Source organism: Tenrec ecaudatus, chromosome 11, assembly GCF_050624435.1.
Source record: "Tenrec ecaudatus isolate mTenEca1 chromosome 11, mTenEca1.hap1, whole genome shotgun sequence".
In the NCBI taxonomy this organism is placed as follows: domain Eukaryota; kingdom Metazoa; phylum Chordata; class Mammalia; order Afrosoricida; family Tenrecidae; genus Tenrec; species Tenrec ecaudatus.
Genome location: NC_134540.1, coordinates 122,001,404 through 122,073,492, shown reverse-complemented (window position 1 = coordinate 122,073,492; position 72,089 = coordinate 122,001,404).

Below are 72,089 nucleotides of genomic sequence, written 5' to 3'. Positions count from 1 at the left end.
GTCTGCAGCCCATCTTGCTGAGGGCCTCCATTTATTTCATATATCTATGGATAATGGGAAGGGCCCCCAAGGCCCACTGGCTGACCTCATATGATACGCCGTGAACTGTCCTCCTTGGCATCCTCCAAAGTCTCTGAATGCTGCAGCCGCTCCTACCCACTGGCAGACTTCTTGGACAGGATCTCCTCAACACTGCTTCAACCATGGGCTCACACACAAGGACCATTGTGAGGACGGTGCAGGACCAGGTGGTGCTTCAATCTCTTGTGTGTACTTTTGTTATGAGTCAGGAGCTCACTCAATGTTATCTAACAAGTTATTGTGAGATGACATAAGAAGACTTTGTGGAGGCCCTTCCAAGAGAGGGTTGGAAGATAGCAGGGTAAGAGGCCTGGTCAGGAATGTGCTCATTGTTTCCATCCCCTTCTCCCGGAAGCCACTGCTCTAGGGAGGAAAGGCAGGCCCAGAGACAGGGAAGGGCTAGGGAAGAGGGAGCGATAGGAGAGCAATAGAAAAGACAGGTTACTCTCCCTCATTCCCAGTATAGCTAATCAAACTTCATGTAAAGCCTCTGATTCTGAGGCTGAGGCTTATAATAGGATCAGACTGAACATTTAATCCCTCAAGCTGCCTGGAAAGTGTGGGAGCTGATGAAGATGCCAAAAGATGAAGAAGGAAGGAATCTACTGGTTACAGATGTGAAAGCACCTGTTAGTGAAGCCTTCTCAGTTTCTTATTGCCTTATCAATGTCATCAGTCCACTTAATGTACTCACGTTCCAAACGTCTATTAGCCAATTGTACATACCTTGAGTTCTTTCTAGGAGGCAATATTAATATTCTCATTTCCGAGTTGAGGCCACAGAAGTTTGGACAACTTCTGGATGTTGTTGCTGGCAGGTGCTCATCAAGTTGGTTCCAACTCATAGCAACCCCCGTGCATACCGGAAGGGAGCATGGCCCCGTCCTGTGTCCCCCTCTCTGGAGGGCACTTGCCTCAAATCTTTAAATTCAAAGCTTCATGTTTTGTCAAATGAAATCATTTCTTCAGTCAATCTCAGAAATCTTTATGTAAACACGTTGGAAACGCCTTTCACTCAAGGTCTAGGGAGGCTGAGTAAGGTGGGAGGGGCTCCAGGAAAGATGGTGGGAATCACTCCTGCAGGTGCGTGGTAGGTTGGCGAGGCGCCAGTCTGACTTGCCTCCCTGGTGACTGACCTCAACCAGCAATGGGCAGCTGGACACATGGCATGAAGTGACCTCTGGTCTTCGTGGCGGTGGATGCCAGTAGACCGTCAGGTATGGGAGACCCATGAGAAAATAGGTTACTTTTCTCTTTCTCTCCAAGGTTCTCTGTGATCTCTTTATGCTGCCTGAGCCCGCATGCATACTGACAAAGGCAGACATGTGCACACACATGGCAAAATAAATAGAGACGCCCACATTCACAGACGTATCCATCCACGTGCAAATAGGCACATATGTGCACATGCATGCCAAAGCAGACACAGACATCCATGAATGCACATGTATTCGTGAAAGCCGATTTTCATGGGGAAAAAGATCAGATCTATCACTGTCAAGTCCACTCCAACTCAAAGCAACTGTAGAACACAGAGGAGAACTGCCCCATTGGGTTTCCAAAGCTGTCACCTTGTCAGACACAGTCAGCCACCACTTTCTCCTGCAGAGCAGCTGGGGTTTTCCAACTGCCGACCTTTCACTTAGCAGCCGAGCACTTGCTGATTTTCATAGGAGTCTGGAAATCAGTTTCATTGCCTGCTAATCACACCTCCTCTGTGAGTTAGCACAGCCTGGTAAGCTTGGCAGGAGAAAAATCTTCCTTCCCGAGGTAGTTGAGTGGTTTTCCCCTGAGGAAATGGTTCAGAAAAAGATTTCCTTCAAGAAATCAGAACACTCTTGAAGAGAAATTTCCTGCCAAAACATTTGTTTGCTTCACACTGAGAAAAGTGAAGCAGCCCCCTGACTTCCCCCTTGGGTCCTCTTTCTCATCATGACTGCTCTGCTCAGCTACAAGGCTCCAGGTCCTGGGAGCAAGGGTGCCCTTCTATTTGGAACCTCACAGGGCTCCACTGTGAGTCAGGGAAAGACCTGGAAACTTGAGCATCCTGAAACGGGGCCTGCATAGCAATATCATCTGTCATCAGGCTCATCGTTTCTCTCATTTTTTGTAAGATCATTGAGCCCTTGGAGCCCTGAGAAGTTCTCTCAGAGGAAGCCATCCTCCTCCCATGAATCCAAGAGGGACTGCTTAAAGATTGTTGTCTTCTACTTACAGGAATACCAGTAACCATTTGCCATTGACTCAACTCAGACTCATGGAGAGCCCAAGTGTGTTAGAGAAGTCCCATCCCTAGAATTTTCCATGGCTGGGGTGGGTTTTTTTCCAGAGGCATATCACCAGGCCCTTCTTGGTAGGCACCTCTGGGTGAACTCAAACCTTTAACCCGTAGTTTGCAGCCTAGCTCATGAACAATACCATCCAAGGACGGTACAGTTACTTGCTAATGGTCACCTGCAGTAGATGAACCAAGGTCAAGTAACTGCCTGAGAAACATCAACCAGAGGAAAGCAGAGTGAACCCCAGGGTTCTTGGGAAGAGGGCCGGAGAGAGAAAAAGGAGAAAATAGCTTTCTCGGGACATCAGAAAGGAAAGGACTCCACTTTGTGGATGCCATAGAACAATCCCAAGCCAAGCATGGGTGAGAAACAGACCCCACCCAAACCCAGGGGGCTGGATTCTGTCGCCAAGTGTTGAACACCAGACATGGATATGACAGAGCCGCTAGTCGTCCATGGAAAGAAACTGTTTGCCCATAGTCTGGTCGTTTTGCAGCATTTGAACAACCAGGCCTCTGCTGCCTCTTCTGGCCTGAAATATAATTGCAGCCATAACCGCCCAGCGTTTCAATGGGTAGAACTCCCTGGGGAGGGCTAACTACCCAAATCATTTGGGAGATCATTTTAGGATTGTCCAGGAGATCTTTGGCTGTGTCTATTATATGAACGATGGTGTCTTTTTTTAAAAAAAGAAACTTTTTATTGTAAGGTGGGTTAAGATTTACAGAGAAAATCAGCTTTGCACGTAACAATTTATACACGTTTTGTTATGTGACATTGATGACAATCTCCTGCAATGTAATATCACTCATGCCATTGAAACTCTGCTTCCTGTTTTCATTCACCCTTCTCCCCTAACCTTGTCTGCCTTTTGAATTTGGCCTTGGGCAAATACTGCCTATTTGCTTTTGAATGGTTGATGGTTCTGAGGAATGTGTGCTCCTCAGTGCTATGATTCATTTTGGTGTAGTTGTTCTTATCAGGTGCCATTGAGCCAGTTGCAACCCACATTGACCCTATGCCAAACAGAAAGAAACACTACCTAGCCCTGAATTATTCTCCTAATTGTTCCCAAGCTTGAGCCCCTTGTTTCAGTCACTGTCAATCCATCTCCTTAAGGGGCTTCCTCTCTTTCACTGTCCCTGTACTTCACCTGGCATGATGTCCTTCTCCAGGGACTAGTCTCTCTTAATAACATGACCAAAGTATGTGAGAGGAAGTCTCACTATCCTTGCCTTTAAGGAGCCCTCTGACCATACTTCTTCTAAGACAGGTCTCTTTGTTCCCTTGGCAGTCCATGTTACTTTCAATATTCTTCACCAGCAACACAATTCAAACACATCAATTCTTCTTCAGCCTTCCTTATTCAATGTCTGACTTTCACATACTTATGAGGCAATTTAAATTACTATGGCTTAGGTAAGGTGCACCTTAGTCCTCAAAGTAACATCCTTGCTTTTTAGCACTCTACAGACGTATTGTGCACCAAATGTATCCATATTCAATGCGTCATTTGATCTCATGATTGCAGCTTCCAAGAGCATTGATTATAGACCTCATCAAGACAAAAATCCGTGACAACTTCAACAAATAAAAAAAACTACAAACTTCTCCATTTATCATGGTACCTATTGATCAAGTTGTGAGGATGCGTGTCTCCTTGACATTGAGTTGTAATCCATACTGAGGGCTGCAATCTTTGATTCTCATAAGGTTCACTTTATAAACCTGTCTATTTTTCAGGGGGTTGAATTCAGTTCCAGACCTGAAGGGTGATGAAGGACCACTAGTCTATCTAACCAATAAACCTCATCTTTTATCATTATTATTATTACTATTGGCAGTAGTAGTATGACTTTCAGTTTTCTTACACATTACTCCCCACTCTATCTAGGATCATGTACCATGATCCCTTTCAGAGCAGCTGTTTGTGATAGGCAGGCACCATTTAGTTCTTCTGACCTTAGCATCATAGAGGCTGAGGTACGCATAGTCCATTACTGATTTGGACTAATTGTTGCCAGGCATCTTGATTTTCTTCACTGTTATTTGCTCCAGACAGGGTGCAATAGTTTATTGTGCCAGCCTGGCCGATAAACACAAGTAGGATTAATCGAAGGGCAGAGGGATAAATGGCTTTGTGAGCCTTGCCTTGCTTGTTCTGTGCCTTAATTTAAAGGGGTACACTACCTGTGGGATGCCTAACTTGTGGACTGTGTCGCTGTAAGTTGAGGTCCATTTAATCGCACAGGATTAGAATGTTCGTCTCTGGAGCTGGGGACCGACAGTTGGTGACTTGCCTTGCTGTTTGCTGCCTGGGTATATACAGCCCAGCTCTCTCTACAGAAAGGGACTGGCAACTGGCGGCTCTCAAGCCTTAAAGGACTGCTAGTGTTTCACTGTTTTATAATTTAACTGTTAGTTTCTTGTGTTATCTATCTGTATATAATTTAGTGGTTCATTTCTTGTATTGTATATCTAGCTTTATAAATATATTTATATATAATTACTAGCAATATGGTTTTGTCTCTCAAGAGAACCCTGTCCAACACATAGGATGAGACCAAGAACCGACTTTTAGTTTGCTACTCACTAGCTTTTGAAGACCCCAGTCACTTCCCTGATGGATACAGAACATTGTCTTTGTGAGCTAGTTTGTACCAATTGATCTTGAGGTCTCTCAGAGTTTGTTCCTGATCCCCCATATTTAGGACACGCTCCCTCAAGGGGTTTTGTTATAGCTAAGACATTTTCATAACTATGCCTCCTGGATACACTATTATATTCATGGACATATTTGTAGTATATGCTAATATGTATATAAAACTATTCTCTGGCAAACCTATATTTATTCATGGGGCTAGTCCCATTCTCCTTCCCACAACTGCTCAGATTTTGTGGTTTTTCTATCTATCTATTTATCTCTCTAGCTATCCTTGTATGTTATTGTTATTATTGGAGTATTTATCTCTGTTGCCTTTAATGCTTGTAGTCTACTGAGAAAGGATAGTGTTTTGATGTTCCAAATGTTTCCCCATTTTCTGGGTTACATGACACAAACCAATAGAACAAGAGAAAAGAAAAAAAATTAACCCAAGTAATAACACCAACAATAAAACCAATTTAGTCTTTTGGTTAAGAATTAGTCAGACTTTCCAACTTCTAGGCTAACCCTTGAAAGAAAAAGAATGAGATAAAAGACCATAGGGAGGAAGAAAGGAGAGTGGGAGGCAAGGGAATAAAGAAAGAAGGTGGCAGGGTTGTGTGAACAATTAATGTGGACCTGCTTTGATGTGTGTTAAAAATAATATTGACTGGTTTTTTCAATACTCACCAAAATTATTTATATCAATCAAGAAAACCTCACTACCCTGGAATCAATTCTGACATATAGCAACCCTTTGGACAGAGTATAGAACTGCCCCTGTGGGTTTCCAAGGCTGTAAATCTTTACAGGAGTAGAAAATCTCATCTTTCTCTTGTGGAGTGGGGGTGGGGGGAGTTTTGAACTTCTGATCTTGCAGTTAGAAGTCCAACTCATAATCTACTTCACCAACAGGGCTCCTCCTTTCATCATTAATCTAGACTGTTTGACCTTCTTGGCTTACTGGATTTTATTTTCTCGCTTTGGAAGACGTGGTACCAAAAAACACACCATTTCCTAGCCCCCCAAAAAAATCAAAAGTTAGCAAAAACAAACCAGGAAAAACTTGCAACCCAATCCAAACCAACTAACCTATTTAGCCATATAGATAAAGGATACTTGTAGCCAACCTCTGTGTTGGGGGCAATAGGGATGGATGGGGACTGCGGTTAACAGGCACGTGTCAGCTCATCCACAGGGGATATTCAAATTCTAGCTCCAGACTGTTGTTGCTTTGGGGAAATGCAAGGATTTTAAGGCCTGATTTTCTGTTTGTAACTGAGATGCTGAGAATATAAAATTCGATGTGAAATCATCAACTTTTCAAATATTGGATCACATTAGTTAAAACCACTTTTCAGGCTGCTCATCATCATACTAGCACATCATTAGGCTAAAATCATATCAAAGACATCTGGTTTGTCCCCTGTGCCCTTTAAGGACAACTGAAACATAAGGACGGGGAATGTGACATTCATTCTTCCTCTAGTCCCTCACCCTTTGCCTCCATCGGCTGGCGTTCATAGAAGAGGCAGACGGTTTTGTTCAACTTCAGCATAATCAGAGTCCTGAGAGTTAAACACAATACATATATAATTTCATACTAGTCGTTTTAATATTAGCCCAAACAAAACCAACAAAAACCCAACCCGTTGCTGTTATGTTGGTTCTGGCTCCCGAGGACCCCCTGGGTGCCAGGGAGAAACTACACATCACAGGATTCTCAAGCCTGTGGGCTTCTAGAAGCAGGCCATTAGTTATTTCTTCTGAGGGGTGCAACTGCCCACCTCTTGATTCGTTGAGTCCTTAACCATTTGTGCCACCCAGGGTCTCCCAGTCTTCGTAAGTGACCCCCAAATTCCTTGACAGGCTACCTATAGGAAGGTAGAGTCTATGCCCTTTCCCCTTAAATTGGGATGCTTCATGACCTCTGTGACCAATAGATTATGGAGAAGATGACACTGTGACATCTAGTTTGGGCAACCCCCTTCCCTCCCCCAAAGTGCTTCACAGCTTCTAAAAAATCCCTTCAAAGACTTCTTCTTGAGTACTCACCCTTAGAATGTCCAGCCTCCACGTGCTTCCTCTCAGGACACTTCTCAGCACCCGGACACTATGCTGAAAGAAGCCTGAGGCACCTGCAAAGGCCACTTGGAGACACTCCAACCAACAACCCAGCTAAGCACCCAGCTAACGGCCAGCTTCAGCTGCCAGCCCTCTGAGTGCACGTGTAGGCACTGGAGTCACCAGAGGCCCCTGCCCCAGCTCCCATGTGACTGCCAACTCATGGGAGACTCCAAGCACGACACAGTGGCCTCCCAGCAACCACACGATGATGGTCCTTGTTTGAAGCCTCTGCGTTTGGGGAGGGGGCGTTTCTTTCCCAGCCACAGGGATGAGAACCTGCATCTCAACAACATGCAGGTGGGTGAGGGGGCCGTCTCTCGAGCAAGGCAGCATCCCTTCTTGTCAACTCCTGGAGATTTTTGTTGTTCTTGCCACTGCTGCCCCAATTCCCTAGGAGCTAGAGGAAGGCAGGCAGCAGGCCTCAGGTGGCCAGGAGGCAGGAGCCTCTGTGGGATGCAGTTACAATGGGAGACATAACCTTAAAGGCAGGAGCCTGACTTTACCTTTGCCTCCTGGAGATTTGGGATGCAGAACACCTGTCAAATCCCATCTTCTGTCCAACCCTGATCATATGTCTGTCTTATGTTTGCACACAGGACGCAGACTTGTGAACACCCAAAGAACAGAGTCTGGCGCTAAGAAACCAGCGCCACAAGGAACTGATGTTTCTCCAGCAATGGGGAGGGGTGGGATGAGAGGAAGAAAGGAGTAAAAATCACTGGATGAAAACAAGGTGGGGAAAGGGAGGAGCAAAGGGAAAGAGTGAAGGAGGGAGACTGGGAGGCTGAAGGGAAAAGGCAGGGAAGGAATGGAGAAAGGTGGGGGTGGGGAGAGAGGAGCGAAGAAGAAATGGAAGAGTGCGGGAGGGAAGATGGAAGGTGAAGGCAGGCAGGAAGACGGTAGCAAAGGGAGGTAAGGAAGAAAAGAGAAAGAGAAGGGCAAGAAGAAGAAAGGAAGGTAGGGAAGAAAGGAAGAAAACGAGAAACCTAATGTCAATGGCACCCTCTATGTTTTTATTTCCTGTTTTTCTGAGGTAGCCTCTTCGGCAGAAGCAAATGGGCTGAATCCCCTCAAACTCCACCTAGGTAGAAAGCACGGGTTTCATTTCGCCAGGGCCTGTGAAAATGTTTGAACTGAGCAGCATTAACACGGAGACAGCGATTACCCCATGTGGCTGTTGCGCTCTGATGATACCACGGCAACGGGAATGGGGGCTCATTATTTCACCAGGTGACAAAAAAAATTGTATTTTGACGTTTCACCCTGAACATGGGGAAGGGGGGCGTGGGGGAGGAAGCAGGGGCCCTTTGTGGAGTGTCCTTTTGCCATTGTGATGCCCCTTGGCCTGCTAACAACCTAAGGTTCTGCACGCTGCCAGTGAGGGGCTTGGCTGCAGGCCCTAGCCAAGCATTTCTTATCAGATTTACTGTGACAAGTGATGGGAGAAAAGCATGATGCTGTTAACAGCGCATCCGTTGAGACCCTACTATTTAGAAATTTGGATTTATATTTTGTCAGAGAGAAGTAGCACTGATGTTAATCTTTGCACTACCATGGAAAAAATCATTCATAATCTTATAACAATAATCCATAGCATTTGTGGAGCTCTGAGAACCAAGGGATGGTCAGAAGCAGTTTTAGACAGATGTCTCATTTCATCTTCAAAGCAACCCAGTGAGGAATAAGAAAAGTTGGCTTATGACTTCCCTTTTGGAAAGTGAGTCTTTGGAAGCACAGAGAGGTCCAGGTTTTCCCAAGGTCACATAGTCAATAAGTTAGCATTTTTAGACGGATGTCTCATTTCATCTTCAAAGCAACCCAGTGAGGAATAAGAAAAGTTGGCTTATGACTTCCCTTTTGGAAAGTGAGTCTTTGGAAGCACAGAGAGGTCCAGGTTTGCCCAAGGTCACATAGTCAATACGTTAGAGAGCGTGGATTTGAGCCTGAGCGGTCTGCTGCCAGAGGTACTTTTTTTGCTCGTGTTTATTAAGGCAACTTGAAGCTCTGGCAAGGATTCAGATAGAATTGAGGATCATTTTTTTAAACAATTTATTAGGGGCTCATACAACTCTTATCACAGTTCTTACATATACATACATCAATTGTATAAAGCACATCCATACATTCCCTACCCCAATCATTCTCAAAGCATTTGCTCTCCACATAAGCCCTTTGCATCAGGTCCTCTTTTTTTCCCCTCCCTCCCCTTCCCCTCCCTCCCTCATGTGCCCTTGGTAATTTATACATCGTTATTTTGTCATATCTTGCCCTATCCGGAGTCTCCCTTCCCTGGTTCTCTGCTGTCCCTCTCCCTGGGAAGAGGTCACATGTGGATCCTTGTAATCAGTTCCCCCTTTCCAACCCACTCACCCTCCACTCTCCCAGCATCGCCCCTCACACCCTTGGTCCTGAAGGTATCGTCCACCCTGGATTCCCTGTACCTCCAGCCCTCATATGTACCAGTATACAGCCTCTGCCATATCCAGCCCTAACAGTGCTTCTCTCTATCCTTGTGGAGCCCTGGTGATGGGCTGGGCTGCTAAGTAGTAGGTTAAACAGGCTTTCCCCTCCTGTGAAAAGTTACACTCTCAGGAAACTCACGGGTGCCAGTTCTACCCTGTCCTCCAGGGTTGCTCTGAATCAAGGTCAACTCAATGGCAGTGAGTTTGGCTTTTTTAATGTCTCTCCCTGTTGTTGTTGTTGTTAGTTTGCCATCCATTTGGTTCTGGTCCATGGCAAACCTATTCACAGCAGAATATAACAATAACAGCTCCTCCTCCATCCACCCAAGTGTTCCTATGCTCAGTCCTCTTGTTGTAGTCACTGTGTCAATCCAGCTCTTCAAGGGACTTCAACCTTTTTTCCCAGCCCTTCCATTTTTCTAAGCATGATGCCTCTCCAGGGACTGGTCTCCACTGACAACATGTCCAAAATCTCACCATCCTTACTTCTAATGGGAATTCTAGCCGTACTTCCAAGACAGATTTTGTTTGTTCTTTTGGTAGTCCATGGTACTGTCCATATTCTTTGCCAGTACCATGGTTCAAATTCATACAGTTTACCTGGGTCTTCTTCACTCAATGGCAAGCTTTTCACATGCAGATGAGGCAAATGAAAATACCATGGTTTGGATCAGGTGCACTTCCTGCTTAAAGTTACATCCTAACTTTTCAACATTCTAAAGAGGTCTTATGCAGCAGATCTACCCAGTGCAATGTATCTTTTCATCTCTTGACTGCTGCTTCCAGGAGCATTGCTTATGGATCCAGAGAAGACAAAATCCTTGACAACTTCAAACTTTTCTCGATTTATCATCATGTTACCTATTGGTTCAGTTGTGAGGATTTTGGTTTTCTTTGTGTTGAGTAGTGTCCCACATTGAAGGCTGCAATCCTTGATCTTCACCAGCAAGTGCTTCAAGTCCCCCATCCTTGTCAGCAAGCCAAACTGTGTCGTCTGCATATAGCAGGTTGTTAATAATATTTCCTCCAAATCTGATTCTGTGTTTTTCTTCATATAACTTGGCTTCTCTGATTATTTGCTCACCATACAGATTGAAAAAGTATAATAAGTGGGTGCAACCTGGATGCACACCTTTCTTGATTCTTAAACCATGCAATCTACCCTTGTTCTATTTGTGCTGCTGCCTCTTAATCCATGTACAAGTTTCACATGAGCAAGACAAAGTGTTCTGGAATTCCCTTCTCAAAACTATCCATGTTTTGTTATGATCCACACAGTCAGATACCTTGGGTGTTAATAAAACATAAGTAAACATCTTTTGGGTATTCACTGCTTTCAGGCAAGATCCATCTGCTATCTGATATGCTTTGTTCCACATCCTCTTCTGAATCTGGCTTAAATCTCTGGGAAACCAAACTCACTGCCTTGTAGTTGATGACAACTCATCCTTACCCTATAGTATAGGGTAGAACTAACTGCCCCTGTGAGTTTCTGAATCTGTAACTCATTATGGGATTAGAAAACCTTGCCTTTCTCCCACGGAGTGACTGGTGGTTTTGAACTGCTGACCTTGGGGTTTGCAATCCAACCTGTCACCACTGTGCCATGATGACTCTTGAATGCTGAATATGGTAACTTTCTGTCAATGAATCAATGCAACTGTTGTTGTATTAGCTTCAGTACAATTTGACTCACATGTGATGCCAATGATAGTGTTACATAATTTGACCATTCCGTTGGTCTCCCTTCTTTGGTATGTATACACATATGGATCTCTTCCAGTCCGTTAGCCAAGTAGCTGCATTCCAAATTTCCTGACACAGATGAGTGTGTGCTGCCAGTGCTTTATCAGCTTGTGGAAACATTTCACTAGATATTCCAGCAATTCATGGCTTCTTGTTTTGGGCTAGTGCTTTCCATGCATCTTGAATTTCTTCTTTCCTGACCATTGGTTCTTGCTCATATGTTACCTCCTGAAATGGTTGAATGTTGGTCTATTCTTTTTGATACAGTGACTCCATATTGTTTCCATCTTCCTCAGATGTTTCCTTCATCATTCAATATTTTGCCCATAGAATTTTTTAATATTGCACTTCGAGACTTGACATTTTTCTTCAGTTCTTTCAGTTTAAGATATGCTGAATATGTTCTGTTTTGGTTTTCTAACTCTAGGCCTTTGCACATTTTGTGATAATATTTTACTTTGTATTCTCGAGTTGTCCTTTGAAATTTTCTATTTAGCTCTTTACTTCATCATTTCTTCCATTTGCCTTAGCTACTCTCTGATTAAGAGTAAGTTTCAGAGTCTCTTCTGACATGCACTTGTATCTTTTCTTTATTTCCTTTTTTAAAAAATGACACTGAGCTTTATTCAGAGATGTTCTCAAAATTTGGTGGGTTATTATCAAGGTTGTATATTGACTTTCGTGAACTTGTTTGCATTTTCTTGAACTTCAACTTGAGCTCACATATGAACACTTGCTGATCTGTTCCACAATCAACCCCTGGACTGGTTTCAGTTGCTGATATTGAGCTTCTTTTATTGTCTCTTCCCACAGGTGTAGTCATTGTGAATTCTGTGTATTCCATCTGGAGAAGTCCACATTTATGGTCACCTTTTTTGTTGTTGATCACATGTTTGAAGAAATCATTACTCATGCAAAATTCTAACATACAATCAAGATAAATTTTTAATTATTGGTGATTGGAGTGCAAATGTTGGAACCAAAGAGGAAAGAACAGAAGTTGGAAAATATAGTATATGCTATCAGCAATTTATTGGTCTTGCAAACTCTGTCATGCGATCTCCAGCTTGGTTTCTATCACCAAGACCATATTTTTCAACTACTGATCCTTCCTCTTTGTTTTCAACTTTTGCATTCCTATAGCATTTTGATAGCAAGTCTGACAAATTTGGGACTGAATATGGTGGTAGAATTATTCAATTTCTGCATCACCTGCTTTGGGTGGTTGGTGCATAAATTTGAACAATAGTTGTATTGATTGGTTCTCCTTGAAGGGGGCTAGATAGCATCCTATCAAAGATAGCATTGTACATTAAAATAGATCTTAAAATGTCCTTTTGATGATGAATGCAATGTTGTTTCTCTTGATTGTGTCATTTCCAGCAGAGTAAACCATAAGATTTTCTGTTTCAAAATGGTCAATATCAGTCCATTTCAGCTAACTAATGCGTACAATATCAATCTTTATGTATTCCATTTCATTTTTAATGACTTCCAATGTCCCTAGATTCATATTTCATACATCCCAAGTTTCAATTATTAATGACGATATGAACTGTTTCTCCTCATTTTGAGTTGTGCCCCATCAGCAAATGAAGGTCCTGATGGCTATACTCGATTTGCACCATTATGGTCGACTTGCCTGTGAAAAGTCAGCTCTTCCTCTTCCTCAGCCGTATTTTGAGTACTTTCCAAGTTGAAGAGCTCATCTTCTGGCACACGTTCTGACAATGTTCTTCTGTTGTTCATGGGGGGTCTAGTAACTGACAGTGTTGCTGCTATCCATAGGGTTTTCAATGGCTCATTCTTCCCATGCGGGCAGCCAATTCCTTCTTCATTGTCTGTTCTTTGTCTGGAAGCTCTTTGGGTGACCCTGCTGGTATATGAAATGCCAATCACATAGCTCCCAGTATCACACAAAACAAAAGTCTCCACAGTACCACAAAATGCCAGACAAGTGATGGACCTCTATTCTTAGTGAGGCGTGGCCTGGAGGGAGGAGTGGGCCCTTAGGTGGTTCTGATCCACTTACTGGAACAAATACTGTTAGTTCTTATTTCACAAATGTGAAATGCATAAAAGAGACCCCCCAAAATATCCTCCAATTCAGACTTTCTGCCTTTTAAAAAAGGATAACCCACTCTGATTCAAAGTCATTGAGGTGTTTTGTTTTCCCTTCCCTCTGAGGCTACAGAGACTAGACTAATCACAGCTGAGGTGGAGCGACTGAAATGACTTAAAGCACCAGCTAGACTGGCTGTCAGAACCCGCTACAGTCAACAGCTACAGACTGACAGAGCTGCTCAGCCAAGAGCTGAGGGTTCTCAACTCCCACTTCTACTGATGGGCACAGCCAGTGGCCTTTGGGAGTTGACTGGAACCCAGCAGCCAGCTGTGAGGAGCAAGCTAATTCATCTCAGCCTGGCCCAGGTCATCAAGTCACTGAAGGAGTATCGGGAAAGAGGGAAGAAATTTGGGGTCCCACATTTGGCCACAGACAAAAGTTGTTCTGTGTTCAGACAGTAGTTCTGGGCCTGAGTTTGGGGCAGGTGTGATGAAGGAAAGTCAGCTCCCTCCCTGCATCTGGGAACAGATGGTGGGGCTGCCCTGGAAACAGCAGGCCAGTCAGCTGGAGCAAAAATGGCTTGGCCTCTAAAGCCCTGGCAGGGCAGACTGAAGCTACCTGGACTGTTTTTTCTTAACCCAATGGCTCCTGCTACCCTCACCACCCCCAACTAGGTAAAAGGGAAGAAAGATGCATTTTCTTTACAGAGGCAACTTTCTAGAAAGGAGACCAGCCCACCAGCTGTGAAAGGTCCCCTTAAACCATTTTACTTTGAGCAGGAGGAAGAAATGTTGAGATTCCCAGAGCCACGTGGAATTGTGGATCCTCTAGTTTAGGTTCCAGTGATGCCAGATTGATTTTTCTAGAGAAAGTCAAAATTCCTGTTTTCTGAAAAACCTCCTGATTTTTTCAAAGGCGATTCAATAACATTGGATAGAAGCCAGGTAGGCCAAAGAGCCTTGATGGCACAGTGGGTTATGTGTTGGGCAGCTAACTAGAAGGTCAGTAATTTGAAACCACCAGTCACACTGGGGGAGCGGGGGGTGGGGGATAGTGTGGGGGGCTGTGCAGAGATGAGACTTTCTAGTCCATATAGAATTTCAGCCTCGGAAACCCACAGGGGCAGTTCTGCTCGGTCTTACAGAGTCACTGTGAATTGGAATCTTCTAGATGGCAGTGAATAAGCAGGCCAACCAGAGTCCACACAGGTCCTCATTTGGCCATGGGAGTCCCCAGTGTGTGACCCTCACAGAATCGACCTTTGTGTATCGATGTTAAAAGTGAGATCCAGAGAAGGGAGCGCCTGTCCCCTTGAGGAGCACCGAGTTGACCTTCCAGTCTCCAATCTGTAGCAGACACTCCCGGTGCTCCTTCTCTTCACTCCCAAATTCCTGATTCCGTGTACTCGCCTCAGTCACCAAGGCCCAGCTCTGAAGGTCCCTTTGCTGGTGCTGGCTGAATGTGCTGAGGAACATATGCCCCTGGGAACACCCCTGACCAGGCCCTTCACTCCTTGGATGGCAAAACTCTGAGAGGCGTGTGCTACACCTACCCCTGGAGACTTCCTAAGTGATTAAGCAGCAGGTTCCCAGGTTTGTAATTGGATTCACAATCTATTTGTTATCGGTGGCCTTCCCTCCACTGGCTCACAATGCCACTTCATTACCTGCATGCTCAGAGTTTCCTAAATAAGCTCATTGCCTTTAAGTCTTTGGCCAGGGTCTGCTTCAGTGAGAACCCAAAATAAGCCCAGGTCTGAATCGTTATGTGTCCTTCCTGCCATCCAGTTGATGCCGACTCATGGCGACTCTATAGGATAGGGTAGAACTGCACCTGTGAGTTTCTGAGACTGGAAATCTTTTTTTTAAAACATTTTATTAGGGGCTCATACAACTCTTATTACAATCCATACATATACATACATCAATTTTATAAAGCACATCTGTACATTCTTTGCCCTAATCACTCTCAAAGCATTTGCTCTCCACTTAAGCCCTTTGCATCAGGTCCTCTTTTTTTTACCCTCCCTCCCGCTCCCCACTCCCTCATGAGCCCTTGATAATCCACAGATTGTTATTTTGTCATATCTTGCCCTATCCGGAGTCTCCCTCCCCACCGGAGTCTCCCTCCCCACCTTCTCTGCCGTCAGTCTTCCAGGGAGGAGGTTACATGTGGATCCTTGTAATCTGTTCCCCGTTTCCAACCCATTCACCCTCCACTCTCTCAGTATCGCCCCTCACACTCCTGGTCCTGATGGTATCATCCACCGTGGATTCCCTGTGCCTCCAGCTCCTATATGTACCAGTGTACAACCTCTGCCCTATCCAGTCCTGCAAGGTAGAATACGGATCATGGTAGTTGGTGGGAGGAAGCATCCAGGATCTTGGGGAAAGCTGTGTTTTTCATCGGTACTACATCGCACCCCCCTGACTGACCCATCTCCTCTCCTAAACCCCTCTGTGAGGGGATCTCCAGTGGCCAGCAAATGGGCTTTGGGTCGCCACTCTGCACTTCCCCCTTCATTCACAATTATGTATGTATATATATATATATACCATATATATGGTATATATATATTTTTTGCATAATGCCTTATACCTGGTCCCTTTGGCACCTTGTGATCGCACAGGGCTGAATTTTTAAATGTAGATTGCCAGGTTTTTCTTCCAAGGCATCTTTGGCTTAGCAGTGAATTGTGTTAACCCTTTGCACCACACAGGGGTTTGTCTTCTACAATAGTAAGTCTTGAAATAGGTAGCCTAGGTCTGGCGTATTTGCTCAGGGACTCATCTTGGATATAGGAGAATGCATGGTTTTTGGTCTGCCAAACTCATGTAACCTATGTGACTCTCCCATCCTTCAATATTCTGACTAGGGAGCATGACAGCAGAAGAGCCAAGGACAAAAATGAAATGTGTTATGCCAGACGAGTGTTTTGCCTTAAACAACAACAAAAACTTTCTTGGGAGTCGAACTCAGTATCTTTCACCTACACATATTTGGCCCAAACTGGGTCAAATGCTTATGCATAGCTGCAAGGGAGCCTAGGAGTGAGCGATTTAAGTAGGTACATTATCACCCTAAAGAAAATTGAGCTTCTATTAGTAGTAAGAATGAGAAAAATGGATACTGTTGAGACATATAGCAGGGTTGGGTAGAATTCTATTTTGTGTCTTAATTTACATTTTGAATGAACTCAGAAAAAGTCATAGAGAGTAGAACAAAGGGATGGATGTGCATCCAACCACCTCAACTACTCATTTCTTTTCATGCTCTCCCTCTAGCTTCCCTGAATAGTTCTTGGTTACACATTGGGCTGCTAATTGCACGGTCGGTATTTTGAAATCACCGGCTGCTCTTCGGGAGAAAGATGGGACTCTACTCTGTAAAGAGGTACAGTCTCAGAACATCACAGGTACAATTTTACCCATGTCCTGTAGGGTCGATATGAGTTAGCATTGATTCAATGGCAGTGAGCTTGGTTTCCATAGATCTGTGGAATCTTAGGATGGAATAGTTTGAATACACAGAAAAAAATTCAGTGGAATCATAACCCTCTAAATAATTACCCTCTAAAGCCACAAAGATCAACTGTGTCCAGCATGGTGACAGTTTAGCATATGCCATGGGGACATTGCTCATATCCCAGTGTTGTTAATCAACAAAATCTCACGCACTGCCACTTATAGTGACCCTATGCACAATAGAATAAAAGCCTTTCTAGTCCTGTGACATCCTCACAATGGTCATATTTTAGCCTATTGTTACAGCCACTGTGTTGATCCATCTCATTCAGGGTTTACCTGTTTTTTGATGATGCTCGACCAAGTATTTTGTCCTTTTCTAGGGACTAATTTCTCCTGATACCATGTTCAAAGTATATGAAATGGAGTTTTACCATCCTCACTTCTAAAATACATTCTGGCTGTACTTCTTCCGGGACAGACCTCTTTGTTCTGCTGGGCATTCATGGTATATTCAATATTATTTGCAACATCATATTTTAAAGGCATCATATTTTCTTCAGTCTTCCTTATTTATGGTCCATCTTTCACATGCATATGCCAAACATTACCATCAAGTCTATTCTTATTCATAGTGACCATATATGGTTTCCAAGGCTGTACATCTTTACGGGGTCAAATAGCTTCCTCTTTCTTCTGTGGAGCAGCACGTGGGTTGAACCACCAACCTTGCTGTTAGTCATTCAACTCATACCAGACACTGAAATGAAGACTCCTTTCACATGCATCTAAGGTGATTAAAAATATCAAGGCTAAAAGCAGGCATAACTTGCTAATCCCCAGAGTAAAGCATTTGCTCTTTCACATTTTAAAGAGGTCTTTTACAACAGATTTTTCCAATGAAATAGGTTGATTTATTGACTGCTGCTTCTGTGAGTATTGATTGTGGGTCCAAGTAAAATAGAGTTTAGCTACATTTCAATATTTGTAATGATGTTGTGTGTTTATATTTCTCAAGTTGAGAAGACATTTGTATTCTTAGTGTTGAAGACTAATTTGTACTGAAGGTGTACTATATGAGCTTTATCAGTAAGTACTTCAAGGCCTATTGACTTTCAGCCAGCAAGACTGGGTCATCTGCATAACACAGGTTGTTAATGATTCTTCCTCCAATCCAGATGCCTCAACTTCTTCATACAGAGCAGCTTCTCAGATTATTTGAATAAGTATAGTGTGATAGATAGATAGGCTTATTGTGCCAACCTGGCCAATAAGAACATGTGGGATTAATAAGTTTGCAGTTTGATTAGTGGGCAAAGAGATAAATGGCTCAGCAAGCCACACCTATCTCTCACTTGCTTTCTGGTGACCAGACCAGTGTGTGGCTGCCTTACATAGTTCTGCAGTTTGCTGCCTGGCTGTACTGCCATATTTACTGTTCATGGAAGTGAGTTAAACTGAGTCCCTCTATACTGCTATGTGGACTAATTAGCTGTTATATTCCTTCGTGTTCTATCTATCTATCAAATCATAAATGTCCTGGTTTTGTTTCTCTAGAGAAACCTGTCTAACACATATGGTGAAAGGATATAACCACAACACACAATCTCCTGATTTTAAACCACGCACTATCCCCTTGTTCTATTCGAACCACTTCCTGTTGGTTTATGTACAGGTACCACAGGAGCACAATTAAATGTACGGGAATTCCCATTGTTCTCATATGTATTCATATGCTACCCAAAGTTTGTTATGATACACAGTAAAATCCTCTGCATAGTCAATAGTACACAAGTAAGCATTTTCCTTGTATCCTCTGCTTTCAGCCAAGGTCCATCTGAAATCAGCATTGATATACCTTGCCTCATGCCCTCTTTTAATACAGCCTGGATTTCTGGCAGCTTCCTGTTGACATATTGCTATAACTACTTTTAAAGTTATCGTCAATAAAATTGTACTTGCATGTCATATTAATGTTATTTTAAATTAATTTGCAGATTTTGTTGCGTCATATTTCTTTAGAATGGACACAAATATTAATCACTTCCAGTTGGTTGGCCAGATAGCTATCTTCCAAATTTCTTGACATGGACTATCACTGCATGAGCGTGTTGAAATTTTTCCATTCCTATCCCTTCCTTGCTTTTCACTAATGCTTACATTGCAGCTTCAACTTCCTCTTGGCCTTTTGAACTAGTAGAACCTCAACTAATTCTTGGGTACAGAGACTCTGTATACTCCTTCCATATTCTTTGGATTCTCCCTGCATCATTCAATAGTTTGATAAATAATCCTTGAACATTTTAATCCAAGGCTTGGATTTTTTCTTCTGTTCTTTCAATTTATGATATGCTGACTGTACTCATTCCTTTTTGCTTTCCTAATTCCAGGTGTTTACATGTTACAATATAATTCTTTACTTTATCTTCTCAAGCTGGCCTTTCAAATTTTTCTGTTCAACTCTTTTATTTCATCATTTCTTCCATTTGCTTTAGCTGCTTTAGGTTCAAGAGCAAGTTTCACAGTCTCCTCTGATATCCACTGTAGTATTTTTTTTCTTTACTGTATTATAATGATCTTTTTGAGGAGCCCCCAATAAAATGATTTATGATAAATAAATAAATAGCCCCAGATGACATGACAAAAAAATAGATTGATGACCTTGATGCTATTTCTCAAGTCTTCTGGTAGCTGATCATGAATGTTCAATATGTCCAAACCATTCTTGAGATAGGCTCTAAATTCAGGTGAGATATTGTGATAGTAAGGTTTGGTGTCAATATAGCTTGACCAGGATCTTCAGAAGGTGCAGGTCACAGTCTCCTTGGGGGTGTGACCTATTTCATAGCTATAAGTAGACTGTGGAGAATGGGCTCACTCTTTTTCTTCCTGATGAAAAGACCCTGGACCCTACGTCTGGCTTCTTGGGATGGCAATCACCATGAGACCTGCTGACCCTAAGAGCTGTCTGTGGCCTGCCAACTGCCTGTTGACTTTGGATTCTCCCAACTCTGCCTCCACCAACCTGTGGTTTTCCTGTTTCTTGGGCTATTCCTCCAACAGCTTCATGAGTCTGGAAGGGCCTCTAGTTTGCATCTGATTTATGGGCTGGAGTTGGACTGGGGTTTCTTGTTGTGTGGACTTCTTAATGTAAAATTATTTATTGATATGAATTTCCTTCTTCTACATGTATCAGTATCACTGGTTTGTTTCTCTAGAAACCCCAGCCGACCACAGATATAATATAGGCTGTATTTGGGCTCTTTTGAGTTCTTATTTTAATTTTCTTCAGGTTTGACTTGAACTTGCATATTAGTAATTGATAGTCTGTTACATAGTTGGCCCCTGGTCTTATTTTGTCTCAATGATATTGAGCTTCTCTATCATGTCTTCCCACAGATTTAGTCAATTCCATTCCTGTGTATTCCACATGTATATATGCCGCTCCTGTTGTTGAATAAAGGTGTTTGCAATGAGGAAGTTATTGCTCTTGCAGAATTCTTTCATGCAGTCTTCAGCTTCTTTTCGATCCCCAAAGCCATAGTTTCTAATTACTCTTCCTTCCTTTTTGTTTCCATGTGTGCATTCCAATTGTCAACAATTATTAATGCATTTTCAGTACATGTGTGATCAATTTCAGACTAAAGAAGTTGGTACAATTCTTCATTGGCTTTAGTGGTTTGTGAGAAAATTTGAATAATGGTTCTATTCACCGGCCTTCCTTGTGTATGAAGATAGATATTATTCTGTCACAGGCAGCATTGCACTTCAAGATAGATCTAGAAATGCTCTTTTTGAGGATGAAAGAGACATTCTTTTGAATTTGTCATTGTCAGCGTAGTCATTCTTATCATTTTAAGATTCAAAGGGACTATTTCAACTCAACAATGCCTAGGATATTGATCTTTATAGGTCAGATTCCGTTTTTTATGATTTCCAATTTTCCTAGATTCTTATTTTGCACGTTTGATGTTCTGATTATTAATGAATGGTTGCAATGATTTTTCTCATTTTGAATTATAATCCATCAGCAAATGAAGGTGCCAGAAAGCTTTAGTACACTTTGTTGCTAGATGCCTTCAAGTCAGTTCTGTCTCATAATAATGCCTACACAACAGAATGAAACATTGCCTGGTCCTGCCCCATACTCAAAAATATTGTTATGTTTGAGCCCATTGTTGTAGGAATTGTCTCGATCCATTTGATCGGGTGTCTTCCTCTTTTTGCAACCCCTCCACTGTAATGTGTATGATGTCCTCCAGGGACTGGTCTGTCCTGATAACATCTGCAAAGTACATGAGATGAAGTCTCGCCATCCTATCTGCCAAGGAACATTTAGCTGCACTTCTTCTCAGACAGATTTGTTTGTTCTTCTCTCCACCCATGGTACTTTCAGTATTTTTTGTCAGTACCTTAATTCAAATGCACCAGTTCTCCTTCAGTCGTTCTCATTCAATGTTCAAATTTCACATGCATAAGATGTGGCGGAAAATACCATGCCTTGGGCCAGGCGCAACTTAATCCTAAGTGAAATTCTTGATCTTCAGTACTTTAAAGTGGTTATGTGCAGTAGATTTTCCTAATGCAATATGTTATTTGGTTTCTTGATTGTTGTTTCCATGCGCATTAGTTGTGAATCTAAGCAAGACGAAATCCTTGATAACTTCAATATTTTCTCCATTTATTATGATGTTATCTACAGCTCCTGTTGTGAGGTTTTGAGTTATCATTAAGGTGGACTCTACTTTGAGGAAGCTCTCTTTCTCGGTGATATTTTGATTGTTTTGCAATCTGAGGGGCTCATTTTCTGGCATTATATCAGACAATATTTTACTGCTATGCAGAAAGTTTTCAATGGTGAATCCCTCAGAAGTGGACTGATTGTTTTGTCGTCCTGCAGTTCTTAGTCTGGAAGCTGTGTTGAAATCTGTTCACCGTGGGTGATCCTGCCTGGTATTTGAAGTACTAGTGGACTAACTCCCAGCATCACAGCAAAGCACAAGCTACCACAGTGCAGCAAATTGACAGATGGGGCGGGGGAGGGGAGTTGTCATTGTTAGACACTGTTAATTTGGCTCTAACTCATAGCACCCACAGCCTGTTTCCTCACAGTTAATGTTGGAGACCGTTTTTGCAGCCAATATGCCAATTCATCCCATTGAGGACCTTCTTCTTTTTTGCACCACTCCACTTTACCAAGTATGATATCCTTTTCTAGGGACTATGCTCAGCTGTTAACATGTCCAAAGTATGTGATATGAAGTCTTGCCATTCTCACGTCTAGGAAGCATTCTGGCTCTACTTCCACCAAGAAAGATTTGTTCCTTCTTCTGAAAGTCCATGGAATATTCAGTATTCTTCACCAGCATCATAATTCAAAGACATCAACTTTTGTTTTATCTTTCATAATTATTGTCCATTTTCAAGTACATATGAGGTGATTGAAAATGCCATAGTATGATAGTTATATAATTTTATGTCAGTTTGAAGATATGTAAAAGTGTAAGGTTGGTATCCAATCTGTCAATCACACCATAGCCTGATGGTGCCTCTTTGTGGCCATGGCCTTCTCATAAGGAGGGCCCTGGGAACCTCCCCTTCTTTTTGCATTCACCTGACTGCTTCCTGCCCACGTTGAGAGCTGCCAGAGTCTTGCCATGCTTCCATCGACCTTGGGTCCACACGACATTGCAATCACTGGCCTTTGACATCCCTGCATTCTGCATCATTGCATGTAACTGCGTAAGTTGGAAAGGACCTTATGGGCTAGTGTTGGACTTATGGACTTGAGTTGGACTGGCCTGGGATATTTCCTTGAAATAGAAATACTATAATGACTTCTTGATAGAGAACTATTTATTGCACATATATGAGTGGCACTTGATTTGTGTCTCTAGTCAGCCTGGCTTACATCCAGTTCACTGCCATCAAGTTGATTCCAACCCTTAGCAACTCTATAGGACAGGGGAGAGATATCCCTGTGGGTTTCCAGTACTGGAACTTTGTATGGGAGCAGAACTGTTGATCTTGTGTTGAGCAACCCAACTGGGTTGGTTCTGACGCATTATGTTTGTAACCACTATACCACTAGGGCTCAGCTGTGCCTTATTCCTCAAAGTGGCATCTTTTAACACTGGAAATTGGTCTTCAGTAAGATCTACCAGTGTACTCGGTCATATGACTTATTTTCTTTTTACACTGTTTTGATTGTCATGCGAGGGAAAATCTACAGAGTAAATTGATTTTCCTTACAATTCATGCAATGTTTTATGATATTGATTGCAATACCTACAATGCAATACTACTTTTCCTATTTCCTCCCTTTGTTTGCCGTTTCCATTGGTCTTTCATTCTCATTCCTTCCTGCCTTCTGAGTAACTCCCTGACAAATGCTGGGCTCTGAATTGTACATCGTTGACAGTATAGGTCTCCTATTTGGGGGCTGAAAGTTGAGCCATGGAGGTGAGGTCAGGTGTCAAATGGGAATTACTCCACTAGTGCCTATCATATCCTAAGGTTAGTCTTCTTATTTTGAGTTCTACATTTTCCCCAGTTGATCCAGGGCCTACTACTATGAGCACTTTCAGAGCAATCTGCAGTGAGAACCCTATGCTATCTTGGTCTTCTGGACTCAGCGCTGTGGAGCCTGGGCTTCATGTGGTCAGTGAATCCCTTTCATCTTCTTTTGATGCTATCTGTGTAATTCTGTATTTTGAATTTCTCTTCAATTTTTTCAGCTAGTGAAATGTACATGCTTTTCATTTTTGCTGTCCTAATTCCAGGTCTTTGCACCTTTTAATATAATTCTTTATTCCATCTTTTTGAATTTCCCTTTGAAATTTTATGTTCAGCTTCTTTATTCAGCGTCTTTACTTCATCAATTATTTCTATATTTCTCTCTCTGTCTTTTTTCGTACTTCATCATTTCTTTCATTGGCTTCAGCTACTCCACATTCAAGGTGTCATCCATTTTGTCTTTTCTTTAGTTTCTATCTTTTTAATTATCTTTGAATTTCTTTATTTATGATGTTCTTGATATTATTGCAGAACTCGTATCATCTCAGGTGATTTGTGTTCAATGTGTCAACTTTCTTCTTGAAGTATCCTCTAACTTAGATGAGATATACTCAAATTCATACTTTGACTCTTGGGGACTTGTTTTAATTTTTTTTGAATTCGAGTTGAATTTGCCATTGATGGTTTTTTCCACAGTTGGTCTCTAGTCTCGTGACGGATGATATTAAACTTCTTTATACCGTAAATACTTGATTATAAGCCTATTTTTTTTCAGCACATTTTTTATGCTGAAAAAGCACCCCAGTTTTGGGGGGTAAAATTAGTTCCCTTGGGTTATACTCGAGTATATATAGTAGTTTATTTCAACAGATGTGGTTGATTTAATTCCTGTGTATTTCTATCCAATATACATGATCCATGTCTATGGTTACTGTATACATCACTGAAAAATAAATGTTCAATCAATAAGCCATCCTTATTGAAAAATTCTATCATGAGATCTCCCATGTGGCTTCCATCCCCATGGCCATATTTTCTAACTAGTGATCCTCTTCCTTAGTTTCCAATTTTTGCATTCAAGTCATCAGTAATCTTGATTGCATGTTTCATCAATTTCAGACTGAAAAGGTTGGTAAAAATCCTCAATGGCTTTATTGTTAGCATTAGTGGTTGGTGTGTAAATTTGAATAATAACTTTATTAATTATTCATCCTTGTAGGTGTAATATATCCTACACCTAACAAGGGTGAACACTGGAATCGATATTGAAACATTCTCTTTTTTAACATGAAAGTCATCCATTCCTTTCAAATTTGTTACTCTGGTATGTAAACCATATTATTATGACATTCAAAATGGCCAATACCAGTCTATTTCAGTTCAATAACACCTAGAGTGTTTGATCTTTATGTGTTCCATTTTTTCAGGGCTTCCAATTTTTCTAGATCCATATTTCATGCATCCCATCTTCTTGTTAGTGGTTATTGCAGTACTGCTGTTTCCTCTCATTTTGAGTCATTGCCACATCAACAAATATAGGTCCTGGAAACTTTATATCACTAAGGTCAACTCTACTTTGAGGAGACAGCTCTTCCCCAATTATATTTTGAGTGTCTTCCAACTTGAGGGGTTCATCATCCTGCACTATATGAAACAATATTCCACTGCTATCAATGTGCTCCACAAACATCACTATTTTTTTCAGATGTAGATTGGCAGGTTATTCTTTCTAGTCTATTTAGCTTGTAAGCTTTTCTGAAAATTTTCCACCACGGGTAACTATGCTTGTGTTTGAAATACCAGTGATATATCTCACAAGTTATGATAGTTCAAGAACCTGACATGTCTGACAACTTGGCATGCTAGCCTAATTCCGAATGGCCAGCACATCTCTCTTCTTGCTTTCTCTAGTTTCTGTAGACCACTGTACCTGAGCATGCATGGCTTAGGAGGTTGTGGAGTTAATTCTTGCTTCCTGGAGTAACCCTTAACCAATGACCCATAGGAGTTGTTGGACAAATAGCCACACTCCCTCACATTATGGGCAGAATAACTAGTGGATTTTCTACAGTGTCTCCAGTAAGATTAACCTCCAGTTGCTCACAATTTTAAATTGTTTGATAATGTACTTTTCATTGGCTGCCTTCTTTCCCTTTTCTATTTCCCATTTCCTTATTGATATCTCCCCCAAAATGGCTTAATTAAAACCTTTGTCTCAGGATCTAATCCTATGGGGAACCCAAACTCAATCACACAAGACATTTGTCAAATCATGGACTTAGTGGTTATATCTATTATATGTGTAGGTCATGGAAGAGGAGAATTCATACCACCACTTTGAATAGTCATTCGGAGTGCCAACTGTGTCCCCACCATAGATCCTGGACATCAAAACTCACTGTTTCCTGTATCATAACACTTCCTTTTAGACTTCTGTCATTCAAAAAACTCAACAAATAGCTCGCTGTCTCACTTCAAATTTTGTAGTGTGCAAATATGGCTATGTTTTCATTGTGTGTTTAGCCCTGGACAAATCAGCTTTGACCAGGAAGGTGAAGTCATGTGGAAAAACAAACCAAAAACACTAGCAGCTGTGTGTTGTGGAAGAAAACCCTGTGGATGAAGTGCAATTTTTAGGGAACAGAGACCAGAAAGATAAACCAATAAGTGTCCACTGTTCTGATGTTAAGGAGAACCCTGGTGAGGCAGTAATTAAGCACTTAAGGGCTAATCAATCAGCAGTTCAAACCCACCATCTTCCCCAAGGAAGAGTTACGATGTGGCAGTCTGATCCCCTTAAGATTTACATTTATTACCACTACCAACTGATCTGAGAGGGATAGCATTAGGGAATCCTGGATAGCATTCCAAACGAGCTCTAATGGCAGAGTGTACTCCTCATTGAGCTCCTAACCACAAAGTAAGTGGTTCTAACCTATCAGTTGCTCCATGTGAGAAATATGATTTTGTCTGCTGTGGTAAAGATTTAAGCCATGGAAAATCAAAGGGTGAAGTTCTATTCTATCTTGTAGGGTCTCTATGAGTCAGCGTCAACACAATGATAATGAGTTTGCTTTGGAAGTTTGGGATAGAATAGGAGAAATACGTGCAGCAAAGTTTAAACTTATTTTAAAAGTTCAGAGGTATTGCTCAGAGAGAGATTCTTGGAACCCACAAGACTATTGTCCTTAGGCACCTTCAGATCTGGAACTGAACTCACTCCCTTGGCTCAATCTTCAGCCAAACAATAGGTAGATCTATAAGGTAAAAAGTAACACTAATCAACTATTTGAATCCAAAGGATATAATTTATTCAAAGATAAAGTTCAGAAGGGTCAGGAATGAAGGGGGAATGGAAACAGGAAACACAAGGAGGAAGTGCGATAAGTGATATTACGTTGAGCAGATTGCAGTCATTATCATGAAGCAAAATATGTGTGAACTGTCAAATGGAAAACGTATGTATTCTGTAAACCTTCACCCAACTCACAATAAAGAGATTTTTTTCAGCCTTGGAAACACATGAGGCAATACTATTCTGTCCTAAAGCGTACCCATGAGTTGAAATCAACTCAGTGGCAATGGGATATTGAAGCTGATGCTTTCTGCCGATTCTAAAAAATAGGGTTATTAGCAATTATTGTGGAAATAGCATGAATGAGACTATGTAAATGGGGTTGGTTACAGATAAATGTTAAAGGATAAGTGATTGAGGATGGACTTACCCAAAAAGAGAAAATTATTGCAAGATTTTGTTCAAGGGATAAAATAAAAATAGGTTTCCTGTGGGTAAGACTTAAGCCTATAGATATGGAATTTAAGGAACTGGTATTCCATGATGGTCACCTTCCCGACACAATCACTCAAGACAAAAGGTGGGTGTATAAACAAATGAGGTGAAGAAAGCTTATGGAGCCTAGCTATCAAAAGATAAAGAGTCTAGGGTTTTAAAGACTAGAAGGTTAACAAGTGGCCATCTAACTCAGAACCAATAAAGTGCACATGAAAGAAGCACACCAGCCTGTGTGATCACAAGATGTAGAAGGGATCAGGTATCTGGCATGAAAGAACAAAAAAATCATATCATTGTGAATGAGGGGGCGGTACAGTTAGGGGATCCAAAATCTATCTGTAGGCAACTGGACAACCCCTTACAGAAGGGTCGCTGGGAGGAGATGAGCCAGTCAGGATGCAGTGTAGCAACGATGAAACATATAACTTTCCTCTCGTTCCTAAATTCTACCGCGCCTACTATCATGATCCCAATTCTACCTTACAAACCTGGCTAGACCAGAGAATATACACAGGTCCATATAGGAACTGGAAACACAGGGAAACCAGGACAGATGACCCCTTCAGGACCAGTGCTGAGAGTAGCAATAACTGGAGGGTGGAGGAAAGGTGGGGTAGAAAGAGGGATCTGATTACAAGGATCTACATATAACCTCCTCCATGAGGGAGGGACAACAAAAAAGTGGGTGAAGGTAGATGTCGGACAGTGTAAGGTAGGACAGAATAATAATTTATAAATTATCAAGGGTCCATGAGGGAGGGGGAGGGGGAAGGAGGGGAAATGAGGAGCTACTACCAAGGGCTCAAGTAGAAAGCAAATGTTTTGAGAATGATGATGGCAACAAATGTGCACAGTGGATGTATGTATAGATTGTGGTGAGAGTTGTAGGAGCCCCCAATAAAATGATTCTTTTTAAAAACCTCAAAGAGCAAAACACACTATGGTTTATTGTACATCAATGATACTTCAATAAAATTACATAAAAGAGGGGAAAAAGAAATGGTATTTAAGATAAAGAAAGTATTCCCTTTGAAGACCATATTGCAAATATATATTTAGGCAGGCAATTAGATAAAGATATTTTAAGTCTGGGCTTCTATACCTGCCATCTGTCTGTTATGAAAAGTATAATTAACAACTAGAATCTCTCATACAAAATCAACTCAATATGGTCTTTCTGGTCTGACCTCCGTGGTGTTCTACTCTGCTTTGATGGAGCTCATCATATCATGACTCTGTAACAAGATTGAGGAGTTATTTGCATTCTTATGTGGAAGGTAAATCTGTTTGGCCATTCTGTAAGACTAGTTCATTTTCTTTCCCACCATCCCATCTGCCATTTTAATTCAAATCAAGGAGAAAAGCATGTATGTGCCTTTTGAGGAAGGAGAAGATTTTGGTGTGGAAGAAATTCTCTTCTAGACTGCAAGGTAAGTATTTACCCCCTCTAGCCCTGTTGGAGGAGGGGAAAAGGAAGAGAGACAAGGCAAAGAGAACAACATAGTTAGTTTCATGCCTCCTTCCTTGACCTGGGGATTGAGGGGAATATCAGTGACTATGGACCTGTTGTGCTCCCCATTTGGAAGCATGAAGAATAGAGGCTGCCAGGCAGAGCAGCCCTATGGGAAGTCACTGAAGACAAACATATAGAGAGTGCCATCAAATCTACTGTGATCCATGGAGACCTTATATGAAATGGAATGGAGTGCTGTCTGATCTTGCACCATTGTCACACATTCCTGAATGTTGAAGTCCATTGCTGCAGCGATTAGGTCAATCTGCCTCAATAAGGACCTTCCATGTCCCTCTATTTCATCAAATATGAAGTCTTCCTCTAGAAATTGTCCACTGATAGTGTGTCCAAAACACATTAGTCAGTCAGTGTTCTCTTGTGATCCATAAGGTTTTCTTTCAGTAATTTTTGGAAGTGGACTGGCAGGCCCCTCTTCCTTGTCTGTCTTAGTCTAGAAGCTTCACTGAAACCGGTCCAACATGGGCAATCCTGCTGGTATTTGAAATCCTGGGAACAGATCTTCCAGCATCATAACAATACACAAACCATTATAGTACAACCAACTGACAGATGAGTGGAGGATATCTATCTATCTATCTATCTATCTATATATATATATATATATGGAGAGAGAGAGTAAAACTGGCAATGCAGTCTGATTAGGCAGTATTCTGATGATCTGCTGCTAACAGAAAGTATCCCCACAAATAACATCTTAAAGTAATGATAATATCAATTTTGCTCACAAATCTGCAATCTGGGCAGAGCTCAGTGAGGACACTAGTTTTGGCTTCATCAAGCATTAGCTGGGGTAGCTCAAAGGACAGAGGCTGCAGCTCTCTTAAGACTCACTCCCTCACACGACTGATACTTCTATTGGTTGGAGCTCAAGAAGAACCCTATATGTGACATTTTCATTTGGCCTGGTCTTCCTTGCAACATCCTGGCAGGGTCCCAATGGTGAACAACCCAATACGACCAGGTGGAAGTCACAGAGCAACACTTCTGCCATAGTCAAAGGCCTGCCAAGATGCAAGGAAGAGGGAAAGCAAGGGCCCTGTTTCTGGAAAAGTGAACACAAATTCATCTTGAAACAAGAGAATGTGCGATGTGAAACATTAGGACAGTCATCTTTGAAGGACACAACCTGCCACGAGCCAAGATACAGAGACAGATTTCTACGAAAGCGAAAGGGCAGGACTTAGACTTAAAGATAAAGCCACAGACTTCATAGGACAAGAGCAATAGGGAGACAAGCAAAGGAAAGCTCTAGGACGCAAGCCTAACATGGCTAAAGATAGGGACAATGTCAGGACTGAACTGGAAGCAAGCAGACACCTGTGCAAGGCAGAACCCGTGAAGTTGTGCGTGCCTTCAAAGCTAAGTCAAAGTACCTTGGGGCGTGAGAAGGGAAGGAGCAGGAGAAGAAATTAATGGGTAGGTTTATGGAATTTGTAAGTCTGGGGACAGAGCATCAGGAATAGCTGGGTTCTGGCACTCAGTTGATACCATCAGAGTTTGAACCTTTTCCTTTCAGTGCTGTTTCCTTTTGAGTTTCATGCAGGCTTCCTGATGACAGCTGTAGTTTTATCTAGAAGCTCAGGAATTCTATTAGAGAGAGGCTCTTTTCCTTTCTAATCATTGGTGGTACTATCAGGTAAGCATTGGATTGCTAACTGCAAGGTTGGCAGTGCTACCCTACCAGCTACCTCATAGAGAAAAAGATGGAACTTTCTGCTCACATAAATATTTACAGTCTGAGAAACCCCACAGGGACCTTCTGTGATTCAAAATGGACTCATTGGTAATGGGTCAATTGTTTCTGGGACATTTTTTAGGGTTAGATATCATTAACTTAGCATGAGTCACATACTGAGTCTGACCCAGTCCCTTGGGACAGAGGAAAGTCATGCCCTGACTAGCCAGGCCTGGAGCTGGCAGATTGGGTCAATGCCAGCAGAAGCATGGAGATGGAGCATGGTGGAAGAGTGATCCCAAAGATACAAGCCATGTGCTGTGCGTGGAAGAAGGGCAAATGAATGGTGCATTAATTAACCAGTCATTGACAAAATGAGGTTGCATAACAAATGGCTCCAAAACCCAGCAGTTCAACAAACAGCCCAACCCCTTCCCTCCCACACACACAGTTCTTAAAATTCAGGATCAGGGAGATTGACTGGAACTTTGAAATTGGCACTTCAGGGCTTGGAAGAGATGACAGTGCATGTAAAGACCTTGGGGCAGGAGAGATCTTGGTGTGACTGAAAGCCCAGAAGAAGACTAATTTGGGGGAGGTGAGATAATAGGAATGGAGTTTTCAGTGAGCATTTCCTTGAGAGCCTTCAAGCAAAAGCGATTTTTCTATATTCATGTTTTAGAAGTAGATGTCCACCCATTGGGTAAAGCTTTGGGTATTGGATTGGTGTCGGTATGCAGGGAAAAAATAAATGGGCTTGTTATGGATTAGGAGCCTGTGGTAGTCACCTAATGTTGTGTCAAGTTAAGGATTAGGAGTGTAGGCGTGGAGACTAGGCTGCCAATCTGGAGATAGTCAGTGAGATTTTTATGTGGGCATAGCCTTCTCCTGAGAACTCTGAGAAATCTGGTACTTCCTCCTTGGAGGTGGAAGACACCTCTCTCTCTCTCTCTCTCTTGCTACTCCTTGGGAGACATTGCAGAAGGCAAGCCAAGTGGATGCGACCAGACCTCTGAAGCCAAAGAAACCTCAGAGAGATCGCTGCCAGCACTGAGATGCTTACAATGCCACTGGATCCACAAGACTTTCCACCCATTGGCCTGTGATTATCCTGCATTCAGCATCACTGCACATGTTTTATGGGTCTGAAAAGGAATTTATAGATTGGTATCAGACATATGGGCTAATCTCAGACTTATGGATTTGATCTGCACTGGGCTGGGACATTTGTTTAATGTACAATTACTGTTTGATATAAAACTCTCTCTCTGGATTTATAAGGTAGAATTAGACCAGAACATGTACTCTGGTACAGACAGGAGCTGGAAACACATGGGATCCACGACAGATGATCCCTTCAGGACCAGTGGTGAGAGTGGCAATACCAGGAGGGTGGAGGGAAGGTGGGGTAGAAAGGGTGAACCGATTACAAGGATCTACATAAAACCTCTGCCCTGGGGGACGGACAAAAGAAAAGTGGGGGAAGTGAGATGTTTGACGTGTAAGAGATGACAAAATAATTTATATATTATCAAGGATTTATGAGGGAGGAGGGGGAGGATGGAAGTGGGGAAATGAGGAGCTGATACCAAGGGCTCAAATAGAAAGCAAATGTTTTGAGAATGATGAGGGCAACACATGTACAAATGTACTTGACACACAATGGGTGGATGGATGGATGGATGGATGGATGGATGGATGGATGGATGGATGGATGGAATGACTGTGATAAGAGTTGTATGAGCCCCAATAAAATTATCAAGGGTTCATAAGGAGGGGGGAGTGGGGAGGGAGGAGAAAAACGAGGAGCAGGTGCCAGGGGCTTATGTGGAGAGCAAATGTTTTGACAATGATGAGGGCAATGAATGTATAAATGTGCTTTATAATGGATGGATGGATGGATTGTGATAAGAGTTGTATGAATCCCTAATATAATGATTAAATAATAGGGAAATGATTTTTAAAAACCACCAACTCTCTGTCATACACATGAGTCTCCCTCGAGTTTCCTCTAGCATACCCAGACTAATACACAGTTTGCCCCTGTCCTATAGGGCCGCTATGAGTTGGCATGGACTTGAGGGCAATGGGTTTGTTAGGGCTTTGGAGTTCAGCAGGCCTTTGTTGGTGTGTTTGAGTCTATTTTTGTAGCTGTTGTGTGCAGGTCAGTGGCTCATTTTCCAGCACTCTAAAGGACCATATTTTGTTGTGACCCATAAGGCTTTCATTTGTTAATATTTGGAAGTAGATCACCAGGTCTTTCTTCCTAGTCTGCCTTAGGCTAGAGCAGTGGTTCTCAATCTGTGGGTTGTGACCCCTTTTGGGGTCCAGCGACCATTTAACACGAGTCACCCGATTCATGGCAGTAGCAAAATTACAGTTATGAAGTAGCAAGGAAAATAATTTTATGGTTGGGGGTCACCACAACATGAGGAATTGTATTAAAAGAAGGTTGAGCACCACAGGGCTCGAGGTTCCACTGAAGCCTGCCCATCATTGCTGACCCTTCTGGGGTTTGTCATATCGGTGGCACGGCTTCCAATTTCACAGCAACACTCTAGCTACCACTGCACCACGAACTGATAGACAGGTGGTGGACTGTTCTTAAAAGCCACCTGATTTATGATGCTTTGTTTTGACAGCCCTGGAAAATGGATACAGAATCTAGTTTCATAGTCAATGCAAGACACACCTTGGGGCAGTAGGGATGGCATGAAGTGAATAGATTCAAAGTATATATTAGGGAGAGAAAGGATGACAGTTAATGCCTGGGGGCTGTGCAAGAAGGAAGGAAGCAGAGACACCAATGTTATTAAGTGCCTGAGTTACGACAGGAATTTCCAGGGAAGCTGGTGGGTCATGATGGGAGAATTTCACACTCCCCAGGGACAGGAGGAGCATTGATTAGTTCATATGTCTGCGCATCTTCTCAGACAATAGAGGCTTTGTCATCCTCAAATGAAGCATGCAGTTGGAGCTCAGAGAGGGCATGCAGTGCAAATGAAGACTGGGTTGGTTGAGATGGGTGGACTAGGGCCACTAGTCAATTCTGAGGAGCTTCAGCAAACCTGCCCAGTGTCTCTTGGAGAGTGGGCATGTCTCATGGCCACAGAGGGCCTTTTAATGTTTCACCTCCCACTGCAGCAGTGAGAGGCTCTATCAGCTCATCCTGGAGAGGAAACATACTACCTGCCATCAGGTTCATTTCTTCAAAAAGGATGGAAGAATGCAAATGAAAGACTACAGTTTGAAGGGGTCTTAGGCAGACTATCAGGCTCATTAAAGCTTCATTTATTAAAACTTCATTATTCAGAGACATTCTCCCAGTAGGATGTATGCTGGAGTAGGGGTGGGCATGAGGAGGAAGGCTTGGAGCAGGGTAGGGGAACAACCCCACACCACCAAAAAATACCTTCCCACGAAGCAATTCCAGTGGGCACAGATTAAATAGAAGTTTCATCCTCTGGTCACTTGATGTTTGTCCCTCTCTTTTATCTGAATGCTCTTTCCACATTGCTCAGATGAAGCATCACATTTTTATTAAAATGCAAGTTAGGAAGCATCATCCCCAACCAACCCTGTTCATCAAAATGGTAGTACTCTCTCCGGGTACCCTGAGTTCAGTTTGTCAACAAGCTGAATCACTTGAGCTGGGGCTCTGTGAGGCCCAGGAGCATGAGTTCATTAATATCCGACCCATAATGCCTTGCTGGGTTTATGCCAACAAAGCCCTGTCACTCCTTACCTTAGGATTTACTCACTCCTTGAAACAGGCTTTTATTTACACACAGTTTGACCTCATGATGGTGTTCAGCAGATGCGGATCTTACTTATTTGCATTGTTCTGTGACAGTTGCAAAATTCGTTAGTGGCTCATGGATCAATCCTCTGTGGACTGCCCTGAAGCTAGATGAAGCAAGCGGGTTCTCGCTGATTCATCCTCCCTCCTTAGCAATGCTTGCTAGTCAGGATAACATAGTGCTCATTAAAGAAACTGCCTGTATCAGTTTAAATTTGTGACCTGGGCGGGAGGGAGGGTCATGATCACAAGTGACAGAAACTGACGCTTGACTAACTTAGGGAAAAAGGCCTAATGGTGGATAAATGGTGGGAAGACAAGAAAATGTGGCAAATGCCTGGGCAATCTCAGGGCTGTGAATCAGGTACTGGCGAAACACTCCTCCTGAGGCCAAAGCGTGCCCTCTGTAATACATTAAATCACATTCACACACACCCATTCATGTTCACATGGAACCTGAGGCTATGGCCTTACTTGGAGAGGATGTCTTGGCAGATATGCTTAGTTAAGGATTTCAAGAGCTCCATCTTTCTGGGTTTAGATTTCAGATGGATGCTACATGCACTGATTGGTGTGTTCTTATAAGAAGAGGAGTGTGCTCAAAGAGACCCCATGTGAAGACACTGGCAGAGATTGGATCAGTGCATCTATAAGCCAAGAAATATCAAGGATTAGCAGCAGTGACCAGAAGCAGAGAGAGGCTACTTTAATTCTGCTTCAGAGCTCTCAGAAGGAATGAATCTTGCCCACACCTTAATTTTAACCCTTTGCCCTTCAGAAAGTGAGAGAACAAATGCCTGCTGTTTAAGTCACTCGATTGGTAGCCATTTGTTACAGCTACCCAAAAGAACCATTATGGATTGATCTGTAGCCCCCTCAAAATATGTGAGAAATTTGAGCCTTGGTGGACATGATCCTGTTTGAAAAGAAGGGAGTTCTTTTGTAATATAAATGAGGTCGTATGGCCACTGGAGTTCCCCTCATAGAGGGGTTTAGAAGAGGAGATGGGTCAGTCAGAGGGGCGATGCTGGGAGAGTGGAGGGTGAGTGGGTTGGAAAGGGGGAACTGATTATGAGGATCCACATGTGACCTCCTCCCTGGGAGATGGACAGCAGAGAAGCGGGGGAAGGGAGACTCGGGATAGGGCAAGATATGACAAAATAACAATGTATAAATTACCAAGGGTAGATGAGGGAGGGGGGAGCGGGGAGGGAGAGGGAAAAAAAAGAGGACCTGATGCAAAGGGCTTAAGTGGAGAGCAAATGCTTTGAGAATGATTGGGGCAGGGAATGTGCGGATGTGCTTTATACAATTGATGTATGTATATGTATGGATTGTGATAAGAGTTGTATGAGCCCCTAATAAAATGTTTTTAAAAAATGAGGCCATATGAGAATAGGCTTGAGCCTAAACCTAAACACTTCTGAGTTAAAGGCCAGGATAGACCCAGTAACACACAGTACGGGGAGAAAGATAGCAAGGAATGCCAAGGAACTTTCTGGTATCCACAAAGAAGGACCCTGACCTAGAGTCGCACCCAAATTTGAACCTGTAAGCTCCAAAGCAGGGGGAAAAGTGTTTTAAGGCTACTGAGTTGTTGGATAATTTTTGGTTAAGGAGATTAAGACAGGAACTTAAGACATCCTCCAATCCTTCCGCTGGCTTCGTTCCATTTTTCTCACATTCAAGAGTCCTCCCAGAGGATTCAGTCAGGTTGTTGTTCTTGTTGTTGTTGTTGTTCAGTGTCATAGGGAGGGTTTGGATTCATTGTGACCATACATACAACATAATCATACACTGCCCGGTATTGTACCATTCTCACAGTTGTTCTTAAGTTTGAGCCCATTGTTGCAGCCACTGTGTCAATCCCATTTGTTGAGGGCCTTCCTCTTTTCCATTGTCCCTCTACTTTCCAGAACACGATGTCCTGCTCCAGGGACTGATCTCTCCGGACAACATGTCAAAGTTAAGGCGAAGTCTCCTTATCCTTGCCCTGAGGAACATTCTGGCTGTACTTCATCCAAGTTAGATGGGTTTGTTCTTTTGGCAGTCCATGGTACATTCTTTACTCTTTTACATCACTATTAATCAAATATATCTATTCTTCTTTGGTCTTCCTTATTCAGTGTTCAACTTTCACATGAATATGAGACAGTTGAAAATACCATGGCCTGGGTCAACCCGCCCCAGTCCTCAAAGTAATCTCTTGCTTTTCAACACTTTAAAGAGGTCTCGTGTAGCAGATTTGACTACTGAAATGTATCATTTGTTCTCTTCTCTGCTGCTTCCATGAGAATTGATTGTGGATTCAAGCAAGACAAAATCCTTGACAATTTTCGATCTTTCCTCCATTTATCATGATGTTATCAATAGGTCCATTTGTGAGGGTCTGGGCTTTCTTTACCTTGAGTCATAATCCAAACTGAAGGCTTTAATCCTTCATCTTCATCAGCAAGTGAATCAAGTCCTTCTCATTTTCAGCAAAATTGTGTCATCTGTATAATGCAGGTTATTAATAAGCCTTCCTCCAACCTGATGCTCCATCAGGCACTGCCCCTTAATGAGTTTAGGTCATGAAGGATAGTCCTCCATAGGCACATTGATTATTACCCTACCCCCCTCACATAATAAATTCAGAGAGAGAACATTTCCCCAAAGCAATGGAAAGCTTACTAGAGAAGTGGAGGGTGCTCAAAGCCAAAGGTGACACAAACTGGAAATCAGTACTAGTTTTCAATACCTGCAGTCATCTAATAGTTCACTGCACTATCTAAGGAAAGGTGAGGAGAACTGGGGCAATTCCATTAAAAAAGACAATGCAGGGTATGTAAGTCCGTCATTCCTCTGGAGAAGAAAAACACATAGTTGGGTTGTAGAGCTTTGTTTGCTAATCAACCAAATGTAGTTGTAAGGCAGGGGTGTGTGTGCGTGTGTGTGTGTGCGTGCATGCGTGCGTGTGTGTGTGTGTGTTGAAGGGAGGGGCTTGCCATTCTATTTCATAGCCAGGAGAAAGATGAGCCTCTTCCCATATCTTTTGCTCTGTGGCAAGTTACTGATCTACAAGGAACTTTTATTTGACAAGGACATTGCTGAGAAAAAAACGGGAAGCTTGTGTTCATCTCTGCTGAGAGGTGGAGTCAAAGAGATCGGCTTTATGACAGACACCCTCATCGTGTAGCCAAACTATGATATGGCCTCATACATTCAACACACATTTGCTGCACCTCCCCAGTGTGCTGCCCAGATATTACCAGGCAGAGTGTTTTATGGGCAGCATTTTAGAGTTAGGCAGGCAGAGGGAGTGTCTTTGTGGGTGTTGCCTTTACCAGTCCTTGGATTGTTCTGGGACAGGCATGTCTTTTTCCTCTAAAGTAACTGATCGCGTGTAAAGAAGGAATCTCCTCAGTAAGACGGGTTAAACCAAACCCAACCTATGACAATCATCTCAATTGGAACACATAGCGACCCTATACAAATACCCATAGGGTTTCCAAGTTTGTAACTCTTTTGGGGGGCCAACTACCATATCCTTCTCTTTCAGAACCACTACAGAGTTGACCCTTGTTTTAGCAGCTGAATGCTTAATCACTGTGCCCATTTTGTTTGCTGAGCCGCCCTCAAAACACTGAACAGGTTTTCTGGGTACCAAGTATGTCCACTTCTGTGTCTGACATAGGGTGTTTGCTGAGCCGCCCTCGAAACACAGAACAGGTTTTCTGGGTACCAAGTATGTCCACTTCTATATCTGGCATAGGGTCTTTTCCCCAAGTTGATAGGAGGTGCAAATCAGTTACTAGGGGTTTGGCAGAGTCAGTATGGAAACTGGGAGGGTGTGTGAAATTTGAACCAGAGTAAAACAATTCCAAGACACTTCCTAGGGATTCCTGGCATATAATATGCAAATGATAGTCAAGATATATAACTGTGTCTCTGTTCTTGGTTCTGTCAATACCTGGTGTGGCCACAAAGGAGAACTTGGTCTCCTGCTATTTTGAGCATCTAGTGTGAATGACAGGAGATAAGTCACATGCTAATGAGCCCTGGTGGTGTAGTAGTTAAGCACCATGATGCCCGGCAATCAAAGGATATAGCGTCTGGGGTCTTAAAGGCTGGAAGATAAACAGGAGGCCATCTAGCTAAGAAACAACAAAGCCCACATGGAAAAAGCACACCAGCCTACACCGACAAAGTGGGTGCATAAGCACATACGAGCATGTTTTCTTGATGTGCACTCACCCTTTACATACAACTCTCTTATACATATGTGTTTCTGTGGATTTGTTTCTCGAATGCACCCAGACTAACATAAGCTGCGTGGAACGCATTTAAGAAGTCTAGACAAGGGCAGGGCAGGATATTCGGAGGGACTGGATCCAGAATTAGAGAGGAAGGAGCCCTGGTGGCAAAACGGGCTGCTAGCTCCCTGTCCCAAGGGGGACAATGAGACTGCTGGCTCCCATGAAGATTTACAGTCTTGAACACTCCATATAGGGTCACTGTGGTTGGAATCCACTGGACGGCAGTGACCTTTTGGGATTGAAGGTGGAAGCCACCAATGACTTCCTGCCATTGAGCCAAGGAGCCTCCGGAGAGTGTGTGAACTTCTGGAATGCAGTGAACAACCTCTGCACATCTGCTTTTTGTGCTGCCCAAATCATGCCCTTGGCCTTTGCTTAAACATATTCATCCAGAAGTGAACCATCACATCTGCTCCCTTGGGAAGCTGGGGGCTGAGCTCTCTGGTTCCACTCTGTCAGCATTTCTGGTCCGGGTACCTCCCCTCTGCCCTGGCACAGGCAATGTGCTTTTGGAAGCAGTTCTCCTTGGGTAGTGGGTGTGATTTGCCTCCTCTGGCCTAACATGATGAATGCTGAGAGGGGGTGGATACTAGGGGGTTAAACTCCCTGAACTTTACCTAGCCCAGGGGAAAACTTATTATTTAAAGTAAGTTTTAGACAGAATCTGTAGAAAGATAAATTGTTAACTTTATGTACACAAGTACTCCCCAACACATAGGCTCAACCTCATAGGCTGTGGATGACCTTGAGCAGGTGCTCAGTCACAATGGGTTTCTATCAGGATTGAGAGTTCAGCTCTCTCAACTCTCCAACTGGTTATTAGTACCATAGTCTCGTTTCTATTTATGTATTTACTTTGTTTTTAGGGGGAAAAGACTCCCAATTCAACTATATTTTATTAGGAACTCCTTTGCTAAGTTTTACACAAGAAAAAGGCACAAACCGCTGTTCTGGATGAAGGAGAGCATCCGCATGAGGCCACAATGGTGTCAGAAGGACCCACAGCCACAGTTACTTAAATAAAATGACACCCATTCTGTCCTGCTGACTCTGACTCATAGTGACTCTGTGTAGGGATCCTGAAGTTGCTACCTTTATAGGGAGCAATAACCTCATCTTTTTCCTGTGGAATGACTAGTGGCTTTGAACCAGCGACCTTGCTCTTAATAGTCCAACACTATCCAGCATTACCACCTGGGCTCCTGAAAACTTAAATAAGACATAGAAAACAAACAACTTTGTCACAAAATTGTGACTGAAGACAGATCAATTCATGGAGTTTCAGGAGGGCCTGTGAGAGCATGAGCGGGACCTTCATTATGATGTGTACACTACCGTATATCGTTGAGTCTGGCCCGGGGAGTGGACGCAAGCACACTGCCCGAGGGACATGCTTTCCACTGCCAGTCAGCAGTAGGAAAGATCTCAATGGCGGCTGAATCTGTGGCCCCTCAAAATGGATGTAGGGTCTTCACATAGACTCTCACTGTGAGCCACAGCCTATTGCTCAAAATTTAAGCTCAAATACGACTTAAACGCCAAACATTCTGTTTCCTTAAAATAGGGTACTGCCGGGATCAGCTAGAAGTCTGCATGACCTATCAGATCTCAACGCCAATCTCAAATCACTTCACATGATCCATTCTACCAGTCATGTCAAGGACAACTAGAGGTCTATATGAGTGAGCCCATATCGCCTCCTCACTTACCCATTCCAGAGGCTGTGCCTGTATAACCTAACGACTAACACATTCCCATATGCCATGGTTATGAAACCAACCATCATGCTGGAATAAGGACCAATCACGATGCAAGGGTCAGGGTCAATGGGAAAGCAAAATAGGGCCTGAGGGGAGCCAAGAGGTGTCCCTTCACTCAATCCCTAAACCTGATCTAATGTCACTAGACTGGGGTCTTCCTCACATCTCAAGGGCACCCGATTCATGATTGAAGTGAATTGTGCTTATTCAATCATTGTTCTGCTTGCTGTCCTGCTGTGCTGCATCCTCTTCTTGCTTTTTTGTGCATGGCTCCCTCTGTTGTGGTGACAAATGGCTTGAGAGGGATTTGACATAGGGAGAAAGCCCACCCACATCAACTGTCACCAGAAGCAGACACTAAGTCCATTTCTCTCACCTCACAGAACTATGCACACCAGACACTGGTAGGGCTGCCTGGGAGGGGAACCCTTAGTGCAGTGGTTCTCAACCTGTGGGTTGCGACCCCTTTGGGAGTCATATGACCCTTTCACAGGGCTCACCCAATTCATAACTGTAGCAAAATTACAGTAATGAAGTAGCAAGAAAATCATTTAATGGTTGGGGGAGGGGGGCATCACCACAACAAGAGGACCTGGATTAGGAAGGTTGAGAACCACTGCCCGAGTGTGTTTAGGACTTTGCTGCCCTCAAGGTCATCAGACATTCCTGAAGGCAGAGCCACTGCAGGAAGCCCTTCTGGGAAATGCCCTGAAGACAGGTCTCAACCAAATCGACCCTCACCCTCCGAGATCCTATTCATAGGACTCATGGAAATGCTCCCTGCCACTTCAAAGACTGTAAGTTCATGGGAGCAGAAAGCCTCCTCTTTCTCCCTTGGAGTGGTGGCTGGTGAGTTCAAACTGCTCACTTTCTGGCTTACATAACCCACAGACCAGCTCCCCCTGAGCTCAGTTTGGTTTGCCGCACAGCACACATTGTTTGGAACCTTCTGAAATAGCTATGCACATGTGCACGTTGGGGGGATTTCACACAAGATGCAGTTTTCCACCCTCTCTTGGCAAAAATAATTTTTGCAAAAGGCTTGTATTCTCTTCTGGATCTGAGTAGCAGCTACTCTCATGAAGTCATAGCACATACATTCATGCTACAGTCCTCCCAACTCCCTAATGTCTTACGCCGAGTCTGCTCCATGCTTTTCTGTGTCCTACATGGCAGCTGTAGGCACCCAAGGCATGGGCTCTGCAGCCTGGGTCCAAATCTCTCCTTCCCACTTCCTCACTGTGTGGTCCTAGGCTCATGACTTTTTCATCCTGTGCCACTGATTTTTCATCTGTAAAATGAGGCCAGAATAGAGTCCACACATAGGCTTGTTAAGTGGAATAATTGAATTATTATACACAAAAAGCTTAGAACGGTGCTTGGCATCTTGCAAATACTATTAGGTGGTTTAGCATAGGGACTGGGTCATCCATTACATATGCTCAGGTTCAAACTTCCGGCCAGGAAGGGGTGGTACACCTAGGTGGGCATTACACCTGGATTGGCCCATCTGGGCCAGGTGAATTCAATCCAGCCATTGGGGTTGACCATGACCGTCAACCATGCCTCCCTATGGAGGAATTGAAAAGGCAGGATCTTGACCGCTCCGATGTCTCTCTTCGCCCACTTTTCTGTTGTCCTTCCCCAGGGAGGAGGTCACATGTAGATACTTGTAATCAGTTCCCTCTTTCCAATCCACCCTCCCACAACCCTCTCAGTATCACCACTCACAAATTATCTAGGTTTCTTGATGGATGGGGTAGCGGGGAGGGAGGGGAAAAATGAGGACTTGATGCCAGGGGCTTAAGTGGAGAGCAAATGTTTTGAGAATAACGAGGGCAACGAATGTACAAATGTGCTTTACACAATTGATGTATACATGGATTGTGATAAGAGTTGTATGAGCCCCTAATAAAACGATTTTTAAAAAAAGAAAAAAGGCAGGATCCCGGAGCCCACTGAGTGACTTTCTCTCCAGCAGCTTCTAGGTAGGCTGTGCCCCGTAAGGGGCCCTGAGGTGCCGGTGTAAACCTGAAACTTCTTCTCTCAAAAAACTCACTTGGATCACAATCCAGGCTTCGAAGTGAATTCTTTCTCGCGCGAAGCCAAGGCCTGAGGTATATCTCTCCCAGGAGAGATCTAACAATAGTATCTCTTATTATAGCATTAGGAGCCCAGGTGGTGTAGTGGACTGTGCATTAAGCTGCTAATCGCAAGGTCGGGGGTTTGAACTGACTAGCCCGTCCGTGGGAGAAATATGAGGTTGTCTATTTCTGTAAGGCAGTGGTTCTCAACCTTCATAATGCCCCCACCCTTTAATACATTTCATGTTGTGGACACCTGCAACCATAAAATTATTTTCATTGCTACTTCATAACTGTAATTTTGGTATTGTTATGAATTGGTTGACCCCTGTGAAAGGGTTATTTGATCCCCAGAGGGGTCGCGACCCACAGGTTGAGAACCGCTACTGTAAGGATTTAAAATCTCAAAACCCCAAAGGGGCAGTTCTTTGTCCTATTGGGCCGGTATGAGTGGGAGTCAATAAAATGGTAGTTAGGTTTTTTTCTGCATCAGTATCAGATTCTGGTGGCAATCTCAGTCATCCTGCATTGTGGTCTGGTTTGAACTCTGGTAGATCTGTGGGAAATGACTGCCCTGGTTTGAGGTGAGGGCCACGGTGCTTCAGTGGTAGATCTCTCATCGTCTTTCACCGGGAAGACCCGGGTTCAATTTGCAGCCAATGTGCCCCAGACTGTCAGTGAAAGTTTGTGTGTTGCTATGACACTGAGCAGGCTTCAGTGATGTTTCCAGACTGAAATAGAATAAGGACGAAAGACCTGATTATCTCCATCCACACATCGACCTATGGCCCGCCACGGTTGGCTTCCCCTCCCAGCCCTGTTGATAGCACAGACTGGCAATGTTTGCTCCGCTTCCCATGAGGTGCCCATGAGAGGCTGACTCGACAACCATGGTCAAGATCAACAGCTTGAACTCCTTTCTGGGTCTACAGAAACAAGAACAACCTTCTGAAATGAGGTCGCATTGCTATTTGGGACTGGGAGAATGCCTTTGTGACAAGGATTGTGCTCTGGATCCCAAAGGCGACTTTTAAACACAGCCACATAGCAACTCCGGAAATATCCGTAGTAGAAGCCAGGTTTAAAAAAAAAAAAAAAAGTTCTACTGACTTGCTCAAAGGAGGCCAGAGGTGGATGGGGGTGGGGTGGGGTGGGGTGGGAGACTCCTGTAAAAATGAACAAATTTGTTTCCTTACATATTTGTCATGTCTTTTGGTCCTGAAATATAGCGGGGGGGAAGCGGACGAGAAGAGGAAACGGCAACTGACAGTCATCTTGTTGGTGTTCCCACAGCATCCCCTCCTTAGGCACTTGCTGCCATCTCATCCAACTCCACTCAGTATATTTTCACCCAGCAATGATGCAGAAATATCTGTGTACTCCAGTTTTATTGTAGTTGGGCAGCGTTTTCGGGTTTGACTTTCAACTCAGCATGGCAGGACGTCTAGAAGCAATTATAACTAGCACCTGCTCTGTCTGTGCGGTGGGCAGGCAGTGACGGATCCCCAGCTTCCGGAACACTTGTGACCCCTCTCAGCTCAGGATAATGACGGTGACACTCGGCCTCCTTGTTGTCTGGGGGAGCTCTAGGAGCTCTCCTCTGAAACCTCATATTACTGGCATTTCTTTGAGTGAACACATCAAATTAGTGACTGTAAAGGAAGGCGTAGGAGATGATTATTGGTGACAAGACAAGCCTCAACCACCTCCAGAGAGCATGTCTCCTAAGTGCAAAGTATGGAGAGGGAGGAAACAATTGACCACAAATGGAATAGGCTCTGAGTCTCGCCACACAATGTATGTGCGTGGTCACTGAGGCGCCAACATTATGGCTGGAGGACGGATATGGTTTGTGCAGCCGTGATTGCCATCCAGAACGTGCCGTGCTATTGTGAAAAAATGATTTTTTTATTCTGAGCAAATCTCTGCTTCCACTTGCTTTAATGCTTCGCCAGTGAGCTGGGGACTCTTGGAGGGGTGGGGACGCACAGGGCTGCGCTGACCTCAGGAACTCATGTGTAAAGGGCTTTTTCTCACTTGGAAGCAGGCTGGGTTCACAGCTGTTCTTTCTGGTAAAGCTTGTTTCTGAACCTTGCCACGTCTGAGTCCGAAGAGGGAAATGAAGGTGACAAATGCTGTGAGGAGCCCTGGGACATCTTGGCTATGGTCCTGCTTAAGTCTGTTTCATTTGAATCCCAGTTTTACCTTTCCTCCTTTCTGGGTTCCGAAGCATCAGATGGGTGCCAAACGCTTCCATGGACAACTAAAGCTGAACAAGGTGGAGGCAGATGATGAGCAACGGGAGGTTGGTGTTTGGGAGACTGAATACTTGGGCTTCCTAGGCCAGTCCAGCTGGTGGTTAGAGCCCTGTTTCAGATTCCACTGAAATCTCCTAGTGTCCAAGGACCAAGTGGCTCCTAAGTCCAGAATTTCTGTTACATGTCTCACCAAGGAGAAGCTGGGCCAAAATGCATTGACGAATAAAGCAGGAGCTTGGCTTGTGAATCCACTCTCTGATTCTGAAATTTCAAAGACTCTGTGCACAGACATTTCAACACTGAAAGCACAGCAGGGAAAATCAAAGACTTGGGCTTCCTCCTTGCCCCTCTTTTAGGGCTTTTATGGTTTTCCAAGGCGCCTCCCAGAGCCGATTGTTGTATAGGTCATGTTTAAAAATGTCGTAGTTCTGAGGGACTTGCTGTTCTGCTTTCTTTTGCAAGGAGACCTGGTTTCTTGTCTTGTGGCCAAACACAGAGCACAGATGTCTGTGGGCCCCCTCCCTTTCCCCTGACCTTTGCTCTCTTCTCTGGATACCCTACTGACCTGTTCTCCCTTACAAGATCTGAACTGCTCACACACTTCGTTAAATTCTCATCCTAGTGAGAAGCATCTGAGCATCTTATTAGATAGAGCCTGTATGAGTTCTGTTCTGGATGCCTATTTGTGTAACTTCAGGTCTCTGGCATGGAAACGTCCCATGCCCACAGACCCACACAGGTAATATAAACTCCAACAGTAGTTTAAGTTTTAAAGTGGTCACAGGGAACACTGGGGCCCGTGTCTCCTGGTGAACCACACAGGCTGTCTAAAGGGGCTAGTTCCATCTCAATGTAGCCATGCAGGAATGTAGACCGGTTAGGTAGCAAGACAAGGGGTTGTTCCTCTCCATGTTTAGGGGGCCCCCTACGGGAGGTTGGAAGCCAATGCGGGCTAAGCCCAAGCCAGGAGAGCTTAATTGATGCCTCCCAGCTGAAAGCCCTTAAAAGGCTGGAATTTGGAGACTACCGCCCCTTCCCTTCAGCTGCTTCTCTGCCTTCCACTCAGCAGGGCTGGGTGTGCAGTGTCATGAGGGTGCCCGTGTTCAGTTTAGTGTAACGCCGGAACCTTCTTCTCTCATTTATATAAACCCACTCGGATTACCAACCAGGCTTTGGTGTGAATTTCTTTCCAGTGTGTAGCCAAGGACCGAGACATTTCCCACCCGAGAAACCTAACAGACCCAGACTTACAATCAACCCATATTTTTATTTATAAGGCAAGAGGTGACCAGGTCTAGACAATAATGGTGAAGAGGGCTCTGGGTTTGAAAAAGATTCTGAAGTAGAATCCATAACCCTTAGAAATGTATTGGCCTTAGGCGAGGGGCAAAGAGGGCTGGATTGAGAAAGTCTCTGGCATCCAGTTCTGACTTGACTTCTGGATCCTGAATCCTTCAGGGCCATGACCTTGCCCTCCAGCCAGACCTTCCAATAGCCATCTTCTCAGAGCCTTGTTAAGTCCTCATAATACATTACACCTGCCATCCTGTGAGCAGCTACCAGACCCAGGCACTTTTTTCAAAGACAAGCTCGCTCTCTCTACCCCTAAGAGCAGGTAGTTTGGGGATGATGGATATGAGATACCACAGAAGACAAATCTGTTATCTTCCATGGTGCACAAAACATGCTGTCACAACCAGGACTCGTGACAATCCCTCAGTTTCTTAAATTGCTTCCCTGCTACTTTTTAATTAAGCCTCATTAGATTGTCATATATTGATAAGAGGGATGACCCTGAACTAGATGCATAAATTAAAGCTTTCCTCTTCCTGTGCTTTTATATGAATGTGTTAATTATTTTTGTCATTAGGGAGAATAATGGAGGGATGGAGCACTACCAAACGGAGTTTGACAAAGTGTTGGTGTTTGCTGCGGCAAACGTGGTGCGTGTCAGATACAATCCGTCACCCAGTGAGTCTGCAATTAACACCAAGGGACAAAGGTAGGATTCCCTGTAATAAATAGCCTTCCTCCCAGATGCTAATGGGGACCCAGCAGGACACAATGTTGTGTTGTCGCAGTTGTACATGGGCCCTTAGAGGAGACAGAGCTGGTTTTTTAAACAAGTCTTGTTTGCCCCCAGTTGGAGCTCATCCACCCCAGGACGGTCCTATCCACTGCCAGGGACTCGCAGCTCCCCCTCCACAGGATGCAGCCAGCTCTCCAGTTCCAGATGCTCCCCCGTATGCAGGGCCTGGGGCAGGACGTGGGGTGAGCAGTGGGCACTGGGCAGCCTGGGGTCCCATCCAACCTGGCCCAGGGCGTGCACAGTCCCACCTTGCAGGCCTCCTGGAGCGTGGTCTCTTTCCTCCTACAGTTGGCCCTCAGCTCACCCCAGAGCTGCTGCAGTTCCTGTAGCCTCACCTGGAAGGTCTCTGAGGCCCAGTGGCCCCCCTGCAGGCCCCACTGTCCCTCCTGCAGCCACAGTGGGCACACAGACCTCCTCCAGCCACCAGCCTTGTGGGTGTTGGTTTTGGCACTAGCTTGTAAGCTTCGTTCCCCCCTCTATGTAATGGGCACAACAATGGATTTTTTTATTTCAAGGAGAGAAACCATATACAGTCCTGAGTGGGGTCCATCTTTTGTAGATGGGAATAGAGACACTTAAAAAAGAAGGGGAAAAAAAAGGATTGACCTCCAGTCCCTTCACCGGCAGGGACAAATGCTCTGGTCTCACTGTGTCCCCTAAAAACATCATGTCAAAACGTTTTCTTTTAAATTATGGACATCACTGCATTATAGTTACGACAGCCAAAGGTGGAGGCCGCCTTTGAGTCCGTGGACAGATGGATGGACCAAGTCAGTGAGTTCGAGTTCTAGAACGGAGTGGTGTCCTTTCATTAAAATAGGGGGATAAATGTCAGGTCACAAATGAACCTTGAAAAGACATGCTGGGAATGAAATAAATAAAATTCCCAACTCACTGCCATCCAGTCAACTCTGACTCATGGTAACCATAATGGGCGGAGTGGAACTGCCCCCACGGGTTCTGGGGATAGTAACTCTTTTACAGACATAGAAAGCTTCATCTTTCTCACAAGGCACAGCTGGTGGACTTGCACTGCCGGTCTTGCAGATCACAGTCCAATTCGTAACCACTACACCAGCAGGGCTGCTGGTAATGACATAAGCCAGGCACAAAAGAACAGGTGTAGGACCGAGCCAAGTAGAGAAAGGGTGAGCACAGGCAAAGGCACAGAGGCAGGCAGATAGGAGATATACGGGTTCACGGTGGCACCCTTGGGCGGGTTAGTGCCCTGTGACCCCGCTACCCATTTATTTATTATTATTATTACTTTTCCTTTCCCCGCCTCTTTTTTTATCTGTCTGCCATGTGTATCCCTGAATTTGGTCTGGTCCCTGCCATATTACCTGGTCCTCACCCCAGGAATGTTCATACAGTAGCTTTTCCCCTATGTCCCTTTTGCATGTTTTTTAAAGCTTACCTCCGTGGACTCAATGTGTACTTGTCCTTTTGTGCTTGGTTTACTTCGCTTAGCATGCTTTCCTCCAGTTCTTCCCATGCAGTGATGTGCTTCAAACTTTCATCACGACTTTTTAGCGATGCGTAGTACTCCATTGTATGTATGTACCACAGTTTTTTCCCCCCCACTGAAAAAGAAGTCTTTATTCTGATCCCACCAGCTGTACCATCTGTTATGCGCCTTCCTCCTTGGCAATCTGGTCTTTCTTGAGTGGTCCCATGAAAGCTTTTTTCTCTTCCACGGTCTGGAAACGGCCATGGCCCAACTTGGAGGTGGTGTCGATGAACTTGAGGTCGATCTTCTCCAGGGCACGGCGCTTGGTCTGCAACAGCAGGGACTTGTGCAGAGTGAGCACTCACTTCTTGGTGCCCACCATGCCGCCCTTCAGCATGAAAAAGTCATTGATCACTTCCCCGTAGTGGACAAAGTCGCCCAGGGGGTTGATGCTCTTGTCAGAGAGATCGTAGTCGGTGGAGGCGTTGTTCTTGATAAGCTTGCCGTCCTTGACGAGGTAGCCCTGGCCAATCTTATAGATCTTCTTGTTGACTATGTGCAGTGGTGGTAGCCTTTCTGCCCAGCGCGGGCCATCGAGAAGGCCACACGGGCGGGATGCCAGGCCCCGATACAAGCCACCTTGCGCAACCCTCGGTGGGTCTTTCGGGGCAGCTTCTTGGTGTGCCAACGACTGGTGACCCCTTTGTAGCCTTTGCCCTTGGTCACCCCCGTGATGTCGATCATTTCTTCCTGCCCGAACACCTGGTTCACAGACACCAGCTTCTCTCGGACCAACTCCAGCTTCTCAGCCACGGAGCCCCCGTTCACCTGCATCTCCATCAGGTGCGCCTTCTCCTGGCACAGGGGGAGCAGGCGCGTCTGGGTGTGGGTGATGGCGCGCATGACTGGGCAGGACTTCTTCATGCTGCTAAAGTCTTTCTCGAGCTGCTTCTTACCCTTGTCATCCTGCCACTTCTTGCAGTACTTGGTGAAAGCCTTCTTCTTCGACTAGTGCCAGTTCTTGTAGAACCGCCGCTTGCACTCGTCGTCACTGATGTGTTCCGCAAAGACCGTCTTGAAGGTCCGGAGCCCGCGAGGTGTCTCCACATAGCCCACGATGCCCACCACCACCATGGGAGGGATCTCCATGATGGTCACGGCCTCCACCACTTCCTTCTTGTTCACCTTGGAGCCTGGCCTGTCGACCTCGCGCACAATGTGGGTCATGCCGGCCTTGTAGCCCAGGAAGGCCGTCAGGTGGACCGGCTTGGAGGCGTCATCCTTGGGGAAGCTCTTCACCTTCCCGCCGTGCCAGCTGCGGCGCTTCCGAGGCAGGAAGCCCAGAGACCCATGCTGGGGCGCCGAGAACTTCCGGTGTGACATTACATCATTGATCCCCGCTGGTAGAGGTACCCCAGCTTTTTAATCCAATTGTCAGGTGATGGAAATTTGGGTTGTTTCCAATTCCTTGCAATTGTGAACTGTGCCAATAAACTTTGGAGCACAGATGTCTGACCTTGGTTTGTTTCTTGCCCAGTAAGGTGGGGGGGGGGGGCGTTGCTGGGTCATATGGTAACTCTATTTCCATCTGTTTTAGATATCGCCAGTAAACCTCTTTCTTACACACATATGAGTCTCCCTGGATTTGTTTCACGTATGATGTGTCTGGGTCATTTTGTGGTCGTGGTCTCTTTTAAGACTTGATCGATGTTTTCTTTACATTGTTTGTCCTGAAGGTCTCTTTTGTACCCTAAAACAAGGAGTCAAGGAGATGCATGGGACTTGATTGCTGAAGGGGGGCAGGAGTGAAGAAATGGACCCAAAGGGTGTCCATACCACTTCTGGGCTCTGCTCTGGAGCTGTTGCCAGCTGTCCATAAACTGTTGGCACCTGTGGCCGAGGCTGCGGGCTGACCCCAGGCTTCTCTGGCAGAGGAGGGCTGCCTTCTGCTCCGGGATATGGGGGATGTCCGGAGGCTGAGGAAGGGGATCAGGTTGTGCTCAAGAGGCCCCTGGCATGGGAGTATACTGGCTCAGCTCTTCCTCTGCAGGGTCCCACAGAAGAGGTCCCCTGGCCTGGCCCCGATGCTAGACCCAGTGGCATACCTGCCCCTGAACTTGGAGGAGGCCCATCTCCTGCTCCAAGGCCTCGTGTCTGTGCAGCAGCCTCTCCATGCTCTCCAGATCCTTCCCAAGGTCCAGGACTCTAGCAAGGGCACTCTGTGGAGGACGGGCACATTACAGGCTTGGCCTCTGCCCTTCTGCCCAGGGTTCTCTTCGATCCTTTCTTCCTGGCTGGTCTTGGCCTTGGCCTCGGGCAGGTGACAGAGTCTGATTAGTGTCTGCACAGTGACACTGCGGGTGTTGGGGACAAGGCTGCTGGATGGAAAACAAGTACCTAGCAGGGGTCCCAGGTCTTCCTGTCAATTCCCTTCCTGCCTCCCTTCCATGGGGTCTCTGTCTCATAGGCCAGGTGTTTCTGAAACCGCATCAGCTTCTCTTTGTGGTCCCCAAGAGGGACAGGCTATTCCAGCTGCTGGCCCCACCCCTGGATCCAGTCACCGTCCTGTGTGATGGTGGGGACATGAGTGCCCTGATGTTCATACTGCCTTGGCCCCAAGCGGTGACCCCGTCTACCCCTCGGGCTGTGCCAAGGAGTGAAATGCTGACCAGGCTCAGGGACAGCACAATAATTTTTCTATCACCCAAGATGACAGGGCCCAGGCCCATCAGTCTTCAGATCTAGGAAGTGGCTGGGCATGGGCCATGGGTGGGTTCTCATGTGGAGGGTGCCCCTCACCCACCCCTGGGGCCCTGTCTACTCTGCCCATCAGGATGACAGGTGTCCACACGGGTCTGAGAATCAAGGGCCCTGGGCTCCAGTCCTAGCTTTGCCCCTGGAAAAGCCATTAAACTCTCCACATCCCGTTCCACCGCAGGCCGCCCCTTGGCCCCTAGTGGGGCTGAAGGTCACTTGTAGAGGTAAAATGGGGTTCAGGTGGGGTGCCCTCTGACCTGGCTAGCAGCCCTGAGAAAGCCGGCAGTAATCAGAGAGGTGTGAAGCTTGTGTCACTGACCTTCTCCAGGGCTTCCACTCAAGCCGGCCGCTCTCGTATCATGCCCAGCAGGCCCTGAACCAAGGGGCCTGGCAGCACCCTGGCCTGCTCTCTCAGCACAGCCTCCTGCGTAGTGGGAGGTGGGAGGTGGGAGGTGGACCCAGCCCTGAGTACCGAGTGTACCCCTGCTGGGGCTGGCTCACAGCCCATAGCCCTCACTATAAGTCTCTAACCCTCACCAACAGCTCTGCAGTTGAGGGTTGGCCAGGCTCCTGGGCAGAAGGAAGCAGGGGCCATGTGATATGGGCAGATCCAAATGCCCTCTGTGGTCCCCAGAGTGTGGCCTAACCCATCCCTATGTGCTTCTGGGTGCATGGGAACTTCGGCTTGGTCACCAGCCCTGGATTGGAGCCCCTGGCTCCTTGGTAATCCCTCACCCACCAGCACAGGTTCGGTGTGCATACACACATCACCCGTGTGCCCCCAACAGTCTGGATACCCCGGCCTTATCAGGGTCACGCCCACGACCGTCCCGGCCATCACCTCCCTGTCCTGTGTGCTCAGCACCTCTGGAAGGTGCCATGCTTCTGGATCAGCCGCTCCACCTCTTCCACAGAGCCCTCCAGGGCACTGGCTTCCTGGGAGACCTGGGGCAGCCATGGAGGTGACACAGAGGTGTGTGTGGGGGGATCGGGGGCACAGATGGTGGTTCAAAGGGAACCCTAGACAGCAACATCTGCCAGAACCTTGGTTTACAGCCTGGGCTCTCTGGGGGTGCATCAAGGGGCCTGCGGCTGGGGGTGGGGAGGTGGGTGCTGAGCAGGAGGGGAAGGAACCTGAGGAAGAAGAGCACTCCAACCTGGGGGCCGTTAGGAACATCCCAACTTCTGACGAGGTGGGGAGGATCCCCATCAATTTCCAACCAAACCGCGTAGGGCTTGGCTGGCCGGGGCCAGGTGTGGGGAGGAGATGGCCGTGAGTGACCTGAGGCTCGGGTGTCCCCTTGGCCACTTGGGAAGACACACTATCTAGCTCCGTATCAGAATAGCAGCCTGTGATCCAGGAAGCAAGGGGGATTGGGGTGGTACTACAGGAGGACTGGAGGTCCTGGGGTCAGTGTGTCTGTGTGTGGTGAGGGGAGCTGTCTCCTGGGCCTGCAGGATCTTGTCCAGATGCCACACTGTCTGAGGAAGAGCTGCTTGCGGTGCATGGCCTGCCGTCTCCCTTGCTTCCGTTCCCAGGCCTGAAAGACCTGCTCCCAAGCATCCTGCATGGCGCATAGCCTTTCCTGGACCTGGGCATGGGCATGGACACAACCGAAGGTGGTGCTGAGGGAAGCTCCAGAGAAAAGGTGCCTGACTGTCCCACCCAAGGGGAGGGTATTGTTTGTGTTTCCACAGGGAAAGATGGACCAGATATAAAGCCAGTGCCAGATGAATGCAGTGTGCCCGCACGGAGTGGGGAGCCAGTGGAGGGGCCTGAGGGCTGGGCTCCCATACCAGCTATGTGGACAACTGCCCCTGCCCCAAGAAGAATTTACTTCAGAGGACAGCATTGAAGCTGCATCTAGGAGAGAGGAGCATGTTTGATCAGAGCAAATGGGAGCAAAGAAGGGGGAGGAAGAGAGAGTGGAGCACATCCTGGCCCATCAAGCCTGGAGGACGATATCCCGGCTCTGAACAGCCAATGGACAGAGTGGACAATGTGGCTGATCCCACTATGAGACACACCGTCCATTGATGGCCCAGGGCCCTAAGTGGGACAACACTGGAGACAGGGTTAGAACTGGCCCAGACTGATCCTATGACACTGAGGCAAACCTCTAAAAGTGTGTGGCAGAGAAACCGTGGGAGCAGAGCAGGGAGCCCCTGAGGTAGTACAAAGGACAGACTCTGGGGCCAAAGCATTGGACCTGACTGAAGTACACACCTAGAGATTAAAAATCAGACCTTCATCTATGTATAGGTTTTTCTTTCTTTAAAATTTTTTTTTCTTTTATTTTATCCTTAAAAAAGCATTTTATTAGGGACTCATACAACTCTTATCACAATCCATACTTACATCAGTTGTATAAAGCACATCTGTACATTTTTGCCCTCATCATTTTCAAAGCATTTGCCTTCCAAAATTAATTTATTCTTCTATGGGTAATTGGTTTCCTTTTTGTTGTCATTGCTGTGTTCTCACTCATTGCCTATCTTGCAATGACTTGGTTTTTGGTGCATATTATTATCTCTACAGACCTATCTAGATACGATAGACTGCATGAATAGTTTGGAGGAGAAAACAAGGGGACCAATAGTTCCGGGGGAATAGGGGAGTGGGAGAGAAGGGGGCAAAGGGGTAGTGCTGACCAACCCAGGGACAGGGGAGCAATAAGTTATCCAAAATCAGTAGCAAGGAGGGTGTGAGTGGTCTGGTAGGGATTCAGCAAGGGCAAGGTAACCGAGAGAAATTACTGAAACCCAAATGAAGGCTGAGCATGATAGTGGGACAAGAGGAAAGTAAAAGGAAATAGAGGAGAGAACTAGGTGACAAAGGGTATTTATAGAGGTCCAAAGACTGGAATGTACATATGTAAATATATTTATATGAGTGTAGGAAAACAGATCTATGTGCATATATTTAGAGGTTTAGTACTAAGGCAGCAGATGGACATTGGGCCTCCACTCAAGCACTTACTCAATGCAAGAGCACGTTGTTCTATTAAATTGGCATTCCAGGATTCACACCTTCCCGACACGATTGCTGAAACCAAGGGCATATGAGGGAGGGGGGAAAGGGGAGGGAGGGGGGGGGAAAGAGGACCTGATGCAAGGAGCTTAAGTGGAGAGCAAATGCCTTGAGAATGATTGGGGCAGGGAATGTATGGATGTGCTTTATACAATTGATGTATGTATATGTATGGATTGTGGTAAGAGTTGTTGGAGTCCCTAATAAAATGTAAAAGAAGAAAAGAGAAAAAAATGATTAGGGCAAAGACTGTACAGATGTGCTTTATACAATTGATGTATGTATATGTATGAACTGTGAAAAGAATTGTATCAGCCCCAATAAATTGTTTAAAAAAAAAAAAGATAAATGTGTGCATAAGCAAATGTGGTGAAGGAAGTTGACGGTGCCCGGCTATCAAAAGATATAGCGTCTGGGGTGTTAAAGGCTTGAAGATAAATAAGCGGCCATCTAGCTGAGAAGTATCAAAGCCCACATGGAAGAAGAACACCAGCCTGGCTGACCACGAGGTGTAGAAGGGACCAGTTATCAGACATCAAAGAACTAAAAATCGTATCAGTGGGTGCCCACCTTCCTGATACGATCAGTGAAGACAAACGTGTGCATAAGCAAATGTGGTGAAGAAAGCTGATGGTGCCTGGCTGTCAAAAGATATAGCATCTGGGATCTTTAAGGCTCAAAGATAAACAAGTGGCCACCTAGTTCAGAAGCAACAAAGCCCACATGGAAGAAACACACCAGCCTGTGTGACCACGAGCTGTCGAAGGGATCATGAGGTATCAAGAATCAAAGAACAAAAAATCATATCATTGAAAATGTGGGTGAGTGCAGAGTGGAGACTCAAAGCCCATTGGTAGCCAACCGGACACCCTTTACTGAAGGGTTGTGGGGAGGAGATGAGCCAGTCAGGGTGCAGGGTAGCAACGATGAAACATATAACTTTCCTCTAGTTCTAAAATGCTTCCTCCCCCCACTCTCATGATCCCAATTCTACCTTACAAATCTGGCTAGATAAGAGGGTGTACATAGGTACAGATAGGAACTGGAAACACAGGGAACGCAGGACAGATGACTCCTTCAGGACCAGTGGTGAGAGTGGCGATGCCTGGAGGGTGGAGAGAATGTGGGGTGGAAAGGGGAAATTGATTACAAGAATCTACAAATAGCCTCCTCCCTGGAGGAGGGACAGCAGAGAAGAAGGAAGGGGGAGACTTTGGACAGTGCAACATATGATAAAATAATATTAATTTATGAATGATGAAGGTTTCGTGAGGTAGGGGGGAATGGGGAGGGAGGGGGAAAATGAACAGCAGATATTAAGGGCTCAAATAGAAGGCAAATGTTTTGAGAATGATGATGGCAACAAATGTACATATGTTCTTTTTAAAAAAAAAAAACCTTTTATTATTTAAGCTTAATTTATTCCCAAGCCATGAGTTTTTGCTTCTTCAGTTTCTTCTGGGAAATCTTTTTCTTCAGTGCAACCTCCTCTTCTGGCTTGGGAACGATTTGTTCCTTCTCAGTCGGATCATTTCAATGTGGCAGGGGGAGCTCCTGTGTGGATTAATCTAGCCAAGAGCTCTGTAAGTCCGGTGGTGCATCTTGGGGGCTTTGTTCACCTGGATGTGCTCGATGACCTGAGAATCCACATCTAAACCCTTAAGTTCAGCATGACTTTCTGCATTTTTAAGCATGGGAACCAAAAATTCAGCACTCTTTTTGGGCTACCAACTCTGGGTCCCACCCCACTGTTTGGCCTGGGCACATCTACCAACACCATCATTGTCCCGTCGGAAAGGCACACACTGCTTATGCAGAGTGACGTCTTTCAAGTATTTGGTGGCTTTCCAGATGTGCATGCCTTTGATGGCCTGGGCAGTTTCACGGGTGTTTTGGAAGTGGACCCGGAGATTCGACCCTCTGTATTTGCAGGATTTTGTAGGGTTTTCTGGGTCAAATGAGTAGCGAACCATTTTAGCAGGTCACCTCAGGCCGCTACAGTTAGAGGAAGAGCCTGTACATATGTTCTTGACACAATGCATGTATGTATGAATTGTGATAAGAATTGCAAGATCTCCCAATAAAATGATTAAAAAAATAGAAAAGAAAGGTGCTTGGCCCTGTGGGGCCAGGGTGCGGTGGTCCAGTGGGCTGGGCGAGGGCCAGAAAGGGGAGCCGACCTCCACGGCAGACGGCCCTGTAGCCTGGAGCACCTGCTGTCCCCGCTGGGTGGCGCACAGGTGCAGCTCCTTCTGGGCCTCCAGCTTGGCCCGCAGCTCTTGGTGGACACTGAAGCTTTGGGCTCCACTGCCGGGGTCTTGGGGCTCCTCCACCACCTGCAAATCTCACTGCACACTGGCTGCCCAGGAGGCATAGTCTTGCACCTGGAGCCTGGGAGAGCACGGGAGAGCACGGGGTGAGGGGACCTGGTACCGAGGCAGCGTCACAGCCGGCCTGAGTCCACCACCACTCATGTCCAAACCTCCATGTCTCTGCCGCTCAATCCCACAGCCTTACCAAGTGTCTACTCGGCCTCAGCTCTGCCCGCCACCCCTCCTTCCCACCCAGTTCTCCAGGGCCAATGAAGTCCCTCATGGGCCGCTTGATAGCTTTGCACACCCATCCACAACTTTGCCAGACCCCCACTTAGAGGTAGCCTTTGGTGGCCTTGTGTGAGAGCCGAGGGACTCGGGACTCTTGTCCCTTCACTGCCTCACTGTGCAGATGGAGGTTTTTGGTGGTTTTTTTTTTAATTTAAATTTATTTATTTTATTGGGGGCTCTTACAACTCTTGTTACAATCCATACACCAATTGTATCTGACATAGTCATACGTATATTGCCATCATCCTTTTCTAGACATTTACTTTCTATTGAGCCCTTGGGATCAGCTCCTCTTTTTTTCCTCCTCCCCCAATCATGGTTCCTTGATAGATTATAGATTGTTATTATTTTCATATCTCACATCGACCATTGTCTCTTTTATCCTCAGGTTTCTGTTGCTCCTCTCCCTGCGAGGGGTGTGTGGTTATATGTCATTCATTGCTATCGGTTCCCGTTCCTCCCATCCTCTACCTCCCTTCCCCCTACCCTTTTGGTATCTCTATTCCCATTCCTGTTCCTGGGTTCCATGTGTCGTGAGTTTTATCTCTTGCTAATACCTATGCACTCTAGTCCAGAGTGGGAAGCAGCACTGGGGTGATGATAGTGGGGGGTGAGGAGGCCTCAAGTTGTCAGAGGCAGATTGTGTGATTCATTGGTGCGATCCATGTCTCCTCAGGGGGGCCTCCACCCAGTGGGACACAGCATCTGGGAGGCTTGTGGCTTTCTCCTGAGACAGCATGGTGGCCAAGGGCCCGAGCATTGAGTCTGGGACTCTGGGCCTGGGGTGGCAGCACTTGCAGAAGCCACCCCCTCCCCCAGGCACCCACCTGGATACGGACAAGCACGTGAGACAGTTGGCTGTGAACTTTGAGGGTGGCCTCAGCGTTTCACAGCAGGTGGGGTCTGGCCTGAGTCAGCTCCCACAGCTCCAACCAGGCAGCCCTGCCCCCAGGCGGAGGTCAGCAGTTATCCCAGCATGCTCATTCCTCCCCCTCAGCTTCTGTCTGGTCAACCCTTCAGCTTCCTGGCTGGGTTTAGAACTTGTCCTAAGCTCCCAAAGGGCCACCGTCCTGAGATCTTGCTCGGCGCTTTAGGCCTTTCTGCAAACTCTCCTCCCAGGAGCCCATTATCACTAGCAGTTTACCCCTTGCTCTAACAATGCTCTAGGAGGCCTGCTTGGGAAGTGTTGGGCTGTTGCCTGGTTCAGTCCCACTAACTGCTCCTCAGGAGAAATAAGAGGTTCCCTGCTCCTGGAAAGATTTACTGACTTGCAAACCCTCTGGAGGATCCCCATGAGTCAGCAGGTGGGGTCATTCTAAAGCCCGGCACACGGCAGGTAGCCACGTTGTGTGCCACCCAGGCATTCTGTGTGTTTGGAGGAGACTGCACACCCTTCAAAGGTAGAAGCTGCACCCCTCCATGGTTCTTGCATGCAGCAAATGCAGGGCCCCTGAGACTCTGGGCCAGCCTCTGGGCTAGGATCATGGGCAAATTGGGATCTTGCCTAAGCTCCATCTGGGCTGGAAACGCAGTAGCTTGTACTGTGACCTGGCTCAGCCTGGGGCTGTGCAGGGCATCCTCAGCCCAGCTCAACTCTTCCCAGAACGCCCCTGCAGGTGCAGGGAGCCCGTGGCTTGGGAAAGTGACCCTGCTAAGTGGGCTTTGTGAACAGGCTCCCTGATCCACCGAGCCAGCTTTGCCTCCTCCACAGGCCGCAGACAGCAGGGGCTGCCCTGGGTTCCCTGAACTCGGGGCCTCTCCAGAGACAGTGGTTTGGCAGAGCCGCAGCACAGCAAGGGTCTCCCTGGAAGCCTCTTCATCCCATGCCCAGCACCTCCTCCCAAACTCACCCCTGCTCCAGGCTGCTGGTACTCACTGTAGGTCCTGTCACCACTGCTGGGCCCTGGGGGCAGTGCTGGGCCGCCACTCCAGCAGGCTCTCCGCTAATGGGGCAGGCTGCCCCCTGGTGGCCACCCATCTTCACTTGGTGCCGAAACATTGCAAACTTGGTTAAGAGGAACTGAGAAGAGAAGAGAGGGGTCACAGGGGGCCCTGGCTGGTGGGCTGTGAGACACCTCAGTGAGTGACTGGGCAGGGCAGGACTGAACAGCCACAGAACTTGCCCCTCTACGCATAGAGGGGAATAGGAAGCCACAGCTGTCCTCAGTCCAGACTGATGTTCCCCATCAGCCCCTTGTGCATGCAGCCCCCCTCCACTACCCGTCTTCATTCGGCTCCAGGGCACCTTCCTTGCCCCTAGCCCCTTCCTCACTAGGGTGTGCTCATAGTCCTCTCTCCTCTGGCCACCTGCTGCTGGCTGCTCAGCCAGCTCTGCAAGTCCTCGGCTTCCTCAGGAAGCCCTGCAGTTCCAGCATCCTCTTCAGATCCTGGCCCCTGTGGTGACAGCCTGAGTCCCCCAACAGTTAGTGTACATGTGTCCACACTCTGGAGGTCAAGGGACCCAATCAAAGGGGCTGCCTGAAGGACAAGGTTCTTCATGGTCTTTGCCCAGGCTGCTCCTCTGGATTCAAGAAGCAAATCCAGGGCAGCGGGAGTTGGGGCTGGCGAGGGTGTGGCTGTGGGGAAGGGCATTTGACTGGAGCCAAGGAGCTGAGCCCCTGCCCTGCAGGCTCTCCTCAAAAGTTTGTGGGAAGAGGAAACAGTGAAGGACTCATCTTTTCCTGACACATGTCTACAGGCCTCTGTCACGGTTCTCTTCAAGGCAGGGGTAGCATCTAGGGGAATAAGCAACCCCAGCCAGTTTTCTGGTACCCACGGATGCAGTGACCCTCACTGTTGAGCTGCCAACTCCCGCAGTGTCTGCAGCTGCTTCCAGAGCTTCCCCTGCATCACACCCAGCTGCTCTGAGACCTCAGTTACAAGGATCTACGTATAACTTCCTCCCTGGGGGATGGACAACGGAAAAGTGGGTGAAGGGAGACAAAATATGTAAGAGCTGAGAAATTATCAAGGTTTCATGAGTGAGGGTGGAACAGGGAGGGCGGAGAAAAATGAGGACATGATGCCAGGGCCTTAAGTGGAGAGCAAATGTTTTGAGAATGATGAGGGCAATGAATGTACGGATGTGCTTTACACAACTGATGTATGTATGGATTGTGATAAGAATTGTATGTGCCCCTAATAAAATGATTTTTAAAAATTAAATCATTATAATTTCTTAGGACAATGCCATTTGTATTTCAAAGCAACATTCACTAAAGCTATTTTTTCACCTTCACTATCTTCTATTTAGTTTTAGATAGTGAAAAAACAATTCTTATGAGATGTAATGCAAGTAGACATAAATTTATGCATAATTAAAAATTTGAATGAACAAAATATTTTGTTAAAGAATTTGACCTTTTGTGAAAATCATAGAAAGCATATAGCATTTTATTGAAGGATTGGGAATGTTTTCCTCTATTTTATTCTAGTATTTGCTCTGAGGTTCTTACGGCATATTCTGATTGTTGTCATGTAAGAGAATGTACATTCCATATAAGAGAAAACTTTCCTTATAATATTTTCCTATCCATTGCTTCCTGCTGAATCTCTCATTTGTTCTTTTATCATTATTTTTTCCTATAAAACACCCAGGGTGCTTAATTTTATTCTTATTAATCATTTATATAAGTTGGAAAATATTTATTATATATACATTTTTATTAAAAATCTTTTCTTGGAGACTCTTACAACTTTTGTTGCAATCCATATTGATTGCATCAGGCATTTTGTACATATGTTGCCTTCATTCATTTATAGACATTTCTTTCTTTTTCTTTTTTAAAATCATTTTATTGGGGCTCATACAACTCATCACAATCCATACATACACCAATTGTGTAAAGCACACTTATACATTCGTTGCCTTCATCATTCTCAAAATTTGCTTTCCGCTTGGGTTCCTGGAATCAGCTCATTTCCACTTTCCCCTCTCCCCCTCTCACCCTGCACATCTTCCCTCATGAACCTTTAGTAATTTATACATTATTATTTTCTCTTATCTTACACTGCGCAGCGTCTCCCTTCACCCAATTTTCTGTTGCCCATCTCCCAGGGGGGAAGTTATATGTAGATCCTTGTGATCGGTTTCCCATTTCTACACCCACTTCCCTCCCAGTATCGCCACTCTCACCGCTGGTCCTGGGGGGTTCATCTGTCCTGGATTCCCTGTGTTTCCAGTCCCCGTCTGTACCGCTGTGTATCTTCTGGTCTAACCAGGTTTGCAAGGTAGAATTGGGATCCTGAGAGGTGGAGAGAGGAAGCGTTTAATAACTAGAGGAAGGTTGTGAGTTTCATTATTGCTACACTGAACCCTGAGTGACTCATCTCCTTCCCACTACCCCTCCGCAAGGGATGTCCAGTTGTCTACAGGTGGGCATTGGTACCCTGTCATGCACTCCCCTCATTCACGATGATTTAATCCCCCCTCCCGCCTTTGTTGCTTGAAAACTGGTCCCCTCAGCCCTTCATGATCACACATGTTGGTGTGATGCTTCCATGTGGGCTTTGTTGCAACTGGGCCTGCTTGTTTACTTTCAAGCCTTTAAGACGCGGGACGCTATATCGCTTGATAGCCGGGCACCATCAGCCTTCTTCACCACACTTAATTATGCACACATTCGTCTTCAGCGTTTATGTGGGGAAGGTGATCACACAATGATGGTTTTTGTTCTTTGGTGTCTGCTACCTGATCCCTTCAACACCTCGTGCTCACTTAGGCTTGTGTGCTTCTTCTCTGTGGGCTTTGTTGCTTCCGAGCTAGATTTCAGCCTGTTTGCCTTCAAGCCTTTAAGACCCCCAGAGTTTCATTATATTGTGCAGAGAGTGGCTATGAGCCAAACCCACTCGACTGCACCCAACAACAATAACAACAGGACTTGTGCTTCTGACAATATGCTGAAGAAGACCTTAAGAGAATCTCCCCTTCGTTTAGAGCAGCGGCTCTCGACCTGTGGGTCGTGTCTACTTAGGGGGTCAAACAGCCCTTTCATGGGGTGGCCTGAATTATAGCAGTAGCAAAATTACAGCTATGATGTAGCAACAAAAATAATTTTATGGTTGGTTGGTCACGACTACATGAGGAACTGGATGAAAGGGTCGTGAGTAAGAATGTTGAAAACCACTGTCCAAGAGGAAGACTCAATTCTTGATACAGTTGAAGGGCAACAAAATAGAGTCAGCCCCAATATAGATGGGATAGCACAGTGGCTGCAACAATAAACACAAGCCAAAGAAACACTGCAAGGATGGCATAAGACGGGACAGTGTTTCATTATATTGACATAGAGTTGCTATGAGTCAAAACCCACAAGAGAAAAAAACAGGACTTGTTTTTCTAACAATGTACCTAAGTAGACCTTAAGAGAATCTCCTATTAGTTTAGCGCAGTGGTCCTCAAACTGAGGGTTGTGACCCCTTTTGGGGGACGAATGACCCTTTCACGGCAGTGGGCCATTCATTAAAGTGGAAAAATTAGAGTTATGATGTAGCAATGAAAATATTTTCATGATTTGGCAGTCACCACTACATGAGGAATGGTATGAAAGAGTCGTGGCATTAGGAAGGTTGAGAACCACTTCCCTAGAGGAAGACAGAATTCTTGGTAGAGTAGAAGGGCAGCAAAGGAGAGGCAGCCCCTACAAGATTGATTAGCCCAGTGGCTGCAACAATGAGCACAAGCAAATGAACAACTCTGAGCATGGCATTGGACTGGGCAGCATTTTATTATATTGTGCATAGAGTTCTTGTGACCAGAAACCCACTCAACAGCACTCAACAAAAATAACTACAGGACTTGTGCTTCTAACAATATGGTGAAGTAGGACTTAAGAGAAAGTCCTTTAACTTTAGAGCAGCAGTTCTCAACCTGTGGGTCGCGCCCCTTGGGAGGGTAGAATGACCCTTTCACGGGGGTGGCCCGATTAATGACGGTAGTACAATTACAGTGACAAAGTACCAATGAAAATAATTTTATGGTTGCTGGTCCCCACTAAATGAGAATCGATATGAAAGGGTAGTGGCATTAGGAAGGTTAAGAACCACTTCTCTAGGGCAAGACACACATTTGGTACAGATGGGAAGGAAGAGAGCGGCAGTCTCCAACAAGTTGGATTAGCACAGTGGCTGCAACACTGAGGCCAAGCACACAAGCACGGTGAGGGTGGAACAGGACAGGGCAGCGTTTCATTATATTGTGCATAGAGTTGCTAAGAGTCAAAACCCACTCGACGGAACTTAACGACAATAACTACAGGACGTGTACTTCTAACAATATGCTGAACTAGATCTTAAGAGAAACTGCTCTAAATTTAGAGTAGTGATTCTTAACTTGTGGTTCGCGACCCCTATGGGGTTTCAGACGAGCCTCTCACAGGTGTTGCCCAATTCATAACAGTAGAAAAATCACAGTAATGGAGTAACAATAAAAAAAATTACTGTTGGAGGATCACCACAACATTAAGAATTGTATAAAGGAGCCATGCCATTAAGAAGATTCAGAAACACTCCGAAGAGGAATACACAAAACGTGGTACTGCAGAAGGGCAGCAAGTGAGAGGCAGACCCTACAAGATGGAATAGCTCAGTGGCTGCAACAATGAGTGCCATCAACAAACCACTGTGAGGACGGCACAGGATGGGGCAGTGTTTCATTATATTGTGTGTAGAGTTGCTGAGAGTCAAAACCGACTCGACGGCAACTAACAGCAACACAAAAAGGACTTGAGCTTCTAACAATATGCTGATGTAGATCTTAAGAGAAACTCCTCTTAGTTTAGAGCAGGTTTCTCAACCTATGAATCACGAACCCTTTTGGGGAGTGAGGGGGTTGAATGACCCTTTCACAAGGGTTGCCTGATTCATAAAATTAGCAAAATTACAGTAATGAAATATCAGTGAAAATTATGTATGACTGGGGGTCCACCACTATATTGGGAACTGTATGAAAGGGTCGTGGAATTAGGAAGATTGAGAACCACTGTCTGAAAGGAAGACACAAATGTTGGTAGAGTAGAAGGGCAGCAAAGGAGAGGCAGCCCCTCCAAGTTGGAATAGCTCAGTGGCTGAAACAACCAGCGCAAGCAAAGAACCACTGTGAGGAATGCACAGGATGGGGGAGCGTTTCTTTATATTTTGCATAGAGTTGCTATGAGCCAAAACCCACTTGAAGGCACCTAAATACAATAACAACAGGACTTTTGCTTCTAACAATGTGCTGAAATATATCTTAAGAGACATTCTTCATAGTTTGGAGCAGAGATTCTCAACCTGTGGGTCACGACTCCATTAGGGTGATGAACTACCCTTGCACAGGGGTGGCCCAATTCATAGCAGTAGCTTCATTACAGTTATGAAGTAGCAATGAAGATAAATTTATGACTGGGATTGTACCCACTACATGAGGAGTGGTATAAAAGGCCTGTGGCATTATAGGAAGGTTGAGAGCCACTGTCCTCAAGCAAGACAGAAATCTTGGCAGAGCAGAAAGGCAGAAAATGAGAGGCAGACCCCCAGATGATAGATTAGCGCAGTGGCTGCAACAATGAGTGCAGACAAGAAACCACTGTGAGGATGGCACAGGACGGGGCAGCGTTTCATTATCTTGGTCGTAGAGTTGCTGAGAGTTGAAACCCACTGGGCAACACCTAACAACAATCACTGTAGGACTCATGCTTTTCACAATATGGTGCTGTAGATCCTAAGATAAACTCCTCTTAGTATAGAGCAGTGGTTCTCAACCTGTGGGTCGCTAGCCCTTTGGGGGGGTCAAATGACCCTTTCACAGTGGAGGCCTGATTCATAACTGTAGCAAAATTAAAGTTACGAAGTAGCAATGAAAATAATTTTATGATTGGGGGTTCATCACTACCTGAGGAAATGAATGAAAGGGCAGTAGAGGGGCAGCAAAAGAGAGGGAGCCCCCCAAAAGTTGGATTAGCCCATGGCTGCAACAATGACAACAAGCAAAATAACCACTGTGAGGGTGGCACGAGATGGGGTCACGTTTCATTATATTGTGTATAGAGTTGCTATGAGCCAGCACACACTCAAAGGCACCAAACAAAAACAACAGGACTGTGCTTCTATGAATATGCTGAAGTAGACCTTAAGAGAAACTCCCCTTAGTTTAGACCAGTGGTTCTCAAACTGTGTCACAGTGCCTTTAGAAGACTAATGAACCTTTCACATGGGTGGCCTGATCCATAACAGAAGCGAAATTACAGTTATGATGTAGCAATGAAAATATTTTATGGTTGGGGTGTCACCACTACATGAGGACTTGTATGAAATAGTAGTGGCATTCAGAAAGTTGAGAACCACTATTCTTGAGGAAGACACAAATCTTGGTATGGAAGGGCAGGAAAAGAGAGGTAGTCCCTAACATGATGGATTACCACAGTGGCCGCAACAATGAGCACAAACAGAGAAACCACTGTGAGGATCCACAGGGCAGGACAACGTTTCATTACATTGTGCATAGAGTTGGTATGAGCCAAAACCCACTCGAAGGCAGCCAAAAACAAGAACAGGATTTGTGCTTCTAACAATATGCTGAAACATACCTTAAAAAGAAACTCCTCTTAGTGTAGAATAGCAGTTCTCAAACTGTGGGTCGTGATGCCTTTTGGTGGGTGAGGGAGAAAATAACTATATCACATGGTGGCCTGATTCATAACAGTAGCATAATTTTAGTTATAAAGTAACAAGGAAAGTAATTTTATGATTTGGGGGGGGTCACCAATACATGAGGAATGGTGTGAGAGAGTCGTGCATTAGGAAGTTTGAGAACCACTGCCCTAGAGGAAGACACAAATCTGGGTACAGTAGAAGGTCAGCAAATGAGAGGCAGTCCCCCAAAAGATGGATTAGCACAGAGACTGCAACAATGAGTGAAAACAAAAGAAAAGTGTGAGGGTGTTAGAGGATGGAACAGTGTTTCCTGATACTGTGCATAGAGTTGTTATGAGCCAACTATGAGCCAAACCCACTCGACAGCCCCCTAACAACAATAAGAACAGGACTCGTGCGTGTAATAATATACTGAGCTATACCACAGGAGAAACTCCTCTTAATTTAGAACAGCGGTTCTCAACCTGTGATTTGTGACCACTTTGGTTGGTTGAACAACCCTTTCACAGGGTGACTAGATTCATAAGACTTGCGAAATTACAGTTATGGAATAACAGTAGAAAAAAACCTTTATGCTTTGGGGACCGCCACTACACATTGGGAAGTGTATGGAAAGGTCGTAGAAATAGGAAGGATGAGAAACACTGTCCTAGAGGAAGACGCAAGTACAGTGGAAGGGCAGCAGAAGAGAGGAAGTCCCTACGAGACGGATTTGCAGGGTGGCTGCAACAATGAGCGCAAGCAAAGAACCACCGTGAGGATGATGCAAGACTGGGCAGGCCTTTATTATATTGTGCACACGGTTGCTATGAGCCGAAACCCTCTCCACGGCCCGAACATCAATAACAGAAGGAATCATACATCTAACAATATGCTCAACTAAACCTTGAGAGAAACTGCTCTTAGTTTAGAGCAGCCGTTCTCAACTTGTGAGTGGTAAATCCTTTGGGGGTGTTCAAATGACCCTCCCATAGGCGTGGGCCGATACGTAACAGTAGCAAAATTACAGTTATGAAGTAGCAACAGTATAATTTTTTTGGTTGGGGGGTCATTACTACATGAGGCACTGTATGAAAGGGTCGTGTCATTCAGATTGCTGAAAACCACAGTCCTACAGGAAGACACAAGTCTTGATACAGTTGAGGGGCCGCAATATAGAGTCAGCCCCCAAATAGATGGAATAGCACAGTGGCTGCAGCAATGAGCTCAAGCTAAGGGAACACTGTGAGGATGGCACAAGATGGGGCAGCGTTACATTATATGGAGCATAGAGTTGCTATGAGTCAGAACCCACTCGACTGCACCTGACAACAAAACAACAGGACTTGTGTTTCTTATAATGTGCTGAAGTAGACCTTAAGAGAAACTCCTATTAGTTTAGTGCAGCGGTTCTCAACTTTTGGGTCACGAGCCCTGTTGGGGGATGAATGAACCTTTCATACTGGTCGCCCAGTCATAACAGTAGAAAAATTAGAGCTACAAAGTTGCAATGAAAATAATTTTATGATTTGGCAGTCAGCACTATATGAGGAACGGTATGAAAATGTTGTGGCATTAGGAAGGTTGAGAACCACTGCCCTAAAGGAAGACATAAATCTTGGTAGAATATAAGGGCAACAAAAAATAGCCAGCCCCCCCCCCCCCAAATATGGCTCCAACAATGAACACTAGCAAACAACCACTGTCAGGATGGCACAGGTCTGGGAAGCATTTCATGATATTGTGTAGAGATGCGATGAGCCAAAACCCCCTCCGCGGAACTTAACAACAATAACAATAGGGCTTGTGTGTTTAACAATATGCTGAAGTAAATCTTAAGAGCAACTCTTCTTAGTTTACAGCAGGGTTCTCAACATTGGGTCGTGAACACTTTCAGGTGGGGGGTGTTTCGAAACACCCCTTCACAGTAATGGCCTGATTCATAAGAGTAGCAAAAGTACAGTTATGAAATATCAATGAATATAATTTTATAATTTTATGTTTGGGGTCCACCACTACATTGGGAACTGTACGAAAGGGCTGCAGAATTAGGATGTATGAGAAACATTGTCCTAGAGGAAGACACAAATGTTGGTACAGCAGAAGGGCTGCAAAAGTCAGGCAGTCCCTACAAGATGGAATAGATGCAGCAGTGAGCGGAAGCAAAGGACCACAGTGAGATGGCACGAGATGGGGCCGAGTTTCATTATATTGTGCATACAGTTGCTATGAGCCAACACACACTCAAAGGCACCAAACAATAATAAAAAGAACTTGGGCTTCTAAGAATATTCTGAAGTAGACCTTAAGAGAAACTCCTATTCGTTTAGACCATTGGTTCTCCAACTGTGTGTCGAGACGCCTTTGAGGAGACTAACGAACCTTTCACATGGGTGGCCTGATCCATAACAGAAGCAAAATTACAATGATGATGTAGCAATGCAAATATTTTATGATTGGATGTCACCACTACACGAGGAATGGTGTGAAGTGGTTGTGGCATTTGGAAAGTTGAGAACCACTGCTCTAGAGGAAGACAAATATCTCGGTACAGAAGGGCAGGAAAAGAGAGGCAGTGCCCAACAAGATGGATTAGCACAGTGGCTGCAAAAATGAGTGTGAGCAAAAGAACCACTGTATGGAAGGCAAAGGACGGGAAAGCATTTCATTACATGGTGCATAGAGTTGGCATGAGCCTAAACCCATTCGAAGGCACCAAACAACAGGATTTGTGCCTCTAACAATATGCTGAAGAAGACTTAAAAAGAAACTCTTAGTGTAGAGTAACAGTTCTCTAACTGTGGGTCACGACGTCGTAGGAGGGAACAATGAGCATTTCACATGGGTGACCTGATTCATAACAATAGCAAATTTATAGTTATGGAGTAACAAGGAAAATAATTTTATGATTGGGGGGGGGTCACTAGTACATGAGGAATGGTGTGAAAGAGTCATGACATTAGGAAGTTTGAGAACCACTGCCCTAGAGGGAGACATAGATCTGGGTACAGTAGAAGGGCAGCAAAAAGAGGCAGCCCACAGCACGATGGAATACAACAGTGGCTGCAACAATCCGCGCAAGCAAAAGAACCACTGGGAGGATGGCGCAGGACAGGGCACCTTCCAATCTTATTGTGCTTAGAGTTGCTAGGCGTCGAAAGCTACACAACAGAATCTAACAATAACTATAGGATTTGTGCTTCTGACAATAGGGTGAAGTAGATATTAAGAGAAACTCCTCTTAGTTTAGACCAGCGGTTTTTAACCTGTGGTTCGCGACCACTTTTGGCGATCGAATGACCCTTTCACAGGTGTGAAATGATTCATAACTGTAGGAAAATTACAGTTACGAAGTAACAATAATGTTATGATGGGGGTCACCACTACATGAGGAACTGTGTGAAAGGGTCATGGCATTAGGAAATTTGACAACCACTGCCCTAGAGGAAGACACAAGTCTTGGTACATTTGAAAGGCCACAAAAAAGAGGCAGCTACCCAAAAGTTGGATTAGCACAGTGGCTGCAACAATGAGCTCAAGCAAAAGAACCACTGTGAGGATGGCATAGGATGGGAAAGCGTTTCATTATATTGTGCATAGAGTTACTATGAGCCAAAACCCACTCGATGGTACCTAACACCAATAACAACAGAACTTGTGCATCTACCAGTATGCTGAATTCTATCTTAAGAGAATCTCCTCTTAGTTTAGAGCAGGGGATCTTCACCTGTGTGTCGCGACCCCTTTGTGGGTATGGAATGAAAATTTCACAGGGGTGTCGTGACTCATAACAGTAACAAAATTACAGTTATGAACCTGCAAGGAAATCATTGTTATGGTTGGGGGGGGGGTCACCACTAAATGAGAATCGGTATGAAAATATCATGGCATTAGGAAAGTTGAGAACGACTGCTCTAGAGGAAGTCCCAAATCTTGGTATGAAAGGGCAGGAAAAGAGAGGCGGTCCCCAACAAGATGCATTAGCACAGTGGCTGCAACAATGAGCGCAAGCAGAGAACCACTGTGAGGATGTCACAGGACAGGGCGGCGTTTCATTATATTGTATGTAGAGTTGCTATGAGACATACCCACTCGACGGCACCTAACAACAATAACAAATGGACTTGAGCTTGTAACAGTATGGTGAAATAGACCTTAAGAGAAACTCCTCTCAATTTAGAGCAGAGGTTCTCACCATGTGGGTCGTGACCCCTTTGGGGCTTAGACGAACCCTTTACAGGGTGGCACTATCCATAACTTGTAACAAAACGAGAGTTACGAAGTAGCAAAGAATATAATTTTATGATAGGTGGTCTACCACTACAAAGGAAACTGTATGATATTTATATTTGCATGTACATGTCTTTGTCTAGACCTCTATAAATGCACTTTGACTCCTAGCTCTTTCCTCCATCTCCCTTGACTTCCCTCCTCTCCCACTACCATGCTCCGTCCCCACCTGGGTTACAGCTATACCTCTTCTTTACGTAACCTTACCCTTGATCATTCCCTACCAGGCCTGCCACTTCCCCCTCACTACCATTTTGAGTCCCATGTAGTTCCCTTGTCCCTGTGTTTGTTAACACCACTTCCTTACCCCCCCGCACCTCCCCCTATCCCAAGTGCTCCCGGAACTATCGGTCCTGTTGTTTTTCCTCCAGATAGTTCATCCAGCCTGTCTTATTTAGACAGACCTGTGGAGACACTACCATGCACGAAAACAAGACAGAGGAAAACAAAGCAACAGTATACAACCAGACAACAAAACAACAAAAACAAACCACTGACAAAGAACAAAACAAAACACATCAAGAAAGAAGAGCTTGTAGTTAGTTCAACGATCATTTGTTGGACCTTAGGAGTGTTTTCCAATCCAGTCTGTTGAGGCACCACAACCTGGCCCCAAAGTCCACTTTCAGCATTTCCTGGGGACCTTGCCACTCCATTCCCTTGATGTTCCACTGCACTCCACCACACTTTGCCTCGGTGTGGTGGAATCAGGTTAGGTGCAATTCGCACACTGTGTCTCCAGTGCTGTCCCCTGTATCACCCTTGGTCACTGAGGGGCATCATGTCTCATAGTGGGGCCAGCCATGTTGTTCTCTTTGTGGACTGGCTGCTCTGAGACTGGAACTCTTTAGGGGAGTAGAAAGCCTCATCTTTCTCCCTTGGAGTGGCTGGGGATTTCAAATTTGCCATTTCAGACATTGCGTTCAGCAGCCCAACACATAATCCCTATACCCCACCATAGCTACAGAAAACAATAAAGAAACAAAATCCAACAACACTCATTGCCATTGGGTGCATAACAATCCTATCGAGAGAAAATACTCCGGCTTCCTGGGTTTCCAAGGCTATAACTCTTTGTAAAAATAAAAGTGTGTTATGTTTTTAGTGAAAGTTTACATAACCGATTAGATTTTCATTTAACAAATTCTCTACTTGTTTAGTGACATTAGTTACTTTTTTCAATAAAAAGGAAAGCATAAAATTAATAAAAGAACAAATGAAAAACGTGTTAAGAGTAAAGACAAATGATAAGATGTTAATTTTTAACCTAATCATATCTGCAACAATACACTTTCTGATGTACTGACGGTGAGCAGGGTTTAATCCCATCCCTGGTAAATGGTCCCAGGGGATTTAATGGAGGCTTATTCTCTGTGGAATCTCTGCTAATGCATTTTGAATTTTTATACTCATCTAAGGCTATAACTCTTTATGGGAGAAGAAAGCCTCATCTTTCTCCAAAGGAGCAACTGGTGAATTCCAACTGCTGACCTTGCAGTTAATAGCCCAACACATAACCCATTATGCCACCAGAAGAGAGATTTGTCTATGGGTGCCTTCCAATGCAAGCACTACAATTATGCAAAGACGATATTTTTTCTGTACTGGAGCCAGGTCAAGTCAGAACCAGTGTGTCCATGGTTTGCAGCGAAGTCAGAGGAAGAAGAGGGTAGACTGTCTACAACTTCTCATAGCCCAGGGAAATGCTAGGCCTGGAAGGGGGCATGCTGGCTCAACCATATTCAGAAAATCTGCACACTAACCTCCCCGGCTCAAATAATTACCAGCACCATGTCTCTGAATATCACCTAAAAGCAAAATAGTGAAAGCACCATTTCCATTTCATAATACTTTTACTAAAAGTAAAGTTCAATTCAGTGATGTGAAGAAGCTGGAAAAATTATCTTTTCATTTCTTTCTTTTTCTTTCCCTCCCTTTCTCCTTCTTCTCCACAGAACTGAGAGGCAGAAGGAATAAAGGCAGCATGGCACTAGCAGGAGGACACCGTGGGGTCAGGGTCACCATTTAACTCATGCTTCTCCAGTTTGGAGGGGCAACTGGATGTCCTCATTTGTGAATTTGCTTATTAATCTTTTTGAGTTAACAAGGTCATGGTAAAAAAGGATTGTTGGTGTTTTTGTTAGGAACCTTCTAGTCCAGTCCAACTCATAGTGACTCAATGCATCAGTGCAGAGCTCTCTAGACCAATGGTTCTCAACCTGTGGAACCCTTGCACAGGGTGACTGTAACAAAATTACAGTTATGAAGCAGCAATGAGAATATTTTTATGGTTGTGGAGGTCACCACAACATGAGGAACTGTATGAAAGGGTTGTGGCATTAGGAAGTTTGAGAACCACTGCTCTAGGCTTCTCTATGCTGTAATCTTTACAAGAATGAGTTGCCTGGTTTTTCTTCCAAGAACAGAGCCACTGGTGGGTTCAAACCTTCAACCTTTTGGATAGCAGCTGAGCACTTAACCATTGTGCCTCCAGGGCTCTTTGATAAACTCTATTAGAGGGTCTTAACCATTGCAACCCCATGGATCCTTTTGGCATTTAGGAAAGGCTATGGAACACCTGCCCACTCCCCAGAATAATATTTCCAAATACCTCCAATGAAATACAGAATCACAAAGGCACAAATTGTATTGAAATGCAGTGATAAAAATAAAA